The sequence below is a fragment of the Suricata suricatta genome, chromosome 7 (genome assembly GCF_006229205.1).
Source record: "Suricata suricatta isolate VVHF042 chromosome 7, meerkat_22Aug2017_6uvM2_HiC, whole genome shotgun sequence".
In the NCBI taxonomy this organism is placed as follows: domain Eukaryota; kingdom Metazoa; phylum Chordata; class Mammalia; order Carnivora; family Herpestidae; genus Suricata; species Suricata suricatta.
Genome location: NC_043706.1, coordinates 68236054 through 68308142, shown reverse-complemented (window position 1 = coordinate 68308142; position 72089 = coordinate 68236054). Strand labels below are relative to the sequence as shown.

The window sequence follows — 72089 nt, the reverse complement described above, 5'->3', positions numbered from 1 at the left end:
TCAATTTTGAAACAAGTCTACCAGCAGATGCTAAATTCATGTCTCACTTTATTCTTCACATAATTCAAAAAATATTACAAATACTGGAGATCCCAAAACACAAATTCACAACCAGAGAAGGCAGGATTTATGCAAATTATTCTTGGCTTTCAGGTGTGGTGATCTTTGAAGCTGGACTCAGAATCTACCATAGCTGGGAAGCACATTAATAGACACATCTCTTAAGAGTCTTGCTTGAAGCCTTTTTAAAATAAACACACACACACACACACTTTGTAAGTTGATGGAGCATCACACTTGTCTCTGCTCTTTTAGCAGCATTCTGCTATACCTTGGGAAGGGACCCCACCACTGATTATGCCCTTGACTCAAATGAGCACAGAGACACTTTTCAATTGAGACCTTGAGTTACATTAAATCACCAATACTGACAAAATAATTGAAATAAACAAAATAAGGTGAAATTATTTTAATTGACTGGCTATTTCATTCATTTGTTTATTCACCCTCCTAACAAATTTTTATTGGCTCCTAGCAGTCATTGAGTTAGAAACTAACTCAAGAAATGGTCTTGGTCAATTGCAAGAAAATGTGATACCTGACTAGTTTTTTGCTTATTAAACTCCTCCCCTCTTCTTCTTCTTCTTCTTCTTTTTTTTTTGAGTTATATTCTAGATACCCTCAGTTAAAAGAAATCATTAAGCAAATGCAAAACTTAAGAAATATAGATATTAGAATTTCACTCTAAAGAATCACCAGATCCCACCTTGCCTGCTCCCCAGGTTTTCAAATTTCACTGGCCATGAACTACTCTACAGAGATGTTAGCTGTTCTAGTTGCTAGCTACATCTTCGAATGCACTTTGGCACCCTACTATATGGGTGTTCTGTTATGCTCAAATAGGGATTACAGGGAAAGTTCTCAAAGAGCTTTTACTTCTGCTTTGATTCTAAAGAACAATCCAGTTCTACTATCATATGTCTTTTCTCTAAAGCTTAATTTTGTCATCTGAAAATAAATCAGTAGAAGCAGAGGTTCTCAAGGTCACTTCCGGCTCTAACATTCTCTGACTAGACCACACTAGGATAAGGTCATAGGTACAAAAGGCCAAGCATTGCCCTCCCTGTTTCTCCTTTTATGCCTCTGCAATCTCTTCTATTTCACCTTGTGTTTTCTCTATGCTTCAACTCACAGCGCCCAGCACCAAGGCTTCTTTCTCCCTCAATATTGGTAATCTAACCAAGGATCTTGAATTGTGGAACAAAGTGCCATTCTCAAACCATTAGAGAGATCATATTCGCTGATAACTTGGAACCCCTCAGACTTAGAACAGTTATTTTAAAACTGGCGGAAATAAAAGTGGCTACACACACTTTCATAGTCCTGACCTTGCAATAGTTGTGAGTTTTCCTACAAAAACATTAGCTCACATGTAATAATTTCCTTCCTTTGATGAAGAAGGTTTGTTTTATTTTTAACAGATCACTTTAACAGCCAATTATATCTCTTCTATTTCCAACTTCATTTGTTTTTTTCTCTGAACTTTTTAAAGGTTATTTATTTTGAGAAAAAGAGAGAGAGAGAGAAGACACAAGTGGATGAATCCCAAGCAGGCTCCTCACTGTCAGTACAGAGCCTGACCCTGGGCTCGAACTCACCAACCGTGAGATCATAATCTGAGTTGAAATCAAGAGTCAGACACTCAACTGACTCAGGCACCCAGGTGCCTGTCTCTGAATTTCTTAATAAGAAAACATTTCTTAAACGCTTCTTTGGATTTGGGGATCCACTTGTTTAAGTCCTTTCTTTTCTCCTAGATTCAATACTATTTTTTCCAAATATACTAGTATAGGAATATATAGGAATAAATTATTAGACCAATTATCTTATATATTATTGTTAGATATTAAATATATATCTGTTTTCAAACATCACAAACTGACCTTGGGACTCTTTTTTACACACAAATATCACTATCATATGGCAAGGTAGAACTTAGGATTGGAAACATAAAGATGGAAGTATATTATTTGTCCCCCCCCCCCCCCCCCCCCCAAAAAACAACACTGCAGCAAAAAATCACAAAATGACTCTGAGTTTAGAGCGGGTATCATAGTTTTCCTAAAAGATCAGAATGATCATCAGTTGGAAATGGGTTAGATATGTTTATAGTGGCACTAGAGATTACAGTTATGAAAAATGGATTGAAGTTAAGTCATAGTTTTTTAAAGTATAAGTAATATTTTTATTAACTGTTATATGGAAACTGTTTTATAGGCTCTTCAAGCATAAGGTGTTGGGATTTGAATTAGATGACTTTCCACTTTAAGGTTCTTTTACTCTACTCCAGAATGATTTGAAGGTGGTAATGAAATCTGTTAGTGTTTGGTGAATTGTTTAATAGCTTGATTTTAGAGTGTAACATAAACACGCTTTCTGATTTAAGAGTCTAAACCTCAGGGAAATAAGCATGTACTTAAATGAATTCTTAAACCAAATAACAAGCAGGTATTTAGTCTATGTGACTTAATCTTAATATTTTTGTCAAAATAAACACATAGCTTGATATTTAAAGTAAATATAGCTTTGTTCACATGTTGCTTGAGAAATTGAAAATGGGTTAAGGTTTAGCTTCAGATCTGAATTTATCTAAGGCACATTATTCAGCAACACAGAGACCTGATTAAAGAGCCTAGAGCTGTTCACGGGTGGGCTACAAAGACCAGTTCTTGATAGTTTCTTATTTCAAAAACTATGCTATAAAAATTCAGCTTCTTAGATCATTCTCTAAACAATATAGAGCTTTAAACAGATTCCTCAGTTAACCTACTCCATTTTGATGTCCTGTTCTATGAAGGTAAATCTCCTACAAATTAAGATAATAAACTGAACTTACTAATTAGGTAAACAAAATAAATCTTAAAATAGAACTTAAATGCACAAAAATTGCATAAACATTAAAACATCAAGAGTCAATATTCCCATCACTCCCTCCATGAAGCTCAAGTAATCACCAAAATCATACAGGGAATTTCTGGCATTTAATTTTTCTGACCTCAAAAAGCATCAGTTTCACACAGTCTATCCTGATATGAAGTAGAAATACACACAGCAGGTGAATAATTTAAACTAGTTGCTCAGAGTACATTTTTCCAGTTGGAAGAAAATTATCATAGGATTGGACATAGTTTCTAGATGCAATATGGTCTTTTCAGATTATAAGTGAAAGGGGGAAAACAGAAGTTGAAAGAAGTGGTAGAGGATCACCTGGGGAAGACGAAGAATCAGGTGAGGAGAGCCAAGCCCTGACAGCAGGTCGCTGTGATGTAAGCAATGATCTTGTGATGCAGCTTGTAAGAGAAGGTGGGATAGACCCTAAATGCGGTATTCAGTCAGCTTAGGGCCAAAGGCTTTTCAAAATCTAGAAGAACCAGGAGCACCTGGGTGGCTCAGTCCGTTGGGTGTCCAGCTTCGGCTCAGGTCATGATCATGTAGTCTGTTGTGCTCTGTGCTGACAGGTCAGGACCTGGAGCCTGCTTCTCCCTCTCAGCCCCTCCCCTGCTTGTGCTCTGTCTCTGTCTCTCCCTCAAAAATGAACAAACCTTAAAAACATTTTTTTAATCTGTTAGAACCATAAGCAAGAGAAATAAAGTCTTCCTGAGGCTATAAACTAAAGCAAAGTGATGACTGTTGAGGTTAGTAGGGATAAGTCACTTTTATCATTACTTTGAATCTTAAGCTAATATAACTTTATTAAAAGGTTTTTGTAAGAATTAAATGAAATCATGGACCTTGCACTGATCACTGCTGGAAAGTATCAGTTCACACTCTGTTCTCACTTCTCAGATCTTGTTAAGTGAGGGAAAAGTCTTAAAATACAGCGTAGGATGATTACTCAAATAGCCACTAGCAGGTCTGTGTCAAAGGGTCCCATTCAAATGTAAAGATTGCGACACTTTTCTTTACAACACCATGAAAATATTCATGTTTGCTCTCCCTCCTCCCTCAACCAGCATAAATTCTCCACAGCAGGAACTTGGCTTCCACCCAACACTGATCTAAACTGAACTGATGAATGTCACCAATAATCTCCTGGGTTCCAAAGTCAATGTAAACTTTCAAATGCTACACAGCACTGGCCTCTTCTTGGTGCTCTCTCTTCCCTCCTTCTGTTGCTTCTCTTTCCTGGTGGGTTTCTACCTCATTCCATCTTGCTTTTCTCTGGTTTCCCTTTTAAATGTCAATGCTCCCCAGAGCTCTTAGTCCATTTTCATGAGTTTCTCCATGGTTTTCTCCAAACCCATGATTTCTGCTGCTACCTATACATATTTCTGTCCTCTATTCCACCACTCAGGCTGTCTGCTCCAGCCTCTAGCCTGTAAATCCAACTGCCAAATGAGTAGATCCACTTGAGTGTCCCAAAGACAGTTCAAATTAGACATGGCTCCTAACTTCCCAGTCCTCTGTGTCCCCATGGCTCTTTGCTGATGACTTACCTTTGCATTTATCTTACTATACTGTTTTTTAAAGAATACATTATTATCTTGTTGAAGACAAGGACTATTTCTTATTCAAATCAGAATTCCTATATCAAAGCACTGGCACATAGTGGACATATACTGAATATGAGTCAGCAAGTGCAAGTCTTGTTACTTTGTCACCTTTAACCTCACACAGAACATCTCCACTCTGACTGGAGTGTTTTCTTCTTTCCTTGACTCCTTAGTGGGTCTGGGTTATGTTTTGGTTACTGGTTGCTTTGTTTTCAACTTTATGATTGTTGCTGGGTGATTTCCTTGGGACTCTCTCGTGGTTGCTATGCTTCACATACTCTGAGATTTCCATTTGTCACTAAATGATCACATTTTTTTTATCAGCCTCTGGAATGGATTAGGGTCTCCAAGAAGTTCAATTGCAACAACACACATATTTTGGGCTGTAACAGGCAGAGAAAGGGTTTGGAAGGGATCTCCTTGTCTCTGTTCAGAGGCATCCCTGGTGTCTTATTTCACTGTCTCCTTCCTCAAAAAGGATTTTGCTTTCTCCCTGTTCAACGCTCCAGTTTGAATGTATATTCCATTGGTAATGAATCTACAAACTTAAAATAGAGAGATTTGTTAATTTCAAAATAAAAATAAGACAGTTGAAGGTTTTTCTAGCTTTCGTGAAGTAGTGTCTTTCTGTGATTTGTCTTTTGAACTTTAAAATAGATATTCTAAAATGGACCTTTTGCTTGTTTTTAACAGAAGCCTTCTACTGAAATCAGAATTTGGGAGAGACATCTAGATTATCTGCCTTCTAAAAACATGTTATAGGAAACTTTCTTTATCTGGAAATACTGGAAACTGAGATATTCCGATTAATTGAATACCCTACTTAATCAATCCAAAAATATTTCTCAATCCTGTCCTAGACAACAAGAGGAAATCAGAAGAATGTTAAAATACAGTTGGATGTAGAAAGTCTAAGACACATGTAATCATTTGTGAACAACTTAATAGTAGCAAACCAGATAAATCCTTAAATGGGCTCCTGAAATGGGCAAAAATACTACTGTCTCCCACTAGTCAATTTATTCTCCCATTCTCCAAAATGAGTATTCAAGATTTCTTCACTCTCCTCAAAACTCTGATTCACTGCTGCGGCTGCTACTGCTGCCACCCCTAACTTCGTCTACACTCCCTGACCCTCCCCCTTCCACCTGCCCTGCTCTCAGAGGGCATCTTAACTCAGACTTCATAGGAGAGAAGAAAACATAGCAACCCTTAGAAACTTCTTCATCCTCTTTATGCCAAATATATCAACCTACACTCATCTCTTCCATTCCATTCTGATACAATAAAGGAGTTATTCTTTTCCTACCAATCCCTCCAGGGTTTGATGAAACCTGCCCCTCCCTTTCCAGAATTCCTAAATAGCAATATTCTTTCTTATTTTTTTATTTCACCTTTTCCTCACTGCCTCCATGAGAATTTCCCAATAGTCAGAAACATCTTCAAGACTTCGTTGCAAAAATGAATTCTCTCAACTACCATCCCCCACAGGGACTGTGCTATCCTTCTCTCCCCCTTCATAGGCATGTTTTGTAGAAGAGTTATCTACACCTGCAGTCTCCACTTCTTCAACTCTCACCCACTCATCACCCCAATCTGGCTTCTATCCCAGCATTTCATCAGAAGAGCTCTTGCAATGGATGCCTGGGTGGCTCAACTGGTTAAGCTTCTGACTTCAGATCAGGTCATGATCTTGCAGTTCATGAGTTCAAGCCCCATGTTGGGTTCTGTGCTGACAGCTCAGAGCTTGGGGCCTGTTTCAGATTCTCTCTCTCTCTCTGTCTCTCTCTCTCTCTCTCTCCTTCTCTCTCTCTCTCTCTCTCTCTTCCCCTCTTCCACATGCACTCTCTCAAAAATAGATATAAAAAATTCTTTAATAATAAAAGAATTTAAAATGTTAGAAAAAAAGTGTTAGCCAATGTGACTGATGTGCTCCATGTAGCCAAAGATGTCTTCAGATAGCTTTAATTGTCATTGATAATAATAATTCACAGATCTATTTGCTCAAATGGGGACCAAACTCCCCACATTTGAGTCACATCTCTACCACTTGATATTTATTTCTCTGCCTTACAGAATTTATTGAACCTCTCTAAACTCTGATTTCCTCATCAAAAATATAAATAAGAGTAAATAACCTCAAAGACCTGTAGATGTCAAATTCATTAATTCTCTCACTCACATATATAAATTAATTACAATAGAGCCTAGAAATCATTATTATATACCCGGCCCCAATTTTTCTTCTGAACCCCTAACTCACATATTGAAATGCATACTAGACATATTTCCACATGAATGTCTCAGAGGCAATGTATTCATTCTCTGTGGTTGCTGTCACAAAGAATCAAAAACTTTGCAGTTTTAAAACAATTTAAATGTATTAGTTTACAGTTCTGAAGTTGAGAAATTTGACATGGGTCCCAATAGGCTAAAATCCAGATATTGGTGGGTCTGCTTTCCTTTCAGGAGGCTCAAGAGGAGAATCTTGTTTCTCTGCCTTTTCCAGCTTCCACCTGCATTCCTTGGCTCATGGTCCCTTCTTCCTTTCCAAGACTAGCAACACTGAACCTCTTTCTTCTACTCTCTTCTGCCTCCCTCTTCACTTTTCTTGAAATTTAGATGTAATTCACATACCATAAAATTCACTATTTTAATGCAGAAAGTTCAGTAGGTATGTGTATACTTACAGAGTTGTGTGTCACTGATAATTGCAAAACTTTCCTATCACTCCAAAAAGACATCTGATACCCCTTAGCAATCATTCTTCATTTCTCCTTCTCCCAGCTGCTGGCAACCACTAATTTACTTTGTGTCTCTAGACACATTTGCTTACTATAAATAAGCAAATGGAAATATAAACATAAATATCAATGGAAACATGCAAATTATAGCCTTCCATGTCTGGTTTCTTTCATTTAGTTCATCCATGGGTAGCATGTATCAATACTTCAAGGTTCATCCATGTGGTGGCATGTATCAGTACTTCATCCTCTTAATGGCTGAGAAATATTCCATTGTATGGATATACCACATGTTGTTTATCCACTGATAACAGTTGATGAATATTTGGGACACTGGCGCCTTTTGGCTACTATGAATAATGCTGTTATGAACATTCATGTACAGAACAAGTTTCTGTATGAACATGTGTTTTCAGTTCTCTTGGGTATAGATCCAGGAGTAAAATCATATTCTAACACTATATTTAACCTTTTTTGGGAACTGCAAACAGTTTTCCAAAGTGGCTGAGCCATTTTACATTGCCCCCAGCAGTGTAAGACGATTCCAGTTTCTCCAAATCCTAACACTTGTTATTCTCTCTTTTTTAAATTAATTAGTTTGTTTTGAAAGAGAGAACACCCAAGGGGCAGAGGGAGAGGAGAGAGAGAGTCCCATGCAGGCTCTGCACTGTCAGCACAGAGCCCTTTGTGGGGCTCAATCTCACAAACTGTGAGATCATGACCTGAGCTGAAACCAAGAGTGAGATGCTTAACTGACCGAGCCATCCAGGTGCCCCTTTTTAAAAATTTCTGTAACCATCCTAATGACTGAAGTAGTATCACCTTGTGGTTTTGATTTGCATTTTCCTAATGACTGATGATGTTGAGTATCTTTTCATATGCTTTTTGTCCATTTATATAACCACTTTGGAGAAATGTCTACTCAAACCTTTTGCCCTTTTTTCATTCTTTTTATTGTTGAGTTATAAACTTTTTTTATATTCTGGGTACTAGATCCATGTCAGATTTATGATAAAAAAATTTCTCCCATACTGTGATTTATCTTTGTACTTTTTTGATAGTGTGCTTTAATGCAAAAAAAAGTTTCTAATTTTTGTTTAAGATTTTATTGTGGGGGCATCTGGGTGGCTTAGTCGGTTGAGCCTCTGACTTCGGCTCAGGTCATGATCTCACAGTTTGTGGGTTCAAGCCCCACATCCAGGGGAGTGCGCTTTGGATCCTCTCTCCCCTTCTCTTTGCTCCTCCCCTGCTTGCGCTCTCCCAAAAACAAAAAGCATTTAAATTTTTTTTTAAGTAACCTTTTCACCCAGCATGGGGCTCAAATCTGCAACGCTCAGATTAAGAGCTTCTTGCTCTACTGACTGAGCCAGCCAGGCACCCCAAAAAGTTTCTAATTTTGATGAAGTCCTATATAGCTATTTTATCTTTGATTGCTTATGTTTTGGTGTCATCTAAGAAGCCATTGCCTAGTCAAAAGTCATAAATATTTACAGCTCTGTTTACTTTTAAGAATTTTATAGTTTGAGAGTGCCTGGATGGCTCAGCCGGCTAAGCGTCCAACTTCAGCTCAGGTCATGATCTCGCGGTTTGTGGGTTTGAGCCCCACATCAGGTTTTGTGCTGATAGCTCGGGGCCTGGAGCCTGTTTCAGATCCTGTGTCTCCCTCTCTCTCTGCTCGTTCCCCGCTCGTGCTCTGTCTCTGGCTCAAAAATAAACAAACAAAAAAATTTAGGGTTTTATAGTTTCAGATCCTACATTTAGGTCTTTGATTCATGTCTAACTAATTTTTGCATATTGTGTGAGAAAGAGGCCCAAATTCATTCTTTTGTGTGTGAATTTCAAGTTGTCCCAGCACTATTTGTTGAAAAGACTTCTTCTCCACCTGTTTGAATAGTTTTGGCACCCTTGTCCAAAATCAATTGACCACAAAGGTATGAGTTAATTTCTGGACTCTGATTCTACGCCACTGATCTATATGTTTATATTTATGCCAGCATCGTACTGCTCTGATTACTGTTTTTTTGAAGTAGGGTTTGGAATAAGGAAGCATGAGTCCTTTAACTTTGTTCCTTTTTAAGATTATTTGACTATTTAGCGTTCCTTGTAATTCAATATGAATTTTAGGATCAGCTTGTACATTTCTGATAATAAATAAATAAGTAAATAAATAAATGGCAGTTGAAATTTTGATCAAATGAGATACTACTTCACAGACATTAGGATGCCTATAGAAATTTTTTTTTAAAAGAGGGGAAGGCTCCTGGGTTACTCAGTCAGTTAAGCATCGGACTCTTGGTTTCAGCTCAGGTCATGACCTCACAGTTTGAGACTGAACCCAGCATAGCGCTCTATGTGGTATTGCCATCTTAACAATATTAAGTCTTCCAATCCATTAGTACTGGATGTCTTCTATTTACTTAGGCATCCTTTGGTTTCTTTCAGTAATGTCATAGGTTTAAGTGTATGAATTTTGTGCCTCTTTGGCTTAGTTTAATTCCAAAGTATTTTATTCTTGTTTATGCTATTACAAGTAAAATAATTTTCTTAATTTCATTTTTGGATTATTCATTCTAATGTATATAATAGCTTTTCTGCAAACAGAGATGGTTTTACTTCTTCCACTCCAATCTGGATTCTTCCGTTCCCCACATTGAATAGATGCTATAAAAGCAGACATTCTTCCCTTGTTCCTGATCTTAGGGGGAAAACCTTTGGCCTTTTGCCATTAAGTATGATATCAGGTGTGGGTTTTTCATAGATGTTTATTAGTTTGAGGATATTCTCTCCTGCCTCTATTTTATTGAATATTTTTTATCATTAAAGAGTACTAGATTTGGTCAAATGCTTTTTTCGGCTTCTATTGAAATGATCATGTGAAGGATTTTTTTTCTTTTATTCTATAATATGATGTATTTCATTGATTCATTTTTTATGTTAAAACAATCTTGGGTTTCTGGAACAAATCCCACTGGTCATGCTGTGTAATTCATTTTGTATGTTGCTGAATTTGGTTTACTAGTATTGTTGAAGATTCACAGGAATGTTGGTCTGTAGTTTTCTTTTCATGTGATGACGTCCTTATCTGGCTTTTGTATCAGGTAATAGTGGTCTTATAGAATGGATTAGGAAAGGTTCCTTTCTCTCTAGTTTTTGAAAGAGTTTATGAAAGATTGGTGCTAATTTCTCTATAAATATTTGGTAGAATTCACCATTGGAGCCAAATGGTCCTGGGCTTTTCTCTGATGTAAGGTTTCTGCTTCAAGCTCCTTGCTTGTTATAGAGCAATACATGTTTTCTATTTCTTCTTGAGGCAGTGTTGGTAATCTGTATCTTCATATGAATTTGTCCATCTTATCTAGTAATCTAAATTGTTTGCATATCATTATTCATGGTATTTCATTTTATGCTTTTATATATATATATAGAGTTGGTTAAAATGTTCCCTCTTTCATTCCTAATTTTAGTATGCAAATCTCTTTTTTTATCATGGTCAGTCTAGTTAAATGTCAGTTTTGCTGATCTCTTCAAAAATTAACCTTTAATTTCTTTGATTTCCTGTGTTGTTTTTCCATTCTTTATTTTTTTTATTTCAGCTCTAATCTTCATCCCACCCTTCTGCATTCTTTGGGTTGATTTGCTCTTTTTTTCTTATATCTTAAGGTAGAAGTTTAGATTATTGATCTGAAATATTCCTTTTTTTCCTCACAGCTTACAGCTATAAAGTTCCCTCTGTTTACTTGTTTCTTTTTCCTATTTCTCATAAGTTTTGGTATGTTGTGCTTTCACGTTTATTCATCTCCAAATACTTTCTAAATTTCATTGTGGTTTCTTCTTGGAATTACTGGTTCTTCAGATGTTTTGTTTAATTCCCCCATATGCATGTATTTTCAAATTTTCCTTTTGTTTTTTATTTCTAATTTCCATCAATTGTAATTGAAAGAACATATTTGGTATAATTTCAGTCCTTTTAAATTTATTGAAATGTGTTTAACATAATTGCCTAACATAATGGACTATCCTGGTAAATATTCCATGAGCATTTGAGAAGAATATGTATTCTGCTGTTGTTGGATGAAGTGTTCTATAGATGTGTTAGGTCTAGTTAGTTTATAGTGTTATTCAAATTTATTTTCTTGTTGATCTTCTGTCTAATTCATTATGGCAAGTGAGATATCAAGGTCTTTAAGTATTACTATTGCATTGATCATTTCTCTGTTCAATTTTGTCAGCTTTTGCTTCAAATATATTGTCTCTGTTACGTATGTATATGTCTATATTTGTTGTTTCTTTCTAGTATATTTGTAGTATATATATTTCATCACTATAATATGTCTACCTTTGTCTCTAGTATTATAAATTATAAAAATAATTTTTATTTTTAAGTTTATTTTGTCTGATATTACTCTAGCCACTACAACTCTCTTTTGGTTACTGTTTACAAGTATCTCATTCTATCCTTTCACTGTTTTTTAATGTTTACTTATTGATTTTTGAGAGAGAGAGAGAGGGAGGGAGGGAGAGAGAGAGAGAAAGAGCAGGGAAGGGGCAGAATGAGAGGGATACATAGAATCCCAAGCAGGTTCCATCCTGTCAGCACAGTGTCCAACATAGAGGTCAAACAACATGGGGTTCAAACTCATGAACCATGATATCATGACCTGAGCCAAAATCAAGAGTCAGACACATAACTGACCAAGCCACCAGGTGCCCCTCTATCCTTTCACGTTTAACACATTTTTGTCTTTAGATCTAATGCAAGTCTCTTAGCATACTGTTGGATCATTTTTGTGGTTGTTTTGTTTTTAAATCTATCTGCCAATCTCTGTCCTTCCCCCCATATCTTTTAACTCAAGAATTTAGTCTATTTACATTTAATTTAATTATTGATAAGACAGGATTTACTAACTATAGGTGTGTATTAGCTCTATAGATAACAAATTTTATTCTATTCTATTTTGCAGTTTCTTTTATATACCTTTTAGGTCTTCGGTTCCTCAACCACTGCCTTCCTTTGTGTTAAATAGATACTTTGTAGTGCAGTATGTTAATTCTTTTATAGAATTTATCTTTTATCTTTTATTATATATCTTATTTTCTTAGTGTTTTCCTTAGGGATTACCATTAATATCATAAGGTCAGCTCATTAACAACCTTAATTCCATCTGTAACTTAAATTCCTTTTTCCTTTTTGCCATATACCATAATTCACTCACAGGTTCTAGAGATTAGGATGTGGAAAGTTTGAGGGGATCATTATTCGACCTACTACAGGCACCTAAAAGTCACCATGTCCAAACCTTCTCATTAAATGTTACCCACAAATACAAAATCGTGCGCGCGTGTGCACACACACACACACACACACACACACACAAATAGATTCTACAAAATAAACAAGGGAATGACAAGCTCCTGGTACTCTTCCAGTGCTTCCTGTATCTCAGTGTCTGGCTGAATTATTTGTTATTGTGTAAGCTAGACCTAGGAATTATCTTTCACACCTTCCTTTCTCTCATTCTCCAAATCTCATTCATCATCAAATCATAGTGCCTTACCTCCCCTAAATTTTCTGCATTTCTACTTCCATCATCCTATTCTAAATCATGTTTACTAATCTTTTCCTTATTATTATGCCCTAAGAAGACTTTTTAGGCATTTTTTCCTAATCGCCCCATGCACAAAATGTAAGCACAACAAACAAACACACTGTATAGTTGTAATTTATATATAAAAACAGTAAGTATATTAAATACAGGAGTTTTTTATTTACTACAGGATTAAAGAATAGCTGAGTAAAATTTTCAAGTTAAAAGATAATTTGGAAAGCTATCAACATTTAAATTAACTTTAAAACTATACTTGTTGAGTAACTCTTTTTTAACAAATAAGAAAAATTATTAGCTATTCATTACAAACCAAGTAGTCTGATAAATGCTTTTGAAACATGTCATTTAATCTTCTTTATAATATTTAATTTTTATCAAAGTTGTATATGCACATTGTTTTAAATGTTAAATGAAACTTGGTATGGAAAATAACAACCCTCTACTTTTATCCTTTTCCAATTTACACTAGGTAAATTTTAATGTAATTTATATGCATATGTAAACTATAATGTATCAAATATATGCATATATGCAAATGAGTGATTTATATAAACTAATACTATTAATAGACTTGGAACCAAGTTACTTTTTAATCATTCAGTTGTATTTTCCAGCAAAAGTATAACTTTAAAAACGAAATTAATTTCTTAAAAATTATTTTAGTTAACTTTTGACTCTTGCTTGATATTGGAAAATAAAATTTAACTTCATTAGCTACTAGATATCTATTCAGATATTGTTAAAATTTTTCTTTTCAGCATTTGACAAGACGAATGATGAGTTGGTTAACTTCTGTCAACTTGACAAACAATTTACTTTGTTTAAATAACAAAATATAAACTGGTCTTATTTAAATTTCAAAGCCCAAATTACACACAAGAACATTAAGATCAAACATAAACAACATCTACAAGGTAGCCAAAAGTAGTCCATACCCATGCAGACAATCTCTTGCAATAATGAATTCAAGATCAAATAATCCTTCACAAGAAAGTCCCAAATTACAGCCATATATTCCCATAGTTATGTAGCACTGATCTTGCACACACTTTGTGTATCATCCATACATCCAATGCCAGTGTTGCTCATGTAATGCCTCAAAACAACACTAAAACCCAATGAGGGATATTAAATATTGAGGTATAAGATTTTATCAATTAGAGCTGAGCTTTGGAGGGTTACAAACTATAATAATAATAGTTAGGATTTCTCCCCCCAGTGAGCCAATTTTTGCCCTGTTGAAAGTGATATCACCCCTATGAAGAGTTCATGGTCTAAACAATTAGCATTTATCACTTGCATTCCTAAAATAATCTCCTAATTGTTCTCAATACCTCCTTTTTGCATCTCTGATCTGTTCTTTGCAAAGCTGTCAGAATGATTTTCCAAAACAAACTTTGATCACCTTACCTCCTTCAATGCTTTCAAGCAGCTCTCCAAATAGAGCAAAAAGGCATAACGTTGCCTAAAAATTATGCATGATTTGTTCCTAGTTCACATAATCTCCTATAATAACCTCCAACCCTTTCTGCACTCCAGCAATATTGCCTTTTATTTCACCACAGGGAGTTTGCACATGCTGTTCTGCCTGGAAGAGTGTTCTATGCCTTCTTTGCTTATTTAAAGGTTATTTCTTCAGACTTTTGCTTAATCAATCCTTCCTCAAGGAACCCTCTTCTGTTATTCCCAATGTTATCAAATCCACCTTTAATAAACGGTAACATCACCATACCCTCCCTTCAGTAATACTCATCACAGTTGTAATTTTATATTATTTGTTCTGTATGTTCTACAGTCCCTAAGTTTTGTTTCTTTTTTCCACTAGTATCTCCCCAGTATCTAGCATAAATCTGGCACAAAGTAAATGCTCAATAATTTACTGAGTGAATCCATAATTGATGAATTGTGTTTTAAAAAACTCAAAAGATTAACTAGTTTGTACAAGTAAAAACAAAACAAAACAAAACAAAAAACATTGAGATTCATACCATAATTGTAAGGAAAGACTTGATGAAGAAAAATTAAAACTATACTAACAAATATAAACCATAGAAACAAGAATTATGAGTCTAGACCTTGACTCTTTTATTATATTGTATTCCAAAAATTTTATTTTAAAGTCCAATTAAGCAAATCGTGTTTGACTGAGAGTTGCCATATTGTCACCTTAGAATGCCATCAAATGTACTAACAGCTAAAACTGTTCCAAATATAATAAGTCTTTGAAACTTCAGATCATATCCCGAGAGCCTGCGGTGCCTTAGGGACATTGTTGCAAACCACAATTATCACAGCACAACTCAGCAGTCACAGACAACACGAGCTTGCTTGCAGTGATCTGTCAAAAATGCTGCACCAGTATTCTGCCCCCCAGCCTTCTGCTGTGTCTGAGCTGACGACAATGCCCTGGCATACAAGCAGGCATGCAGAAGGAGCTCTTACAAGCCTCAGGGTGTGAAGGCAGCTACTAACCTCTACCCACAAAAAATGGCCTTCATGCCATTCATGGCACAGCATTTAATATTGTCGATGCTGAGGACAGCATTAATGTAGTGAAAAAATGACAGATTTTAGTCGGAAATTTGGGACTAGTCCTATCCCTATAATTAACCAGTTGCAAGAGCTTGGGAAATGCACTCGACCACATTATACCTCTGTAGAATGTTAAACCAGATAAGTAGTTGAAACATTTCACTACTAAACTCTCCTGCTAATAATTTTTAACCATGGACTTTGCATTTCAAAATACTAGGTTTAGAATAGGTCATTTAGTGAGCAATAACTGTTTCATTTTTTGTTTTGCTAAAAATTCTGACAAATCTCCAAGGGGGATTAGAAATGGTGGCCACACAGACGGGGGAAGCTGTGGGAGGCAGAGGGCAGTGGAGGTGACTGGGCGAGAAGGAGATGGCATTTTCATCAAGTAATTAAGCAACAATTTGATGTCCTATTTTTATAGAACAAAGACCCATAAAACTGAGCACATTAGGGAGAAAAAAGCCCAACAAGAGTATGATTTTGTCAAGGCATTGTGAAATATTGAAAATAGCTCACGACATCCCATTACCTTTGTAATTATTCAAAGATCTCGGACTGGACACACTGCACAAGATGATTTCCCCCAAGTCCCTAGAACAAGTGCATTCAAAATGAATTTCTATTTAATGAATTTAATGACTTCATTAAATGAATTAAATGACTTCTGTAATCTGTAATCAAGTTAGGGAAATTTTTTAGGAGGGAGCCAGTCATCCCTTATCCATGTAAAATTATATGTAAGAGGTCAAAAAAATTAAATTATGTAACTGAAGGGAAAAAATATTTTTCTTGTAAATATTCAGTTTATAAATATTTTCTATCACTATTTTATAATTTTTTAATGTTTATTTATTTTTGAGAGAGAGAGAGAAAGAGGGAAAGTAGGGGAGGGGCAGAAAGAGAGAGGGAAACACGGAATCTGAAGCAGGCTCCAGGCTCTAAGCTGTCAGCATAGAGACTTATGCGGGGCTTGAATTCACACACCCTGAGATCATGACCTGAGCTGAATTCAGACGCTTAACCCACTAAGCCATCCAGGCACCCCTTGTATCACTGTTTTAAATTCATTTACATTATGCATTTTCAGTGGGGAACTGAGGCACCAAACAGGACAAAACTTGTTCCTTGGGGAGTGTTGAAAAAACCCACAAGTTAATATTATAATGATATGTGGCTCTCCAAAGTGCAACTCTACCTTATAAAATATTATTCTTTAGTATTTCATTCCTTTTGTTGGGTTTTGGATCCTTAGAGGTATCACATGAGCAGCATTGACACTGAATTCATGGAGGGTACCAAATGTATTCCAGGTCAGTTCTACAAAGCTATGGCTAATCGTAGGCTATGAATTGAGGACTTTCTTTTGCTAGGTTGTTCATTCTCAAAGTCGCGTTGCAAGGGGTGGCCTGAACCTGACATGGCTTTGGGCCCAGTGCTATTTATGTTTGTTCCTCATGTTTTCAGGTATGAGTTGGAGTTTAAAAATTAGGGGCGCCTGAGTGGCTCAGTTGGTTGAGCATCTGACTTCGGCTTGATGCTCATGAGCATCATGATCTCACGTTCATGGGTTCAAGCCCCTCCTGGGGTCTGTGCTGACAGCTCAGAGCCCGGAGCCTGCTTCCAATTCTGTGCCTCTTTCTCTCCCTGCCCCTCCCCTGTTCACACTCTGTCTCTCTCTCTGTCTTTCAAAAATAAATAAATGTAAAAAAATTTTTTAAAGTAATTCGTATTTCACTGCTTAATTTGATAAAAATCATTTGATATTAGTTATGTCAAGTGCTAAAAAGAAAAATTTCAATGATATCTGCATGATAAAGTAGCAGCTAAATGAAAAGTTATAGTTTCATATCAAGCAAAAGACTAAAGTTTACTAAAAATAATTAAGAAATTATTTTAAACTTTTCAGCAGCTTTACTTTTGCTGGAAAATAACACTTTTGAGTGATTTCTTAAAAAACTAAGCTGCATTGCTATTATTATTATATATTTATATAATAGGATTTGTCCCCTGTCTGGAATTTAGTTTCTTTTGGCATTTCCCCCCTCCTTCATTTCATAGCTCTCTTTTTTTTAAATATGACTTTCTTAGTTCATGTAATTTTTTTCTATTTAAGGATTTAAGTGATTGTCACACTTTCTACATCCTACCTGGAAGAGAATGCCAGTTGTTTTAATTTTGTCATTTTGATAAAGGGAAAAATCAATAGTACACAGGGATTTTATATGTTTGATGTAAAGCTTTAAGGAAGGAGGAGCATGTCAACATCAGAAATGAAGATTACTTCTCTGGTCTAAAGAAGACTGACACACTAGGCCATTTATCCCGAAGGGGGTCTCAGTACAGGGAGGTAGCCAAAATGAAATTTTTAGAAATGGACTACAATGCTGGGGGCAATGCTAATTCTCAGATTGTGAAACAAGAGCTGTTCAAATTCTTCTATGTAAAGTCAGTTGCTCCTCACCTTGTAACCTAAATCCCATGGTTTCTTTTTAGGGTCAAAAGCAAAGCTAAAGCCTCATTAGTCTTTTCTCTTTGGTCCAGCAGGAGATGTTAGTCAGAATAGTATAAAATGCTAGACTAGACCAAAGATCTACAGAGGGATTCTAGTAAATGGAAGAGATGGGTGGGATTTAAGGGATTTCTCCCTCGGACAGAGAGGGAATCTATTCTATGTGCACACATATATTTGGGTGGCCAAAGACGCTAGCGTACTAGTTTTCTATTGCTTCTGTAACAAATTATCATGAACAGTGGCTTAAGACAACAAACATTTTTTATCTTACAGTTCTATAGGTCAGCATATCTCCCTGGGTTAAGATTAAGATGTTGGCTGGCCTCCTTCCTGGAGGCTCTTGGGGATAATCTGTTCTGCCTTTTCCGGCTTCTAAAGGCCACCTGCATTCCTTGGCTCATGGTCCCCTTTCTTCAAACCCACAAGTGGTAGGTTGGGTCTTCTTCACATGGAACTTTTCTGAACCTCCTTCTGGCTACATCTGCCTTCTGACTGTAGCCAACAAAAGTTCTCTGCTTTTAAGTTTTCATATTGGGCCCACCTAGATAATCAAGGATAATCTCCCCATCTCAAGGTCCCTACTACAAAGTTATTTTTTCTGTGAAAAGTAACATATTTACAGGAATATTCTGGGAATTAAAATGTGGATATCTCTGGGAGACAATTATTCTGTCTGCGATAACTAGTTAAACCTCAATATCTATTTTCATCTTCTTCAAAAGTAGAACCTCCATGTTATTTACTGAAAGCAGAGAACATCACTGCTCAGAATGAAGACGATGCTTTCCAGCTTCCTTTAATATGTTTGACATGACTAAATTCTACCATGAGATATAAGTGGAAGTGCTATATGCAGCTTCGAGAAGCTGCCTTAAAGAAAGAGACCAATATTCTCTCCCTTTCTCTTTTATCCTTCCTGCTCACCAAAATGTACACATAAGAAATAAAGCTGGATCAGTCATCTGGGAAGAGGACACAGAGGCTGCATAATGAAGATGACAGAGTAATGAGATAAGAGATGGAATCCCAGTTGGTCATGGAGTTACCATATAAACCCTGTGATTTTTAATGTGAAGAAAATTAACTTCTACCTTTCTAGCCTCTGCTAATAAGGGATCTTGATGCTCAGTCAAACATACTCATATCAAATGCAGGGTGCAATGACATTGACCATTCAAAATATGCAAAACAAGATAAATAGGTAAGAAAGGAGAAAGAGGGTCTTGAGATTTCTCCAGGCTTTGGCCAGCTACACACACACACACAAAAGGCATGGTAATAGCCGTAGTATACAAAACAAGAACAAACAAAACAGAACAAAACAAAACAAAACCCTCAAGAAGAAGGTATAACCAAAGAGACACAATGGAGGTATAAAGTTCAAATATAGCAGCCTTTCCCACTGTAAGAGCCTGTTCATTACTTTTCTCTGCAAACTTTGAAAGAGTCAAATTTTAATTTTGAAAATGAAAATCTTACCAGTTTTCCCTAGGGGAAGAAAAGGACCCCAAACTCTCAGTGGCTTAAAATAACAAAGGCTTACTTCCCACTCACTGTACATGTTCCACACAGGTCAGCAGGGAGCACTGCTCATTTCAATGATTCAGGGATTCAGGCTGAGGGAAGCTCATCCTAACGTGTGCTTCTTTGTTCATGGCAGCAGGAAAAAGATGGGGAATCATACACTGACTTAAACATGGTGCTCAGCATAGCACTCTATTCACAATAGCTAGGAGGTGGAAGCAACCCAAATGTCCATTGGCCAATGGATTAGTAAGTAGAATGTAGTATACTCACACAATGGAAGATTATTCAACCTTAAAAAAGAAGAAAATCCAGGGTGCCTGGGTGCCTCAGTCACTTGAGCGTCTGACTTTGGCTCAGGTCCTGATCTCACAGCTTGGGAGTTTGAGCCCCACATGGTGCTCTGTGCTGACAGCTCAGAGCCTGAAGCCTGCTTCACATTCTGTTTCTCCTCTCTCTCGGCCCCACCCCCACTCATACTCTGTCTCTTGCTCTCTACAATGGAACACTACTTGGCAAAGAGAAAGGCAAAGAGAAAGAATGAAATCATGCCATTTGCAGCAACATGGATGGAACTGGAAGGTATTATGCTGAGTGAAATAAGTCAGTCAGAGGGAGACATCATGTTTTCACTCATATGTGGATCTTGAGAAACTTAACAGAAGACCATGGGGGAAGGGAAGAAGGACAAAATAGTTACAAACAGAGAGGGAGGGAGGCAAACCATAAGAGACTCTTAAATACAGAGAACAAACTCAGGGTTGATGGCGGTGTGTGGGAGCGGGGAAAATGGGTGATGGGCATGGAGGAGGGCACTTGTTGGGATGAGCACTGGGTGTTGTAAGTAGGCAATGAACTACAGGAATCTGTCCCCAAAACACACTTAACACAAAAGTATGTTAGCCAATTTGACAATAATTATAAAGAAAAAAAATTTGTAAAAAAGGAAGAAAATCCTGTCACATACTATAACATGGATGAAACTTGAGGACATTACACTAAGTAAAACTGGCAGTCCAGGCAGACAAATACTGCACAACTTATTTCATTTATCTGAGGTACCTAGCATAGTCAAATTTCTAGAGACAGAAAGTACAGTGGTGCTCACAGGGGCTAGGGCAGGTGGGGAGAAAGAGAAGTTGCTTAATGAGTACAGAGTTTCAATTCTGCAAGATGAAAAAACTATGGAGCCCTGTTTCATAAACATGTTCCTGTGAACGTGCTTAACACTACAGAATAGTACACTGGAAAGAGGTTATGACTGTAAATTTTGTTATGTGGTCTTTCCCACAATAAAAAAAATGGAGCTCAGAAAAGACAAATGACACTTATGTTCATATTTAATTAGCCAAAGAAAGTTACATAGCTATGCCTAACTTTAAAAATGGCAGGGAGGGAGAGGCACCTGGGTGGCTCAGTCATTTGAGCTTTTCACTTTGGCTCAGGTCATGATCTCGCAGTTCATGGGTTTGAGCCCCACGTCAGGTTCTGTGCTGACCGCTCTGAGCCTGGAGCCTGCTTCTGATTCCGTGTCTCCCTCTCTCTGACCCTCCCCCACTCACACTCTGTCTCTCTCTCTCAAAAATAAATAAACATTTTTAAACAATAAATGGAACAAAGTGGAACGACATGAAATGAAATAAAGGCAGAAGAGAGAGAAGGATAATCCCATTAGAAGTCAAGCTGACACAGTTGATAAATAGTGCTGATTGTTATCACAGTCTCCTCTTCTGGGAGTGAAATATTTATTTCCCCCTCCTTCCTGCAACCCAAATGTGCTTATTCAATCCCTTTCCAGTGAAGAGAACTCAAAAGCCTCAGTGATGACATCAAGTTCAAAGCCCAGGATCTCTGGGTGATGTGTGGTAGTCTTTATATCAGAGAATAATGGCCTCTGCAACGGGTCCATGTGCATCTCCTCCTGATCCAGGGACTGTCTCTCCCTGTGGTGGTGCAGCAGGATCAGGATGATGTTAATAAATATTCATATAAAAACAGGCAGAATGGGAAGCACATGGCAGTGACTCGCCTATTAACAATTCTGATACTAGACTGAGCATAAGTTTCAGCCTCCTACCCCAACGGCGAGGAATTTTCCTTGAATAGGCTTCGTGTAAGTTTCCTAGGAGGGGCTCCCCTGTCTATTCAACTCCATGGTACTTGGATTTTCCCTTTGGGAGGCTCCTCCTTTTCCATTACCTTTCTGGGCCTTGTCTGAAGTAGGCACTGAAGAATATATCTGTCTTAGAGATAGAGTAGTTTTCTCAGCAGCTTCTCGTCCATCAGAGGTAGGGAATCTAAGGGTCATTTTAAGTCTCAAATAGCCATAGTGGCATTTAATCCAGGTTGGCGCCTCTTTTAACAGTATAACCGTCTTCCAAACTTAAATGTGTTTGACTTCTTACCTACGCCTATGTTTCCTTTCTGGACATATGCCTTTGTCATATTTCTGTGTTCTCTTGCCCCAGTGCCTGTCTCTGTCTCCCTTTTCCTCTCCCTCTCTGTGTTCCTGTCTCTTCTCTATCCCTCTTTTTCTCCTTCCCTCCCTCCCTTCCCTTCTCTTCCCTTTCCTTCCCGGTAGGTTCCTTGAGCCTAGTAGTGAGAATACCTTTCCACCTGAACCATTTCATGTTATTTTGAACCATTTGGTCCAATTGAAAGGAATTTCAAGCCAGCACACCCTACCTAATACATGTTCAGTGAATTGATCCTTGCTATAAAGCTGAGTTTTAATAGTCCTTTGTGGCTCAAAGTATCAATTTTATCCTTTAATGTTTGGGTCGAGAAGCAGTTGCATTTGAATCCTTGAATTTGCAGACTCTCTAGTCTCTCCTTTTTATCCTTACAAATGCGCCAATTCTCCAAACTTATCTGTCTCTTATATTTTGCCAAATGCAGTTGATAGCAGCCAGTTAAATGGGAATAATTTCTTCCTTTTTTTTAATCTACAGGAGTCTTCTTTTTTTTTTAATGTTTTTTAATTATTTTTGAGAGACAGAGAGACAGCGCGAGCAGGAGAGGGTCAGAGAGAGAGGGAGACACAGAATCAGAAGCAGGCTCCAAGGCTCTGAGCTAGCTGTCAGCACAGAGCTCGACACGGGGCTCGAACCCACGAACTGTGAGATCACGACCTGAGCCGAAGCCAGACGCTTAACCGACTGAGCCACCCAGGCGCCCCAGTAATTTATTCCTTAAAGTTACGTAAGTTAGGTAATACCTTTGAATTTACTGCAGGCAACACATTTACCAAATGTTTCACCACTAAAAAATCCAACCCTCCAGTCTTCAGCAATGGTTTCTTTGATTTTCTCTGACCAGCTGTTAAGTCAGTGCCACATATTTTAGGCTTTATTTTATTATTAAAGCAGTACCCCCAAGCTCTTGGGTTCTAAGTTCTATGTCACTTTGGAATAAAATAGATAATCCTGTGGTAACAAATCCCCCCCAAATATCAATAGCTTAAATAAAAGGTTTATTTTCACCTCTGTCCCATATCCATTGGAGGAGACTTCACAGGGCTCTGTTCACAGCGGTCACTCAGGGACACACATAGACAGTCTGCATCTAAATATCTGCTTCTATAATCACAGATTTAGATGGAAGAGAGGGCACCCCTTAAAGCTGGAAATATTTCATAAACAACACTAAGAGAAATGCTATAGCTCTGAATTCAGAGGCAGGGAACAGGACCCATTGCACCTGACTTAAGGAGGAAGAGATACATTTACGGAGTCAATGGCTCATGGACAGCAGGGAGGACTAAAGAAATAGACTTGACATTGAACTTTCAGAAAACTCCCCAAAAGTCGTACCCCAGAACCAGGTCATCAAAGGAGCTGTGCTCTTTCTGCAGTTGGGACCCCCTACTAGTGTCAAGCCTCCATGATAATAAAAATACTTTCCCAACAAGGAAGCCACTGTTCCCCATTCCAGTCCACACCACACCTGCTACGGTGTATGTTTACAGAGTGGATGCAGGGAGTCCTGCCCATCAAAACCCACAAAACTGGTGCCTGGGACCTCTGCTGATATTGTGGCAGGAAAACAGAAAGCAGCAGACACAGCAGACGTAGCCTAGAGTGGCCGCCTCCTAATCTCCACTTGCCAAATTTCACACTAGTGCATCTAATTGGCCAAATCCAAATCGCACCCAAAACCCAAGCTGCAGTGGCATCTTGGATATGCTTTTTAGATTCTACCATCTACAGTACAAGGAGGCCTACTACAACAAAGATGGAGTTGAACAAGGCAAAATATCCTGGCATTAGGCCATAGTTTAGGGCAGCACATTCTACAGCAACAACAACAAAAGTGTTTGTAATGGTTATCTCTGTCTATTTTAAAGTAATTTTAAGAGGTTTACACTAAACATTCGTATTCAGGCCCTTAGGGATTCAGGGAAAGTTAAAATTTTTCTGTGTTCTCTTTTATAATCTATGGGGGTTATAATATACTTTCTTCAAACAAAATATGTTAAGTAATATGCTGCAGGCATACGTGCATTCTCAAAGTTTACTGTCTCCACTTTTCACACCAATTCTATGAAGTAGTATATCAGTTAGGGATTATATTCAGCTGCATGTCACAGGCACCCACCTACAGTGGCTGGAGCAAGCATGGTGTTTATTTTCCGTGCATTAAAAAGTAGTAGAGTGGTACAATCCAGGGCCAGTCAAGGCCTCGGATACCCATCTTCCTCTTTCATCCTAGACTTGTGGCTCTCATTCCTTTGGACACAAGCTAGATGTTCTACTTCTGGACATTACTATCAACTTCCGGGATGGAAGAAAGGGAAGAACAAAGGCAGAAGGCAGTTGCAGGGCTGCGTCTGCCCCTGTCCCTGTTACAGGCAGTGTTTACAGCACTACCTTGTGACTTTGGCACACACCTCATTCACCGAAACAGTGTCATGTAGCAACTTCTCTCTACTGGGGAACGGGAGAATTAAAGAAATTATTTTTGTTGTTTTGGCCAGGCCCATTGCCAAAGTCAGAATTCTGTCAATAAGACAGAAGACTAGTGTGAATACTGGTCGGTAACTAGCAGGGTCTGCCTTGGATAAACACTATCACCATTTTACAACAATAATAACAACAACAGCAACAACAAGACAGAGTTCAAAGAGGTTAGATAATTTGATAGCTCAATGCTTCAGATTTTGAGTTCAAGCCTTAGGACTCCAAATTCAGGATTTGGGGATAAGCATTTATGTAAAAAATAGTTAAAACTTCAGAACATTTTTGACATATATATAAAGAGGTAAATTGGATTATTCAGAAAAATTTTTTTTTAATTTGTTAAAGGTTCCAAAGAACAGAAGTGGGAATAGGAATAAGAAAGGGGGGGAAAGGATGAGATTTTCTGTGGGAATAACATAATCCCATGTTTTAAAAACAACAATAAAAACAGCAACAACTCTGTGCTTAAAAGTAGCCTTAAAGATTATGCCACGTTCAGGCTAGTTTTCCACTGCTGGGTAAAAATGTATTGCTTTGAGAATTATGATAGTTATTAACCAAGCTAACCTGAAAAACCATCTCCAATTGCCATATGGTGTTTTCCAGGATGATTCTCATTTCTCTAAGCCTGGATTTTGTTTATTTGTTTTCACCGAGAAAAAGAAATGATCTGCTCTGCCCGGAAAGGCAGGACCACTGTGAATAATGACAGGAACGGGGCTGGTGAATGTTTCTTGCAAGATTCCAAGGATTCTGAGGTTTTAAGGAAATGCAGAAGACATTGGACATGGGTAGCCAAGCTCCCCAGCTTACAAGGCAGGGTGTGGTCCTGACTGACATGGTACTGGCGACGGCAGTAGTCTACAAGAACGTGCAACTCCATCTGAGAGATCTACAGCAACCCCTAACTAATCTCTGACACTTTGCAGCTTGTGGCTTTTCCCCAAAAAGGAAGAGATGTGTCTTTTCTTTGCTGGGCCTTTGCCGTGAAGCTTCAGGAGTCCCTTCCCTTAACTTTCACCTGCCTGAACATGGCTGGATCTTGGCACCAGACATGCTATCAATCTGGCAGAAAGGGATGGCTGAACAAATGTTGCCCAATCCCTGGTTATAGCTACTTAGCATGGCTAATTCATCCCCAAATAATCATCTGGGAGCTACAAAGAGCAAATTAATTACACTCTGATGCGTTTAAGTGGCAGCAACAAGAAGAAGGAGAGGTAGATAACACAGAGATTGAACCTGAAAAGGACAGGCATTGGGAAAACTGTGTAGAACACAGGTAGGGTAAAGAATGTGCACACAGATTAAATTTGACGGAAGGCTGGGAAAAACAAGTTGGTTCCTGTTGGAAGATCACAGAATGCCCTGGCCCCCTCGCTGTTAATGCAATTACAAGGTATGTTTGTTTGCACAACCACTGAAATAATAAAACACTGAAAGGGTGTGGTTCGTGGAGCTTTAGGCAGGTTAGGTTCCCTCTGCGGATGTGGGGCCAGGGAATTTAACCTTATCAGAGGCTCAAGGAACAGCCTAGAGCGCTGCCTGGGAAGACAGGAAGAGGCGCTGTTCTAGGGACCTCAGGGTATACAGTTTTGGGGTTTCTTTTTAATGTTTATTTTTGAGAGAGAGAGACAGAGCACCAGTAGGGGAAGGGAAGATAGAGAGGGAGACACAGAATCCGAAGTAGGCTTCAGGCTCCGAGCACAGTGCCCGACGTGGGGCACGAACCCACGAACTGTGAAATTATGACCTGAGCCGAAGTCAGCTGCTTAACCAACTGAGCCACCCAGGCACCTCCATACAGTTTTTAATGACCCTTCAGGCTCCTTGAAAGTCAAGGAGAGGAAGAGTCAGCATGGAGTGCCAGGCAAAGCTGGAACTGAGGAGAGATGATGCACAAGCACAGAGTGAGGCCCAGGGTAGGGAAATTTCACCCACAGAATTGTGCTCCTTCTGTAGAAGCCTGTTAGGGAGGCAGCAGCCTTTTACATCATTTGAATCTAAGTACTGGCAGTCAGCAAATAGTTGTTTAGAACTAAGGTCGAGTCTAAAATTCTCAAATTCTAGTACAAGAATCATAGGCGAAACGTGTTTGAAGTGCAGATTTTCTGGTCCAGTCGTGAAAAATTCTGTTTCAATATGTTGGGGGTAGGGTCTGGGAACCTGCATTATCCTCAGGCAGCTCCTGGGATTTGGGATTCTTGGCTCTTAGACTGTGCTGGTTACTTGGTAAAATTAAACATAGTCTCTTTAAAAGTTAGCATCCAATCAAACTAGAGATTGGACTGATAAAAATACAAACAAAATTCAGTATTCCTTTGCTATCTCGCCAGTTGTTTGTGATGTTGTTTTGTTATACTCCTGAATTCATACACTTCTGGAATTCTTTGGCTGATTTCCTGAAGAACAATAATTTATTCTGGGATTACAGTTATCAGAAGCAATGAATATATAGATTCTAGATATTAATTCTCCAGCAATTTGCCATTAATTACAGCAAAACCCAGCCTGTCCCTCCTTGAAAGAGGGAAGTGACAGATCAAAAGGGAGGTGACCTTTTCCCTTCAAAATTTCCTTTCAAGATTTGAAGATTAAGCACCTTCCTTCCAGAGGAAGAAAATACTAGAACCCCAAAGATCCATAAAACTCATTAGGGCTGTGAAGTAGCTTTAAAGATTTTTCACCAACACCCATCCTAAAAATACATTTCAAGTCACAACCTAGAACACACACACATACACACAAAGACACGCATGCACATATCTATATATGTACATGTGTAGTGTGTATGTTTATGTGGGAATGTATGAATAATGTTAACATTTTATAAACCACTACTTACCTTTACCATGTGAAACACTCTATTATTTTCTATGCTCTGCCCTTTCTTTTCTTTTCCCCTCTCGTTCTTTCTCTTTCTTTTTTTAAAAATATTTTTAATGGGTTTTTTTTTTTGTTTTGTGTTTTTGTTTTTTTTACTTCTGAGAGACAGAGAGAGACAGCATGAGCAGGGGAAGGTCAGAGAGAGAGGCTCCAAAATCTAAAGACAGGCTCCCGGCTCTGAGTTAGCCATCAGCACAGACCGATGCGGGGCTCGAACCCGCAAACCCGCGAACCGTGAGATCATGACCTGAGCTGAAACCGGGCACTTAACTGACTGAGCCACCCAGGCGCCCCATCCTTCTTTCTCTTTCTTAATGACAGTCATGATAACCACCAATGGCTTTGTCCTGCTGTTTGAAAAATGCTGAGGTAGGTTTAGGATTCCAACTGTTTTGAGTAGGAAAGAAGTGGAGAGGAATTGGAATTAGAAAAGAAGTTTGTTCACCAATTTTTCCTTCTTTCTTCCTCAAGCTGTAAGCCCCTTCATTTATCCATTGTCTGTCTTCAATAAAATAGTTTCATCTTTTAGAGGAAGACTTTACTGGCTTAGAGGTTGTTGTTTCAAAGCAAGAGAAACACTCAGCAGAATATACTTCCAAACAAATGAGTCTTTCCTTCTTACCACATAGAACTTGTCTCCTCTCTGTCTTACATGTGGCATGCTCATTTCTGCTTATGTGTCTTTATCTCCTAATCTGGAATTCTAGCTACCCACTAAATCATTCTTTTTGCCTACTCCTCTTTCCTCCAGAGGTACTTATTTTCTCAGACCTTGGAAGCTATTGAAGGTACAGGGAGAACCCTCTATTCCCTAATGTTCTGCCCAAGCAGGTCCAATACACTTCAAAGGAAAGAGAATTGATGCTGTTATTCATTTCACAACTAATCTGTTATTTTTGTCACTTATAAATGAACTAAGAGGCTCAAATGACCCAAGGCTCCCACAATCAACTTTCTTTATCCAACGACCAAGTTTTTTTTCATTGCAGCTATTTTATTATGTGCAGGTAAAATAGTCACAATTTTGTTTGTTGTTGATTGTTTAGCCCTGAAAAATATAAACTAAAGAAGCCAACTTTGCACTTATCATCACAGAGGGATAAATTCACCCTTGACTACCTTTGGTGTGAAACCTTTTCATCTCTGTAAAGGAAAAAAATTTCAACCTGGATTACAAGTGCTACCGAGCATCCTTCCACACATATCTTATTAAAAATATCTTTCACTGGCTTTTTTCTTAACCACCAAGCATTTTGCAAATGAACTCTCTTCCAAGACAGCTCCATTATATCTTTTATGGTAAAATTATTAACCCCAAAGTTCATCAAATTCTCAAACAAAGAACTGGTTTTATTTGAATAATTTTTAGTATCTTGTGATCCACTGAATGCCTGAAGCAAGAAATCTATCAAAGACAATTGAAAACATGTCAAAATGATCAATTTGAAAAACTGGGCGATATGAGTATAAAGAATAGTAATAATGGCAATAGATTGAAGCATACCAAATACATAAAAATCCCATGAGCCCCTAAAAATATTACAAAAAGAAAGTCATTGACCACTTCTGGAGTTTGCAAGGATGCCAATTTGTTATTTTGAAAATTAAGAAAAAATCTAAGCATTAAAATTAATTATTTAATGACATTGTTTAATGCATATTTGCAGCCCTCTGCATGACCAAGGTGAATTGGGCCATGTTTGTGGTGTAAGACTTCAATACCTTTTCCTATGATGAGAACCTTTGCCTTTTACTATGACTATGAAACTGACTTGCCTAATTTTGCTTTTTCTGTAACTTCAAAAGAATGAAATTATTCCATATGGCTTTTGCATTTGACTTCTTTCATGTAGCATTTTGCTTCTGGTATTCATTCATGAAGAAATATTTTATTCCTTTTAATTGCTAAGTAATATTCTTTGTATATGGTTACCATGATTTGCTGACCCATTCGCTAGTGCTATCCCGGTATCGGCTGAAATAATCATATTGTTTTTCTTTCATGTATTCTATTATTATGGTGAATTACACTTATTGGTTTTCAGATGTTGAACCAACTTTGAATTCCTAGGATAAACCTCACTGGTCATGATGTCTTATCATTTTAAATGTTGTTGGGTTTGAATTACTAAAATTTTGTTCAAGATTTGTATGTCTATGTTTATAACAGATATTAGTCTCTAACTCTCTTTTCTTCTGAGGTCTTACACCAGTTTTAGTATCAGGGTAAAACTGATCACATAAAATAAACATAAATTGAGAAACATTAAATCATGCTTATTTAAATGTTTCAAATGTAAAATAATCTGTTTTGATCTTGTTCATTCTTTTTCTAATTTCCATAACAAATATATCCTATTCATCTTTTAGCCTAGTTTGAAGTTGGCTAAATTAAAATAAACATTAAAATAAATTTTTTTAAGGTGCACCTGGGTGGCTCAGTCAGGCCTCTTGGGACTTCTGCTCAGGTCATGATCTTACCATTCATGAATTCAAGCCCCCAGTAGGGCTCTGTGTTGACAGCTCAGAGCCTGGAGAGTCCTTCAGATTGTCTTCATCTTTCTGCCCCTCTTCCACTTATGCTCTGTCTTTGTTTCTCTCTCTCAAATATAAACAAACAATTTTTTTTGAAGTTAGCTGAATTAGTGATTTGTAGTCACAGACTTTAAGATAACAAAGCTAAGTAATTGTAGAGATTATTGTCACTAGATACCTAGAACTGGAAACTGAGACCCTTAGAAATTGCCACACTTTCCAGAACAGGGTATCTTTCCACTCCTACAGGTCTACATCAGGTAACATTCATTACAAGCCTTTGTGGGTAGGAAACCTATAAAGTGCCTGCTGTGCATATACTTATACTATAAAGTTAATGTGTCCATCCTTAATCTTTTTCCTGCCACTAAAGGCCCACTCTGTTCCTAGTGACACAGTCCAAAGAGTGAGCAGCAAAACAATGAAACTCCAGGACCCTGTGGCTTGGAGGTTACTAGTTGAACTGGGCATGCCCAGTCACCAGGCAGATTTTTTCGATGAAGTGGAAACTACAACAGCGCTTACCGTGTGGCGGAGGTGGGCGTGCCCTCGTGGAATTTAGAATGTTGCCGCAGCCAATGGGGCCTCGCAGCCGGCTGCCGGGGCTCCTCATTGGAGGAGCGAGAAGGCGAGCGAGTAGAGGGCCCCTGGAGGGAGCCGCGGAGGTGCAGGTCGGAGAGGCCGGGCTACGCCGTGCCCTGCGCGTGAGCAGCTGCAGGGGCAGCGGCAGCATCCAGCGGCCGTGTCTGCAGTTCCACCCGTTGCTTTACTTTTTAGCTGCACGAACGTAGTCATTATGCCGAAGAGAAAGGTAAGTCTTACCAAAAAAGATGTCAAAGGCCTTCAAATTGTGCTTACAGCAGATCTTGTCATTGCAATGGATTGCGCGGAATGCGCTTGGTAGTAACTCGGGATTTGCGAGTCTTTTTTGCTTGTTTTCAGATGCCTGTTGCAGACATTCCTCCTTTCCTCCCTCCCTCCTTCCGTCCCCTTGGATTTCTGAATGTTACTTTCTCTCCAGCGACGCGGCTTCCCTTCTTTTTTGAACTCCTACTAGCTGGAATGGTTTCCACCTCGAACAAGAAGCAAAAGCGCTTTCCATTCCTCCTTCCAGGAGGGGAGTTTCCTCTTTGAAACTGCCGGGTTGTGGAAAAGCAGTGATTGGGGTAAAACAAGTCCATGCACAGAGAGATCGAAAAAAATAAATAAGTCGGGCAGATGTTGGGGTTATTCCCAGGTGGGCCTAGCCCAGGGCTGGGCGCGCCGCGTTGGCTCTGAGGCCAAGAGAGAGGGAAAGCCATGTTTAAAATAGCACTCACCCCCCTGCTCGCCTCCGCTGCAGACCCGTATGTACCAACTCCAGTGTCAATCAGGGCTGGGGACTGCGCAGGCGGGGCCGGGCTGCCGGGACCTGCCCGCAGTTCGCGGCGGGCGCGGCGGAGTTAGCCACGCGCCGGACGGGACGGCGCCACTGGCGCCCACTCTGGCTGCCAAGGGCAGGGGCCACCGGGCCCACTGGTGACCCAAGCGCCACACTCAGTCAGGAAATGCGGGGTGCGCGACCTCCCGCGTCCCTCGGTGCTCACTGGGAACTGGGATCATTTTCGTCTCAGCTACGGTTCCTTTTGGACTATTACGTCCCCTTCCGCGCGGGTCCCGGACACCAAGTATCGCACATCGCGACTCACGTTTACGTCGGTGCCAGGCTCGGTGCCCGGCTCGGACCTTGTCATGGCCCGGGGGAGGGAAGGGGAGGCTGGCCCCCACCCTGAGGAAACGGGGGTGTGGCGGCTGTTCTGAGAAAATGCTTTGGACCCTCCCACCGCCTGCCAGCAGTGTGAGCCAGTGAGTGTATTAAATTTGAGGCAAAATTACAAATAATATCCTGCTTTATCAATTAAAGACTGTGGTCTGATTGGTGTAAGTGAATGCGTTATTTTAAAATATCGAAGTTTTAAAAATACAGAAGGTTTTGTTTTCTAATCTACCATTACCAAGAATTTGGTGAAACATGTGTCCTCCACTTTTTAACAATATAACAGAAGTGTGTTTTGGTTTTGTTTTTTGGTTTTGTTTTTTTTTAGAGTTTATCATGCACATACTATATGCTTCGTATTGTGGGAAGGATTTGATTTGCATTATATATTTACTCCTCAGTACACCCCATTGAGCTGGGGCTTAGAGACATTAGCTACCCAACATTTCACCAACCAGTAACTAGTAACAAAGGTTTAGTTAGATACTCTAGGTTCAGAGTGTTATTTTCTAACGTTATTCACCTATTTTTTTTTTTCATTTAGTGGTGGTAGGTCATGAGGAATTTAGGAAATGCAGAGATTCCCAGCCCCAGAAAATGGATGGCATATTAAGAGTACTAATACTTGAGATTCATTATTTAAATGGAATGTTTATGAAAGTGTTGTTTTTCTAGCCCTATTTTACTAGAACTAGAATATTTAAAGCGATGCCACCATATTTTGGCATTTTATGAGGTTTAATGACAGGGTTGGGAGTTTAGTAGTCAGATTGTTAGAGTGAATTGGTGTCATCCCCTTTACTGAAAATTATTAACAAATTTAAATGAACAGTAACTTAGATATGAACAAACCTATTATTATAATGGACCCGAATGTGCTGGAGTCCTTGTTAAAGAGCCAGAATTGGTAAAATCATTAGTCTTACCTTCCTTTGCTGTCCACCTCTCTTAAGGAGACAGAAGGGAAGAAAAGAAGAGGAACTGTCTTTTGGTTTTTATTTCCCTGGAAGGCAAGACCACCACCCCCTGCCCCCTCACCCCCCCCCCCCAATGAAGAAGCTAGCCAGCCATCCTGGGACTAGAGGCAGACCTGTGTACAAGCACCTGAATGTCATCCCTCAGGACATCAGAGTAGTCTTCACAGATGGAAAACCTGTCCTTGATTAATAAGAAGGCTCTTCATTTGTCCCTGGAGCACAAAGTTGGTATCTGAAAGGAGCAGCCACAAATTAAATCTAGCTAACATGGCCATCCCATCTATCAGTCAAACCTTAGAGCTGCCTCATAGACCCTGAGAGTTTGCTGGAGCTTACATTGGAAACCACTCTCTTTAGGTAAAGCCTGCCTGGATGCAAAGAGAACTGAAAACAGTCGATGACTAGCTCTTCGAGATAAGTAAAAGCTGGGGCAACTGCTGAAGCGTTTACATAGTACTCCACATTATTTTTCTTGAATAAAGGGACTACCTGTTCTACATTATAATATGTTTTAAGAAAGTGCCCCACAATTTTTTTTTGCCATCTTGGCCCTTTTTTTTTTCAACATTTCCTAGAAATCAAGAAAAGTTATTTAATGAACACCCGCTTAGGCTGTTGTGTAGAGTAGGATCTGGAATCCTAGCACTGCTCCAATAATTGTAGGGATACCTAGTTTGCTCTCATGGAGCTTATATTTAATTCATTGAAGCTGCCAAGAGTAGTAGACACAGAACACTTGAAAAACATTAGGACTGTATATATGTGCCAGACTATATAGTATAGGTATAGATTCTAAATGCTGTAGGACTGATAGGAATAGCAGGTTGAATTTGGGCTGGTCTTGCCAGTGTGGGTAGGACTCAGATATGTACAGAGCAAAACCGAGTCATTTTCTGTTATCAGGCATTTCAATGCCTCTTCTGGTTGTATCTCAACCAGACCTCAGCTATACAACTTAAAAGCCATAATATCCACATTAATATGCAATGTTCTTTTATTTCTCAATCATATCTTTGTTTTATCTTTGTGGTGTGATAGTTAGAGCTATATTAAACCGAAGGGATTTTTTTTATAACTGCCATAGAATTTTTGAAGCACTCAACAATAAGGAGTTCTTTAGTTAACATTAAATCTCTTTCTGAATTTGTAAAATATGAATGAAGTTCAGTTTCCTGTATATATTACCTAATGGGTGATGGGTCACCCACACCTATTAATGGTGAGTCGCATAGCAGGGAAAATGATCATATGCATGAATGCAGTGGTGGTGAGATAATGAGGAACTGAGTTCTAGAATGTTCTGGTCAGACAGCTGTGAAAGCCTACTGTGGTCACGTTGTTAGGTGATGATATGATGTTCTACAAAGAGGTACTGGAGCCAATGAGGCCTAGAGTCATAGCCTGGCATGATTAGCAACGGCAAACACATTTTCACATCCTTCTTTATATTTTTCCAGTATCTCATCACTAGAACTATTGGAAATAGCTAGTGTATCACATCAGAAGTTCTCTGATGAGGCAGTTGTCCATGACTTTGGAGTGTAAACATTAGTGTTTCTTTACATACCTAAAGGCTTAAGGAAGAAAAGGCTGTCTGTCTCTAGGTTTGAAATTTGAAATTAGGTTTTATCTCTTTTCTTAAACTGGAAAGGCCCAATAGTGCTGGGCTTGGCACAGAGGATGCTTATTCATCCAATATTCAAGGTTTCTGATTAATGTTTCAAAAGAATATCACATGTCAAAACACCAGAGACAGACTCTGGAAATGAAAATACAGATGAATGTGACGATATGAAAATGAATATTTCAGTATGACAAAAAGAAAAACCGATTGTTAACAAAATCTAGAAACTTAAAAACTGGGAAAAAGATATTTGTACCACATATTACTGAAAAAAGTTTGCTATTTTAATAATATAAAAGAGTCTCACATGCCTGTATGGAAAAGAGGCATATCCTCATCAGAAACTAGCCAAATAGATAAAATGTTTAAATTTGCTAGAAGTCAAAGAAATGTGTATTTTTAAGAATAAGGGGATATGATTATTTTAAAAAACCAGTCTGGTAAAAAAAGATTGGAAGTATCGCTGCTAAGTGCTGAATGACAGCAGTCAAGCAATGTGGATGGGAATGTAATTTCCTTTAAAAAAGGGGGAACTTTATTTGAGGTATGATCTGCTCCCCATAATATCCATTCATCTATGCAAATCAAAAATTTTACATTCATTTATAGAGTTGTACAACATTGCCAGAATCCAGTTTTGAACCATCTCCATCCCTAGAGAAACCTTTCTCGAGTTGTTTACAGCCAGTCCCTGCTCCCACCCAGTGCCAGGCAACCACAAAGCTACTGAGATTTGCCTTTTCTGGAAGTTTTATATAAAAGGAATCAAACAATATGGAGTCTTTTGTGTCTGGTTTCTTTCAGCATAATGTCGCTGAAGCCCATATGTGTTGTAGCATGAATCAGTGCTCCGTTTTGTTTCTGGTGCCCAGCGATCTTCCGTTGTTCACCCGTTCACAAATGGATGGACATTTGGGTTGTTCCAGTTTTTAGTTATCATGAATAACGCTGCTGTGAATATTTATATGTAAGTCTTTCATGGGCACATTTTCGTTTCATTTGGGAAGTTTCCTAACTGTAGAACTGGTGGGTGGTATGAAAGTCTATTTTTAATGTTTTAGGTAACTTCCAACCTGTCTTCCAAAGTGATTGTACATACAATCAATGGATGAGGGTCCCAGTGTGCCTTTTGTCAGTTTTAGTTTAGTTTTTTTGAAGGTTTTCATTTATTTTTAAGAGAGTCCAAGCAGAGGAGGGGCAGAGAGAGGGGGACAGAGGATCCGAAGCAGGCTCCATGCTGACAGTGGTGAGCCTGATGCAGGGCTCAAACTCACAAATCACAAGATCATGACCTGAGCCAAAGTGGGACACTCAGCCGACTGAGCCACCCAGGCACCTCTGATATTGTCACTTCTTATGCTTATAGCCATTCTAATAAATTTAATTTATATCTCCATAATAACTAATGACGATGTGCATATTTTTGTGTGCTTTTAAGCATAATGTATGTCTTAGGTGAAATGTCTATTCAGATATTTTTGCCCGTTTTTTAATTGGGTTGTTTTATTGGGTTGTTAGAGTCTTTTAAATATTCTAGCTACAAGGCCTTTATTAGCTATGAGATTTGTAGATACTTTTCTTCCAATCTGTGGTTTTTTGAAATTTGTCTTAATGATGCCTTTTGAAAAACGGAAGTTTTTAAATTTTGATAAATCCATTTTTAGTGTCATGTCTAATAAGTCTTTGCCTAATAGAGTCACAATTATTTTCTCATGGAAGTTTTATAGTTTTACCTCTTATATTTGGTTCTATGATCCACTTTGAGTTAGTATTGTAACTAATGTGAGATAACGGTTTAAACTCTCTCTCTTTCTGTTTTAAAATTTTTTGGCATGTTGATAGTCAGTTTTCCCAGCACCAGTTGTTGAAAAGACCATCCGTTTGCCACTAGGTTGGTTAGATACTCATAAATGTGAAGATTTCTTTCTGGGCTGTCAGTGATATTCCATGGTCTATATGCCTGTCCTTATGTCAGTACTGCATTATCTTGCTTACTGTGGTTTTATAGGAAAACTTGAAATCTGGTAGTGTCAGTCCTCCAACTTTGTTCTTCTTTTTCAGAGTTGTTTGTGTATTACATTCTTTGTATTTCCATATAAATTTTAGAATCATCTTATAAACTACAAAAATACCTCCCTTGACTTTAATAGGGATTGAATTGAATCTGTGAATCATTTGGGGGGTAAATAGCCTTTTTAACATACTGAGTTTTCCAGTTTGAATATGAAAGGGCCTCACTACATGTCATATGCCATCCAGAAATGCTTACTGAGTTTAATTGAGTTAATATTGATATGGGACCTTTGTTTGAGTAATGGCTCCAAAATGGCATGGTTGTACATTTTATTCATTCATTCACTCATTCCATGTTAAATAAACATTTATTGAGTATCACCTTTATGCAGAGTATCACTGTATTGGGAGAATGAGTGAATTGGCTTTTTTTCCAACCCTTTTTGAAGTGAATGAGTAAATTCCCTTATTTTTAAGGAACTTTTAGTCTGATAGGGTAGGTAGTATACGTATGTAAATATTTGTAATTCATGTCAAGAAATGATAATGAGCCACAAGAAAAGATACACATATTCAAAGCTTTGGCCAGACCAAATGTCCAGAGACATTGTCCACTGACAAGAAGTTGTTTGGTTCAAAAGGTTGGAGGTTACAGCTTTTTTTTTTTAATCTCAAAAAGATCAGTGCTCATTTGTTATTAAAGGTGATTGGTCATTGGTTTTTCTGTGAAGTCTTGCTTTCTTTGAAATATGAGGAAGTTAAATTCAAGACCTGTTAACAGTTGAGATTAGATTTTATGCAGTAACTACCTCCCTCCTTAGTGCCTTTCTTTTAACTACTCTCTTGTATTTTCATTTTTTTTTTTTTTTACTCTCTTCTGTTAAAGGTGTTTGTCGGACAAGCACCATGTTTCTAAATTGGGACACATTATTTAATTACCTAATTTAGAATTAACTTTGTAATCTTCCTAATTTGACTTGACCATGAAATATATGATGGCTCTGATGTTTTTTGTATCCCGTGCATCTAGTGCAAGTAGTATAACTGTTTGTTGAACAAGTGCATGAGTGATTCATTCCCAAGGGAAGAAAGTAGTTAAGTTTAATTATTTCATACGCTTGTTGAGGAGGTAGTCCAGTATGGCTCTGACATGTATTAACTCTATGATTTAGAGCACGTTACTTCACTTCCCCCTAAACTTCTAAGTTCCTAATTCTCTAAGACTCAGTTTTCTCATCTATCAAACTGGGATACAAATATGCTCTACCTCATTGGGTTGTTGGAGGAATTAAATGAGATGGTGAATGCAGAGTACTTAGCATAGCACTTGCCATGTGTTAAACACATGGGGTGCTCACTATTGTGGTGATCATCTTTTCAATGATTCAGAGAACAACAGTGAAATAATAGGCTTAGAATAAGCACCGTGCTTCCATTTTGTAGGAGGATAAAATGGCTTGCACAGTGGATAGGGAACAGGTAGATCACACAGTTTAATTAACTGCAGTTACAGAAATAGATGTTCAACATCTGAACGACAAATGTAGTGTTTTTGAAGGAACATAAGCTTTAATCTGGTGCATTTTTACAGGGTTGGGTTTTTGCAAAGAAAAAATATGTTTAAAAATATCTCCATGTAACGTTAAAATTCCCTTGGCAAATCAGTTACAAGTGATCCTCTTTTCCTGTATTTTCCACCTGAAACACTGCTTTTGTTTACACCAAAGTTAAATATATTCCAGTTTCCTGCAGGGTACAATTTGGAAATGGTGACTGAAATAAACACCATTTAAGCTGTCTGCTTTCACAGTACCTAGTATGTTGAAATATGATGTTAGTCTCCTGAGTAATTTAAAAATCAGTGTTGAAGATAACAAACCAAATCAAAATGTTGAATTCCTTTTTCCCTGGCTGCTTATTTTTTGTACATTTCACTGTCTTCTTAGAAGCGTTCAGTCAGATCGAGTATTGGTTCCTGGTCATGGTATTTATTGAGTCCAGTGTTATTATATCTTGTGGACACATTCAGAAACAGGGCCATTTAGACATACCTAAGGCAAATGCATATTTGATCACACATAAAGTAAATGATACACATATTCAGAAGTAGGGAAACGAAAAACAGTTTGAAATTGGTTGCAAATTTAATGTTTTAAGGGAAACATAGCAGTAACCACATATAAATATATTTATTACTATTAAAATTTAAAGAGCTACCATTTATTAAATGCCTGGATGTACCAGACCGTAGCTATTATATGCTTTATATTCATTAACACCTTAGTTTAAACCTAAGTATGTGAAGCTAATAGAAACCGGGAGACATGGGAAGTATTATGGTGTAATTTCATATTATTTTGTGTTATTCTCACAACAGTTATGTGAGGCTGTTCTCATCTCCCAGATAGGATAATGACAGCCCCGATGAATCACACTTAGATGGCTTTCTAGAACTCAGGCACTGTTCTGAGCACTTTGCATTAATGAATGGAATCCTCCCAACCACCCAGTAAGGTACGTACTCTTCAAACTGCGGCCTTACACAAGGCCCCCATGATGAGAAATGGCCCAGCTGGGATTGCAGTCCTGCCAGTCTGGCTCCAAAGCCTGTGCTTTTAACTGCCCAGCCCTGCGGCCCTTCTCATATACAGAAGAGAATATTGGGATTTAGTAAGATTAAGGAATTCCCCCCAGGTCACACAGCTAGGAGGTAATAGATCCAGAAATTCTAACCAACCAACCCTCTTTACCCCAGAATTTTGCTCTTAACCATTATCCACAATACGTCCCATAAGTGGTTATTTCTAGGAACCTCATGTAGTTTTACTTAAACGAAGATGTCCAATGAATGAAACAAGGAAGAATCAAGAGTTACATATATACGTAAATGTTCCTTTGATTAAAATGTTATCTTTAAAAAAAATTAAATTAAAAAAAATGTTGTCTTTATTAAGACATAGGCTGATGGCCATTTTTTCTAGGTGCCTGTACAAGGTACCCCAGAAGTATTGTTTATGAGCATGCCCTAAAGTTGACCTCAGGGTCCAGGTCTCTGCTTCTGAGAGAGGCGCGTACATTATCTGAAGCCTTCTGGTATGCCGGTAACCAATAGAGTCACATACAAGATATTTATGTATATATGAACAATTTCCTCACCGAAGTATTAATATCTTTGAGTGTAGAGAGTCTAAGACTCAGTATTTCCTCAAATTACAATAAACTGCTGGATTTATTATTTCCAAGATATATTGTCTAATTAATTTGTTCTATATAGGATAATAGAGATATTCTCCTGTGATCAGAAACACATAAGTACACTTGCATATTATACAATATATTGAGAGATTGCCACGTAAATATTAAAGTTGCCATTACTTAAGCATTGGATTTAAAAAATGAGTAAATGCTTTTGTTTTTGGAACTCTTGGAATAGAATAATAGCTTTATAATTTGGAAAATCTATTGAACCTAGGACTGAATGGATTTTTACTTCAGAATTCTGGATTACCAGTTAATCAATGTTTAATTACAACATTTATTTTTTTAATTGTTAATGTTTATTTATTTTGAGAGAGAGACAGAGTATGAATGGGGAGGGGCAGAGAGGAAGACAAAGAATCCAAAGCAGGCTTCAGGCTCCTAGTTGTCAACACAGAGCCCCATTTGGGGCTCGAACTCATGAACTGTGAGATCATGACCTGACCTGAAATCGGAGGCTCAACTAACTGAGACACCCAGGCGCCCTACAAAATTTATTTTTAAAAGGTATACGGTAAAGTGATATTATTTTAAAATTATATTTTGATTATGTGACCCCATGCAAAGATAAATACAAAGTCTACCCTGGGTTCCTTATTCATTTTTCTTTTCTTTTTTCTTTCTCTCTCTCTTTGTGTGTGTGTGTGTGTGTGTGTGTGTGTATAAGCTGTGATTTTTTACAATACTAGACAGAATTCTATTTTGTAGGAAGTCATGAGTAGTACGCATGGTGTATGTAGACAGTAAACATACCAAAGATTTGAGGTGATCAAAATGTGAAGCTTTGAAGACTCCTTCTGAAGTTCTACATTCCATATAATACATTTTTAAAAACTATATTCTTTTTATTTCTCATTTCTTTCCTTTACCTCTTAATTATAATTTTTAATTTTATTATCCCCCTTTTTGTGGCCACAGGTCAGTCACATCAGAGCAGGCTGATTAGTTTTGCAAAAATACAAGGAACATCATAACTGTGCTTACCATTTGCTAGAAATTAATTCATACCCGGGCAAATAGGAAAACACAGTAACCATCTGGAAGCATCCCTGGTATAAAAGTTGGAAGACGTGGGTCTAGTGTGGACTCCACGACTCTTTACCAGGGGGAAGTCATTTGACTCTTTGGACTTCTACTTTTCGTCTCTAAACCGGAAACGTTAAGGTTACCCTTGTGTATTCCCATGGTATTGAGAGGATGAAATACAACAATGTAAAAGTACATTGAAAAATGTAAAGTGCTACAAAAATTTAGAAAGGATTTGGTGTTTTATCTTGTTTTCATAGATAAAAATACTTTTATCTGTGTGTGTAACCATTCAGAAACCTAGAATAGTACATTTGTGTGCATCTCAAGATACGGTATTTTTAATGGGAAATTGTTTATTGTTATTCCAAGAGGCTCACCAGTGAGGCGGAATGGGAAACACTCCACGACGTATTATGTGCTCCTTGGCTAGATCTACAGATTAAAATATTTCCCAATCTGGAAACCCTTTGTTTTTCTAGCATCTTAGATCTGTACCTAATTTTGAAATCAGAAAACTAACACAAATCACTCTGAGTGGTGTAGTAGTAAAGAGAATGAACTCTGGGGGCACCTGAGTTGTTCATCAGGTAAGCGTCCAATTCTTGATCTCAGCTCAGGTCTCCATCTCAGGATCATGAGTTAAAAGCCCACACTGGGCTTCATGCCAGGCATAGAGCCTGTGAGAGAGAGAATGAACTCTGAACCAGCCTACTTGGGTCTGAATCCTAGGTCTTCACTTACGGGCAAGTTTATCAGCTGGGTAATCTTGAGCAAGTTACTTACCTCTCTGGTCTCGATTCCTCATTTATAAAATGGACATGATGCTAGTTTACCAACTTCACAGGATTGTGGTGAGGATTAAAACATTTAAACTGCACGAAAGTACAGTATACATTGTTTATTGTTGTTCTTATTATTATTCTTATGAGTCCCTCGTCTCTTTCACTAGTACTCATGAAGAAACTTGGGCAGAGAGGAATGAGATGTGAGCCAGACTGGAATTCAGGCTTCTGACGTTAGCCAGGTGCTTTCCAATTGATATAAACTTACCTACATGAAAAATGTCACTCAGGTAGAAGAGGCAAGTCAGACCAATGAGACCTGTGAAATATTTAAGACTATTTATTTCGTTAAAGATATACTTCCATTATTGTATTATGTATATTTATGCTCATAAAATTTCACTGAACATTCTAGAACATGACTTATTTTTTATTTTGGTTATTTTTTGTACCTGAATATAATGTGAGATAGTTGCTATTTATTTCAGTTCATCCAAAGTCTTCTAAAGCAGAGTTCTTAACTCAATTATTTTTATCTCTAACAACAAAATAAAATTTTGAGAAGACATACTAGCCTGACATAACATTAATAAATGTAATTTGGGTTTATAGAAGTTGATGAAATTAATAGACATCAGCAAGGAAGGAGGTAGCAGAGAAATTTAATATTAGTTTGATTATTAATCCTCTCAAAATGATCTCTCAATTTTAAGTATTGGGTTTTTAAAGACTATTTTACAAAGCAGCACAAGTTTGGAGGATCCCAAACATAGACGTTCAGGATGAACGAAAAACAATCATGCTAATGTTAAATAATGATTCTGTGGCTTTGAATAAAAATTGTAGTATCTGTTTCATGCGTCATAGGAATATGTGAATTTGGGGCACCTGGGTGGCTCAGTCAGTTAAGCATCTGGTTTCAGCTCAGATCATTATCTCATGGGTTCGAGCCCCACATCCGTCTCTCTGCTGTCAGCGTGGAAAATACTGGCCAGCAAGTTAGACAAGAATCACCTCAAAGTAATACCTTCCTTGGGTTAAAAGAAGTGATTATTGGTGTATTTGCACTGTTACACAGGCTCCCCACTTTCTTGCATTCGCACGGACAACCAGGAGTGGAGACTGGATTTTTTCTGTGACCACTGGAAAACTGCGTACATAGTGTAGGCCCTCAGGTAGTGCACCTCACTTATAAAGCAATAGCCCTTGTCACTCAAAGTCTTAGAAGAAAATCTCTTAGAGCTGACACTTACCAATCATTAAGACTTTTTGGAACTTTGATATAAGGCCCAGCACTTGTTGCTGAGAATCCGGAGCCCTCCCCTTTCTTCTCTTGTGTAGCTTAGGAGCCGGGCACAGCCCTCACAAGTCCAGCCGTCTGCCACACCCTCCATGTCTCTCTGCTGTGAGAAGTCCACCGGCTCAGGCTGTTTGAACTGTTCCCAAGCAACTGTTGAAGGGTATAAGGAATTTCCCATCTCCTCTGGTATCTCCCTGAGTTCAGACAGAGAAAATTTGGCTTCTTCCCACGGCCACCATCGTCACCACCACCAGTGCCCCTCAGTCCAGAGGTAACTGCTATTTATTGGAAGAGAAACTTGGCAGTTGGGGGATTTTTCATGTTGATTCCTTATGGATTGTCCGTGGAATAAAAATTCAAATTTCTTTTCTTGATTTCCTGAAAGGTCTGCTGGTCTTGCTTAGTCTGCAGTTGTGCCCCTCAGTGCATTACTGTGTCCTCGGGCGGGCTGAGGCACATCCGTGTAAGGAAAGAATGGGGCTGGAACGGTTGGTCAGCTGCTGAAGGAATCTGCTCCCTGGTGCTCTCCTCCTACACTAGCGCCAGGAGAGTTCTGCTTCCGTGTGGTGGTGCTCTTGGCTTCCCGTCTTGCCCCACCCCAGCGCCTTCATATCAGATGAAGCAATTATAAATGTCTTTTGTTTGTTCACTTTTTTTTAATGTTTATTTATTTTTGAGAGAGAGAGAGAGACAGAGTGCAAGCAGGGAATGAGCAGATAAGAGAGGGAGACACAGAATCTGAAGCAGGCTCCAGGCTCTGAGCTGTCAGCACAGACCGCCAACAAGGCTCAAACTCACAGACCACAAGATCATGACCTGAGCCAAAGTCAGACGCTTAACCAACTAAACCCAGGTGCCCCTGAATAGTTCTTGAGCAGAAAAGGAGGAGGCAATATATAAACTGGATTTACAAGCCATTTAAGAAGTACAGAAAAGGCTATGCGTAAACTTAGTCATGGAATTTGTGTTAAGAGCCCTGTTAAACTAGGCTTAATGGAACAAGTTTGCCTTTAGTCTTTTTTTCCCCATTATTGGCAATATTTTTATTTGAGAAAATTTTAAAAACAGAAAAATCCAGAACATAATATAACATACTCATTTACCCACCTCTCAAATTCACAAATTTTAATGTTATCATTTTGCTTCAGGTTTCTTTTGAATAAAATAAAATGTTGCAGGTAAAGTTCAAGTTTCCTTAGAAACATCCCCTTAGTCCTCTTCATTTATCAGTCTCCCTAGAGGTAACCATTATCAGGAATTTGTTGTGTATTCTTCCGGTTCATGATTTATACTTTTATGGTATATATGTCATATATAAATCCTTCATGTTGGTTGGTGCATGTTTTAAAATGTGTAAAAGTGTAATCATATACATGTTATTCTGTTTTTTCCTTCTGTCACTTGACATTATAATGGATAAGTATAATTTGTTTAGGTATATTGTGATTAGTAATGTATTTGGACTTTTTCTAATGACTTATTTTGTGTTTTTTTTTTAATTTGTCATTTGTTCTTTTCTTTCCTTCCTTATTGTTAAAACTTGCTTAATTCTACGCCTCTTGATTTGGAAGTCTATACAGCCTGTTTCTTACGTTAAAAATTTTAATGGCTATCTTTAAATTTTAACAAAATCTAAAATGATTCTGTGACTGTATCATCCTCCAGAACAAAGCCAAGACCATGTTTTACCTTCTCATCTGTTTGTCCTCTAATTTTTTTTGTGTGGTGGTTATGGTGTAAAACTATGCCATTCAGTATGGTAGTCTCTTGCTTGTTGTAAGGCAATTAAGCAGTCTTTAAAAAGAAGAAGCTGACTCTTTTCAATTTTAATTTAACCACCTTAAATTCAAAATTTGTATTAGATACAGTTTTGGAACAATTTAAATATTTTTGGAACAACCCAGATGTGTGAAACTACTATAAACTTGATGAAATCCAAATATGGATCAGGTGAGAACCTAGCATTTGTATGGGGATATGCTGTTAAGTGTTAAGTATGTGCTGCATTTTGAAGATTTGCTGTTGAAACTTTGTGAAATATCTCATTAATAATTTGTAAGTTGATTACATGGTGAGGTGATAAAATTTTAGATAGATTCAGTTAATAAAATATCAAAATTGATTTCATCAGTTTTTTTAACTTTTTTAATGTGGCTCTCAGAAAATCTGGAATTAACATGTTATATTTCTGTAGGAGAGCACTAGTCTAAGATTTCTGTTGAAACTTTTTTAAATGCAAAAAACAGGTATTATTATTTACAGGTAATAGTTAATTAGATTTGCCTGTTAATTAGATTTGTATTTTATACATCTTACGTACTTTGCTTTCATCTGAATTCATTTTTCTAATTGTTGAATTTGATTCTTCAGTTCCTTATTGAAAGGCTCTGCTGATGGCAAACTGTCTTAAGTATTCTTATTCTGAGATGTCTTTAGTTGTCCTTCATTCTTTTTTTTTTTTAAGATTGTTTTGAGACAGAGAGAGTGAGAGAGAAAATGTGAGTGGGGGAGGGGCAGAAAGAGAGAATTCCAAGCAGTTCAGAGCCTGATGTAAGGCTCAAACTCAAGAATCTGTTAGCTCATGACCTGAGCCACAATCAAGAGTTAGATGCTTAACTGACTGAGACACCCAGGCACTCCTATTTTCCTTCATTTTTATAGCCTTTCTTTTAAATTTTTTTAATGTTTTATTAATTTTTGATACAGGAGAGACAGAGCATGAGAGGGGAAGGGTCAGAGAGAGAAGGAGACACAGAACTGGAAGCAGGCTCCAGGCTCTGAGCTAGCCATCAGCACAGAGCCTGACGCGGGGCTCGAACCCACGAACGTGAGATCTGACCTGAGCCGAAGTCGGAGGCTTAACCGACTGAGCCACCCAGGCGCCCCCCCTTCATTTTTAAATGATAGCTGGATACAAAGTTCTAGGTTGACAGTTATCCTCAACTTCTTGAACATTACTTCATATTTCTTAAACTTGTATTTGCTGGTGAAAGTAATTCTTTGTAGGCAATCCATCTTTTAACTCTGATAACTTCTGTTTTTTAAATGTTTATTTACTTATTTTGAGAGAAAAAGAACATGCATGCAGTGAAAAGGTAGAGAGCACCGGAGAGAAAACCCCAAGGAGGCTCTGTGCTGTCAGCACAGGGCTCATTCTCACCAAATACAAGATCATATGACCTGAGCCAAAGCCAAGAGTCAGGTGTTTAACTGATAGCCACCTAGGCACCCCAAACTCTGATAACTTCTAAGATTTTTCTCACTTTACTACAGTTTTACCACAGCATGTTTCATGGTATTCATTTGTTTTGTTTCCATTTGTTCCTTGGCATCGATTTTTAATCTGGAGACTCATGACTTTAGTTTGGGAAAATTCTCAGCCTCCATGTCTTTGCCTCAGATCTGTGAATGAGACCTTTCTGTTCGACTACGGTTCTCTACTCTCTTGACTATTCTGGGTTCAAACTGGATTAGCCTAAGTTTCCTTTGCCTGGGAAATGAGTTGAGAACCCTCTGTCCTGGATTCTTCAGATCCCATCTAACTCGCCTCATCCTTCCCTTCAGCCCACCAGAAGGTTGAAGTACATCTGAGATCATTGCCACACACACCCCCAATCCCCGTGACCCCTTTTGTCTTTATTCCTCACAATCCCTTGGGACAAAAACCTTGGCCTTCTGCTTCAGTCTCTTTATACCATGCCCTAGTTTATGTCTCCAGCCTCGTGGCTAAGTGTTAATGGTAGACCAGGTGTGTGATAAGACAGCCTGAAATGATAAGTCTTTTGAAATAGTATATCTGTTACTCTGTGCAACAGAAACAGATGACACGGTTGTAGGGAGTCTTTATGTGCTCACCTATAAGGTTCTGTTGAATATAATTTGATATTTAATCATTTGGAATACTCATTAAGATACGTTTCATTGCATAGCCTCTGTATAACAATTCACCGTCTCTGAAATACTCTAAACATTTCGCTTGATCATAAGCATGACACTTGGCTTTCAATGTCTTCATCCTCTGTCATTTATGGATGAAGAGACTGAGCCAGTGATCAGGTCACTGGCCCAGATCACAGTAGCTCCTAGGTACAGAGCCAACACCCAGGCCCGGGTCCTGAATCGCATGCATGTTACAGAACCACACTGATCCCAGGATAAAGAGCAGTTGGCTTGTTTGGACTAAATTTTGTTACATGCTTGTTAATAGAAAGCTCTTATGGAGAGATTGCCAGAGAAACCATCCTTGCCTTGAGTTATAGCTCTTCACATTTCCAGCCTTATGTTCATTCATCTGAAGCCATCAATGTTTTCGGTTATACTTGCATTTTTTAGGTGGCATCTTTCCAGATTTCTTTTTTTTTTTTTTCAGTAATTTGCATCTGACACAGACATCATTAGGTCAGTGTTTCGAAAGTGATGTCTCAGTTGTATCGCTGTCACTAGTCAACTGTGTAGAAGAATCTTGAAAATTTTGTCCCTAACATCCATTTTTAACATTTTCTAATGTCCATTAGCATCAGAATAGTTGTGTGCTGCTGCCTTAAATGCCCACCAGTTACAGGCGGATTGAAATCTACCAAGTGGCCTAACCGGGTATGAATGAGAGCTTAGTACTTCTTGACAACAGAGGGTCTGGTTTGTGGCCAGAAAGTCGAGTTTGCAGCATGGAATTGAGCAAAACCAAATAGCCCACCTAGGGACTATCTTCATATGCTCACACTTTCTGAGATTTTGCTGTCTCCAACTTGGCTGGCTAATATAGCAAGATAAGAAGCGCTGTTTCCCTTCACGATAGAGAAGGTTTCAGGCAAGAGGAGGAAATGGTTGTTTGGGAAATAAGAAAGAACTCCGTGAATGTGGGAGGTTCTGGGGGAAGGTGAACAGACAGACTCTGGGTTAAAGGTTTACTGTGTCCTCTGCCTTGAAGAAAAGCTTTTGACTTTCTAAAAGACTTTATATACTTCTGGCCTATGTTTTACATGTTATTTTATAATCTAAACTTTTATAAGTTTTATTTATTTGTTTGTTTTTATATTTTTTTTACTTATTTTTGAGAGACAGAGAGAGACAGTGCAAGCAGAGGAGGGTCAGAGAGAGAGGAAGATACAGAATCCAAAGACAGGCTCCAGACTCTGAGCTGTCAGCACAGAAACCGACGCAGGGCTCGAACCCACGAACCATGAGCTCATGACTCAAGCCGAAGTTGGATGCTTAACTGACTGAGCCACCCAGCCCCTAATCTAAACTTTTAAACTTAACATTATTTCATGTGGACTTTCTGTGTATTCCACATAGCTGAACTTATTTTAATCCCATTGCATTAATAATTACATAATTTCCTTAAATATGTTTGTTATTTACTGATCCTGTGAGGAGTTTCGACTTAGTCCATATTAGAAACAGTACAAATAAAATGGTATTTTTACAGTCTTTCTTTGTGTCCTGGTTCCAAAATTGAAATTACTAGATCTTTGTGTGTCTTTCTCGTGTTGGCGGTTTGTTTTTTGAAAATATCATATTAATTTACTGTGACACCAGCCCCACCAAACAGTGAGTTTTATGATCTTTAAAATTTTTTTCTCATGTTATCAGCCGAGGTATTACTGGCATAGCGGTTTCATTTTGCTAAAGCCAAATATTATGGCAGATGTCAGTTTGCCGCTTTCTCTTGGAAACTCTGTTATTCATATCTTCTGGCCATAGAGATTGGGTATTCACCTTCTACTTTTGTGTGGTTTTAAAATGTGTGAAATCGTTTAATATTCTAACTAGGTTAATCATTTTCGCCTTGTATACTGTCTTCAGCCAATATGAATACAATGGGATCTGCAGTGTGTGTCACATAAATCTAAGTATATTTTTCCCAGAGTTGTGTGCCCCCTATAAAATAGTCAGGATTGAGCTGTATCAGAGTGGGCAGGTGCTGCCCCAGGGGTGCGGATCGAAATTAGGAAACAGACTAGCCGGGGTGCCAGGCCGTTGGCTGTCCTGCCGAGGCTGGGAATTTGGTCGAGATGCTGGAGTTGATAATGGAAGACTAACAGTCCATGACACATTCGTCAAGTCACATCTAGAGATGGGCTAGACATCAAAGCGAGGCAAGTATGGAACAAAACTGTGTGCTCGGCTGGGCTTTCTTAGCATCCTGCTCTCATCTTAGAGAAACGGAGTCACTGCAGCATGTGGTGGCTTCCTGGCACCACTGCCTCTGGCTCCTGGGTCCCTATTCTTTCACTAGTGGTGGGATCATCAGCAATCAGTAAAAATTGCTTAGGGTGAATGCACATTTAAAACGGGCTCATCTCAGTTCTTGCACCACTCCTATTTTAAAATTAGAGCAGTAACGCAGATAAATGCTGTGTGTGTGTGTGTGTGTGTGTGTGTGTGTGTGTGTGTATAAAATGTATCCTCTTACAAACTTACTCTTTTCCCCACAAAATATCTGTTGATTTATGCGGTCTGGAGAATTGAAAGAGCTGTTTTTTCAAATCTGACTCTTATGTGTGCTTTCCAATTTAAATACAATTCACTGAAATATTTTCTTTCTAGTCTCCAGAGAATACAGAGGGCAAGGATGGATCCAAAGTAACTAAACAGGAGGTAAGTGTATCTTTGACTTCCTGTGTTTAATTATTTTAACTGGAATTTTTTTTAATACTGTTAGGATGTGTGCATCTGAATGAAAGCAATTCTGAATGAAGCTGTTGAGACTACATAAACCAGAGATAAAAGTGTCACGATGTAGTATGGCTTGGCCTTGGTAAATTTCAGTTGAGATCACTGATGAGACATTTTCCCCTTACTGTGTTGTTTATGTTTCTACCTGTCCGTCCTGCTGTTTGTGAAAGTAGATACCGAGAATTCCTTCTGGGCAAAGAGCGAGATAATAGGTAAATTCATCAAGGAGAACAAAGTCTGCCTTTCACAGCAAGGAAATGAAAGACTGTTGATTTAATAAATTCTCCGCTCCAGTTAGTGAATTCTACATTTCTTTTTTATTTCTGAATATTTGCCTAATAGGAGTCATCTCTAAAGTCAAAAACTATAGACGGGCACACAAAATGTTGAAATACTGAACTTTTTTTTTTAATCAGGAAAATTCTTAGGGCTTGGGATAATTAATTAGGCAACAATTCAAAGAAGCTCTGTGTTAAAATACAGAAACCTCCGAAAAACTAAGAAATTGAGAGAGATGGTTGCATTTACCCACTGTGGTAATATCATGACCCTTTAGAAGGAGATGGATGAAAAAGTAGCAAATTAGAGGCTAACTCTGATGACAGCTGTTCACTTTTGCACAGAGCTTTACAGTGTGTGGAAAAACTGCAGCTCTTACCCTTGAACTTATAAACTAACAGAGGTTAAAGTGAGAGAGAGAAACAGTATCTAGTTACAGATTCTTTGATTGAGGGATTCATATTGTGGTTTAATAATTCAGAAGAGTTTGTCATGCATAGCAGAACCCCTCCACAAATTTGTACAAGGAAATTTGTTCTGCCAAATGGAAAACCTTTAACAGAATCTATAACTAAATCAGTGTAAAGGCCAAACAAACCAAGCTGCCTGTCTCCAAGGCCCCACTATCCATTGACCCAGCACTCAGTGTCTCACAGAGATTGGCAGGTGGAGTTTCTGATCCCAGGTCAAGTTGCTAAACACATGCTAGAACCAGCCAGAAAATGATAAGTGCTTGGATTTTCTTAAAAATGGCAAAAATGTAATTTGTAGAACAGTTGGCTAAGTATAACAGATCTTAATGTTTTTAGATTTGGACACAAAATACATTTGGATTTTTCCTTTAGGAACTGCTATTTAAATTGATCTGTCAGTCAGAAAACCTAGAAACCATTATACACAATAGATCTTGGATCGTGTAAACAGTCTTTCCTAGCCTTCTACGCAGAGCAACCAAGCTGGTGAAAATACATGTAAATGATTCTTACTTATACAGCTGTCTTCTACATATTATTTTAGCCCCAGAATTTTATTTATGTTACTTATATATATTATTATTTTTAATATATTTTTTACATTATTATATGTATTACGTTGCCACCAAAAAAATCTTTCTTAGAAAACACTCTTTCCCAGTCATTTAAGCTAAGACCAGATTAAAACTCATGATTTGTCTTCAGGACATCAACACAATTGTTTGAAAAGTGAAAAGGTCAGCCAGCTGGTGGTTTAGGGTAAGAACTCTCAGTGTATTGATTGATTCTCCCCCCTTCTCAATTGACTGAATTTTCTAGTTACGTCATTGTGTGTGCACGGCCTTCACTATAGTGAATAGATATCAGTCACAAAGCGGGAACCTGATTTGAAAATCCTCTTCCACTGCCATGATATTTGAAGGGCATGGGCAGAGTATAGTTTTTGGACAATAAATGACCACAGTACGTTAAAAGCATTGCCCCTGGGCGTTTACAAAGCCCTTTCACATGCATTATTTTACCTGATCCATACGATAATCCTGATATGAGGATAGAGCACATTCACTCCTCAACAGCAATGTATTGTGTACCTGTAATGTGCCACGCGCTGTTCCGGGCTCTTCAGAGTCCACAGGGAACCAAAGAAGGAGAAGCTCTTCCTTCATGGAGCTTCCGTTTTAGTGGGGGGAGAAAGAGAGCAAAATAAAATCATTGGATATTTGCTATGAGGAAAAATAAAGCCAGGAAAAGGAATAAAGAATATCAGAGAATTGCTTTTTTGGGTAACAGATATTATTTCCAGCTTTACGAGAGGGAACAAGGTCCTGAGAGAAATACATTATTTGCCACAGGTGTCACACCTTGTGTATTGCAGAGCCAGGAAAGATACCTGAGGCCTGATTCAGAATCCTCTGTCCTCTTGCCGCTTTTCTGGTCATGAGTCGTAAAAACATGGCTATCCCCTGCCTTTTCTCTGTCCTCTCCATTCCCCAGCCAAGACTCTGACCCAGTTTTGCAAAAAAGTTAATTTCTTTTTGGGTCCTCATTTATCTTTGGAAATGAAAAGCAAATTGACTTTTGGCTTTTGTTTGCAAGTACACATGGTCCCTGACGTGTGGTGGCTTGACTTCCAGTGTTTTGGCTTTACTGTGGTGCAAAGCGATACTCATTTGGTAGAAGCCATGCTTCCAGTTTTACTCTTTTCCCAGACAAGCTGCATGTGGCTTGTGACGCTGGGCACCGGCAGTGAGCCACAGCTCCCAGGCAGCCCTGTGATCAGGAGGGCGAACAACCGATACACCAACAACCCTTCCGTACCCATGCAACCATTCTGTTTTTCACTTTCAGTCCTGTATCCAATAAATTTCATGAGATGCTCAACACTTTATTATAAAATAGGCTTTATATTAGATGACTTTGTCCAACTGTAGGCTGATACACATGTTCTGGGCACATTAAGGGAGGCTGAGCTCTGATGTTTGGTACAGTAGGTATATTATGTACATTTTCAACTTAAGATACTTTCAACTTACGATAGGTTTATAAGGGTGTAACTCCATCGGAAGTTGAGGGAGATCTGTCCTTAGTCAGGCTTAGAAGCATTACGAAATCTATAAAAATAAACATGCTTCCAGACTCCATGGGAATGGCACATATGTTTCAAGCAATATTCAGCAAAGTCCAGTGATTCTACTTGAAGTCAGCTACCCCAGTGAACTTTGCCATAGAGAGATTAGACTTCCATGTTCTTTTGCAACCAAGACGTTAAAGTAAAAGGCTCTTTGTCTTTTGGAGTAGCCTTCACCAGAATTTGCTCCAATCCAGGGAACAATAAAGTAATCAAAGGCTTTTTGAAAATTTTTGTTGTGCCCAGCACCACACTGACAAACCCTCCCATTATTTGTCTCTGTAACTCTTGGTGACTAGTCATTCTGAAAGTCTTCTTTCCTCCTCTGAGAACCACTTTTGGCCACTTCTCCTGAAGATTCACAGTCAACAAATTGGGAGAAATTCTGATTAGCTCTTTCTTCTTGGTAGCCCTGCCCAACAGTCTGAGTCTCAAATGAATACTTAAAATTCTAGTGCTCCAAGGAGGAAAAAATAGCAGTCTAGTCTGTTTTATATCCAATAAATATAGCCCAATCATTTATAGATTTTAAGGCTGTGAAAGCTGATGGAACTTTTTAGGAAGGTGTACACGCTTGCATGCATAACCATGCTTCTGACTGTGAGTGAAAGGTTCATCTCAGCCTCCACTGTTTGCAGTGAAAAAAAATCTCTTACGATGGTTACTGGAAAGGAAATTTTAAGAAAAGTCCTTTTTTTATAGCATAGAAAGAAAAGCTGGTAAATTTTAGACAGAAAGTCGTAAAATGATTTTACAGTAAAAGATGTGCTTTTTAGAGACGGTTGGTTTAGACAGCCTGGAGAGGCAGACCTTGTTTTTGCATGAATTTCCGAGGCTTTTCATTTTGAAACTCTTATACTGAGCCTGAATTATAAAAAGATAGGGAGTTCTTCGGATCAGAACAGCTTTTGGGCCCTGCAGAGCAGTGCTTGCTTAGGTTGGAATGTTTCTGGAAATCCCAGAGGGCTCTCTGACACCCGCCTCTTCAGTGTGTCCAGGTGTTGGAGAAGAAAGGAGCAACAGCACCAGAGTTGGAAAATCTGTCACATGATTTGGCTTTACTTCAGTGAGATATTCCTCAGGACAACTGCTTGGTGGATAGGAAGGTATTCCGAATAATAGTTCATATATTGGTCTCTTTTCAGGCCCCAAACTAGATAGCAACCAAGTAGTGGCCTTAGCACACCTCACCACAAGTTCACACTACTACATGTTTCTGGTGCTTGCTCATTCTCTTCTCCTCAGCATTTATTGAAGGCCCCTGCTAGGCACTCGAGCTACAGAAATGCAAGAGAAGATGGTCTTCTCTTGGTGAGAAGCACAGTCGAGGTGCGGACATGAGATAGATGAGGTGAACTGTGAGGTGAGACCAAGGCGGTACACGTAAGTTAACATCAAGTGGAGAGGGGTTCAGATAAGGTCCTCTCACCCGTCTTGAGCATAGAGGCTGCCATATTTTCCTCCGGCGGGTATATTTTCTGAGCACTCTTCTGCCTGCTGTGCTTCACTTGGGAGATGGTGATGTAGTTCTTGAGGCCATACAGAAGTATCAAAGATGAGCTCTGTTTTGTAATTAGTGGATGCTCTTTTGCTCTTCCGTGTTTGAAAAGCATCTGAAGAAGCACAAGTTACCCACTTGTTGCCTGATTTAATCGCTAATCTTGTCTCTTCTTTGGTGATACCCAGTTTGCTGCAATTAACCATCCTGAGAAATGCAACACAGGATTTGGGTTCTGGTCCCTGTGACTTATGGATGCGTTATCATGAATGCACCCGTTAGTCCACTCATGATAATCCTAGCAGACACCATGGTATTTCCTGTGGAGTATGTGCTACAGGCATGCGTCCCGTACTACATGTCGAGCTGTACCTCCTCTCACCTGGTGCAGGGAGTGTATTACAGCCCCCACTCCACTGACACAGCCTCCTAGTCTCTCTCTCTCTCTTTTTTTAATAGTTTATCGTCAAGTTGGTTTCCATATAACACCCAGTGCTCTTCCCCACAAGTGCCCTCCTCCATCACCTCCACCTCTTTTCCCTCCTCCCCCTTCAACCCTCAGTTCATTTTCAGTATTCAGTAGTCTCTCAAGTTTTGCATCCCTCTCTGTCCCCAACTCTCTTTCCCGCTTCCCCTCCCCCTGGTCCTCCATTAGGTTTCTCCTGTTCTCCTGTTAGACCTATGAGTGCAAACATATGGTTTCTGTCCTTCTCCGCCTGACTTATTTTGAGTCTCTGCACATTCTGTTAGCTGGCCTTTAGTCCAGCTCTGATTTTACCTCAGGACTCCAGGGTTAAAATTATCCATGGAGGCTCTGGCCCTTCGTTTCCTTCTATAGTTTAAAGAGAGATGAGTTTCGCTTCCTCTGGCTATTTTCAGCAAGAAAGTTCTTAGATGTGAAGATGGCAAGAAATATTTCTTCTAGTTTGACCTGACCAGCTGACCTATGCTGACCTCAGCACAGCTTCAAGAATTCCATAATTCTTTGCAATTGTGGCATGGGTTCCTACTGACCTTTTTTGCTGACCTCCTTAAAGAAATTATTTGAAACATTTAAGCTATGGTAGGGAGGCAAAGTCTGCATAAGGCAGCAGGAATTAGGGAAAAGATTTGAGTCCATTTTTTCAGCACGTATTTTTGAGAATCTACATGCTAGGTGGCACGTATACTATTCTAGCAGAGACAGAGCAGTGAGTAAAACGGAGTATGGAGTATTTATTTCTGGAACACTTTTCAAGAGAGGCAGTTATACTTTCAGAATGTGAAATCCCTTGGGGAGCCATCTTTTGCTGATGGTAAGTAGAATATCAGTTCTGTATGCTTATTTCTGAAATGCCTAGAACCGTTTTTTTTGCTATTTTAAATTTTCTTTGCGGCCTCATTTGCTTAATTTGCATCCTTGAAGAGAAAAAGATTTCCTGAAAGATACTAATTTCAACCCAGTTTTTCTAAATTTTTTCAACTTCCAAATTAAAAGGAAAGATTTAGGGAACTTTTTACTCTATCTCAATCTTTCATTAAACATATGTATTTAGCAGATAAATAAATGCACTTATTTTGTTACAAGTAAGAGGAAGTATTTCTTGTGAACTCCCTAAGATTTATAGTCATTCTCCTTTCTAACACAGTAACAAGTCAGGGAACTCCTATTTTGGTTTCTACACAATTATGTAAGTCTTTTGTATTAATTTGTAAGGAACAAGAGTCAGACTGGAACTAGTTCTTAAATTGCTCATCGTTCTCCTATTGTCATTTGTATCACACAAGTAGACTATGGGTTGGAACCTAAATTAATCCTTTCTTTGTCTTACACACAACACCCTTAATTAGGAGAGGCCATTTCTTTGAATAGTATGTCTACACCTCTTTAGAAAACTTCTTGTTGAGTATTACAGTCCCCAGGGCACTTGAAGTATGTTTTACTCTGCTCACCTGGAGAGGAGAATGAGAGTCATACATTATACTCTTTCAACAAAGTAAGATATCAAGAATGAATTTTTAAAAATCAGCTGGGTTGCGTATAATAAAAGTATGTGTTTTTCCATTTCCTTTGTAGCCCACCAGACGGTCTGCCAGATTGTCAGCGGTGAGTACTTTAGAACCCCTTTGTCGTTAGTTCTTATGAGTACATATTCCCTCTGTTCAGGACAAAGCAGCAGAAGGAAGATTAAGGTGTTATTTCCCTTGAGTTTTCTTATTTCCTTTTTGGAAATTAACCCGGGTCACAGTCTTTAGCAAATGTGACCAGTGTTGCCAAGGAATTCACTTGATCAGATATGTCAGTGAAAAGTAGCGCCAGCCCCATTACCAGGAGGACAAAGCCCAGGAAGCTGTTTGATATTTCTAGATCTCTGAAACAGAAGAGGCACATTAGCAAAGTCCTACCCTTCTGATTCTTCATATGTTGTGCTAAAGTGGAGTCGAATTCTGATCCTCTCTCCATGGCTTATACTTTACTCAGAAATGTGCTGAAAGTTATCGGAATCCATGTGCTTTAGCCTTATTCAGAACTAAAGAATCTTTGAAAAAGTAGTGATTCCACTTTACCACTCAGAGCCTCCCTCTGTGGAAAGGAGAGACCAGGGTTAAGATCATTAGAGCTAGGATGGGGAGCTGTGACCGAGCCTTGGCCATGAATGGGCTCCAGCCCTTCTCACCAGTCCGAGCTCCTTGCTGGCTCTTGTGCTCCTCCTTGCTGCCCTGCCAATACACCAGCCATTACTCTGCCACGAGAGGTCAGCCTGACTCACTGGTGGAGGATGTTGGTCAAAATAGCTGCAGCCCTTGCCCACCCTGAGATGTGGAGGGGAAAGGCATTGGCTTCTTGGCTGCCAGGAGCTGCTAGCTACTTTGGTCTTCAGGGAGGCATGGATTTCATCTCTGCCAACACCTGTCCCTGGCACAGAATAAGGAATCAATGCAGAAAGGGCTATGAGGGCACTCAGAAGTTGGGGTTGGGTGAGGCAGTGGTTCGTGTTAAGTCCCAATTGAAAGAAGCAATATCAGAGCCACTGGAAAGATGAAGAACCGGGAGGTGCAATTGTGTGCATACACAGTTAATCCAGATTCTGTCGATGCCCCTCAAGATGATGCACTCTGTCCAATATTAACTTTCACCATGAACTTTCATGGTTCTGCAGTTATATTTTAACTTTCATTAGACTTAACTATAGATTGTCCTACAAGCCATTGTATTCTGTGGATCTCTGTCCCATTCAGGGAGTACACCTTGTAAGTCAAATAAAAATCAAAATTTAAAACCAAGCTTTTCCGGAGCACCGTGAACCAGTGAGGTCATTGCCCGTGGTGCTGACACAGAGCCTCCTGGGTGGCCAGTGGGATTACAGCCTGCAAAATCTCATTTTTTTCCTGTCCCATCAAAACACTTGAATGCTGAATGGAGGAGAGGTCTGTCTTCACAGAAAATATAAAAGCAAATGATTTGCTGTAAGTTGTGACAACAAATATATGTTAATACAATATATCAAAGCCTGGCATTACAAAATTTTTTAAATTCTGAAAACTTAGAAGTCATGCAAGCTGCTGTGTTTGGGGAACGGCTACAGATTCAGGGTGGTAAGAAGCTTAACAAAGACATCCTTTACTTTTCAAACCCACTTGTCCTTTTTTATTTGAAAAGTCCTGTCTAACAGCCAATCTTCTGGAATTGAACTGTCTGCAGTTTTACTTTATGCCCTTGATGAAGAGAGCCAGATTCAATATGAACCTGAACCACCTTCAGGCATTGGGGACGAACATGCATTTTTCTCCAGAGGGGTAGCCCCTGGGCAGGGTTTTTAAAAAACCATTCTCCCTAGTGTTGGGAGAGATATACACGTATTTCTTTTCTAGCTTGAGGAGAGAAATATTTGCCCTAAATTAGCTGTAGAAAAGCAGAGGCTTTAACTAGTTATCTTCCCCCATGTCCCCATGTGCCCCCTCCCCTCTTCTCAGCGCCCTGAAAAGCAGATCAGATTGAAGCCCTGTATGGAGGGGACCACGGCCACAGGGCAGGCAGTACTCATGGCAGCAAGGAAGAGAACCACATGAAGCAAAAGAAAAATAGTTGCCTAGTAGATTCCTTGGCTAAGTTTAAGAAAAATCTTAAAGTTTGGGAGCTAACAGTGGACACTTAATTATTACAATCATGTTCTTGAGAAAAAGCTCTACGGCAAATGAGCCTAGTGTCTGGGTAGGCAAGAGATTCTCCTCACCTTGAGCTGGCATTGGAGAGGATGCGAATAGGAAGAAGCGAGGCTGGGCTACAAAACTTGAAATCCACATCAGAGGTGGAAGGATGTGGAAATGATTTTGAAATACTTCACAGGCAGCGGTCTTCATTACCGGATGGGCTTTGCCTGCGATTGTGCTGTGATTTCTAGACTGTTGGGAAGGCCAGTGTGACTGAATTCATTGAGTCATTTGGCCGAGGGCCTGAGTCATTCCTCTTGCTGCTATGCTGTGATCAAAGGAAGTACAGAGACATCAGAGCTAGAAGCTTAACCCTGTTCCTGGAGAGCTACTCTGGACTGGGGCTTTTAAATCTCACCTGCTGTTCACTTGAGAACTCAGGATGAAAATAGTCATGAAACGCACAGATCTTTATGCTGTTACCTGATTCCAAAAATAGAATGAAATTTTTTTTAAATGAACAAAATCATACTCAAAATGAACAGTATCTTCTGCAGTCTTGTTGCGTTCCTTTTGGTCCTGAGGATTATCTTTTTCAGTATTTGTGTAATTTATCTTTGCAGAAACCTGCTCCACCCAAACCTGAACCTAAACCAAGAAAAACATCTGCTAAGGTAAGAGGCGCTTTGTCCCAGTCTTTGGCCTTTTAAACAATGAATAAGTTATAATTTTGTATCCAAAAATCCCCCAAAGAAAAATCACATGTAGTGATTCAGGCTAAATGTACTGACTAGGAAACTGTCACCATTGTTACAAAAGGCATAAAGCATAGTTTTATGCTTTCCCAGGAATGCGTTTCCCATTTGGTCAGTAAAGTCAAAGGAAGTCAGAGCCTGGTGCTCGGAGAAGCAGCCTGACCGGGAGGGGTTGGTAGTGGCATGCAGTTCACTTGGCGCCAAGGAAGGCGGGAGGCGGGCCCTGGTAACCCAGCTGCCAGGAGCTCAAGGCCTTGGGGGAGAGGGTCTGACTCCATCTAACTGGTCTTAGTGGCTTGGTCTGATGACTGATCATATAATAATTAACACTAGCCAACAATTAATATCAGCAAACATTTATATGGCTCTTCTACTATGCCAGACCCTGTTCTACTTGCTTTTCTTATGAAACCCTCACATCAGCCGAACGAGGTAGGTACACATATTCGGTTTTGCAGATGAGGAAACAAGCACAGAAGTATGAAGAAACTTGTCCCGGGGCGCCTGGGTGGCTCAGTCGGTTAAGCATCCAACTTCGGCTCAGGTCATGATCTTGCGGTTCGTGGGTTCGAGCCCTGCATCAGGCTCTGTACTGACAGGTAGCTCAGAGCCTGGAGCCTGTCTTCGGATTCTGTGTCTCCCTCTCTTTCTGACCCTCCTCTGCTCATACACTCTCTCTCTCTCTCTCTCAAAAATAAATAAAAACATTAAAAAAAAGAAAAAAAAGAAACTTGTCCCAAATAGCTTTTCCGTACTCTGCCCTTCAGAACATCATTGTGGATTGTTTGAAACGATGTGTATTTGTGGCATGAGTAGGTGATTCTAAAGCAGAACTCACCCCTGTGGCTTAGTCTTAAAATCAGGAACTTTTCAGGCGCCTGGGTAGCTCAGTTGGGCATCTGACCCTTGATTTGGGCTCAGATCATGATCTCACAGTTCGTGATTTCAAGCCCCGCATCAGACTCTGCGGTGACAGTGTGGAGCCTGCTTGGAATTCTCTCTCTCCCTTTCTCTCTGCCCCTCCCCTGCTCATGCACATGCTCTCTGTCTCAAAATAAATAAAACTGTTGTTGTTTTTTTTTAACAATCAGGAACTTTTCTTCACCTGGTGCTTAATTTTCAAGCACTTTCTCAGTCTTCTAGTCCCTCAAGCCCCAGGTCCCCCTGTGAAGTATTTCTCTTGCTGGCTCCTTCCCTGGCCTCGGCCTCCTCCGTTGCTTCCCACTGCTGGTGCACTCCCGCAGAGCCACTTCGCTGTAGTGAGAGAGGAGGCCCACTGAACACCTGCGGGAGGAGAGCCCCCGCCTTCTTCCCAGAGGAGAAAGTCTGCATATGCTAAGCAGCTCGTTACATTGTCACAGAGACTTAGTGTAACTCACTCGGGGTGCTGCAGACTGGGGTTCCCCTCCCCCTGGAAAGCCACCATGTTGGCCCTGGTTTTGCTTTACCTTGTGTGTGGACGAGGCTGACTGATTTTCACTGACATCACACCCTGTCTAACGTGCCTTGTTTCTCTCTGCTAGAAAGAACCTGGAACAAAGGTTAACAAAGGTGCTAAAGGGAAGAAGGAAGAAAAGCAAGAAGCTGGAAAGGAAGGTACTGCACCATCTGAAAAAGGTGAAACTAAAGCTGAAGAGGTACTTTCCATAAATACCCCCACTGATTGAATCAGTGTCTTAAAAGAAATTGCTCAATCCTTCAGCCGGTGATAGCACGTTCATAATGACTCTTTTTATTGCCCGTAATGTTATTACAGATCCACATCTCTCGCTCAACTGTTAATGTCTCAACCTCCAGAGGTACCCCACCCAGCACACTGTCAGTAAAGGGGCAGATTGAAACAGTGAGAGTTAAGGGTACAGTAGAATATTCTGCATGTTTGCAGTGACTAGAATCAGATAGTAGTGTGGTGTTGTTTTATTATGAACAGTGGGAGCTTGCAGGTAAAGCTGCCGTGGTCGTTTGAAAAGCAGAAAGCAATAAATGCAGCCAAGTGTTTGCCTACTATATTCCTGCCTTGTCTGTTTCATACCCAGAGTTGAAGTGGGTTTTGCAATCGAGTTGCTAAAAACCAGATGTTCAGAGTGTGTGCTGGTCGGGTGGACTTTCTTTTGGCTGTTAGTAACCTTAACAGTAACTATATCTTCCCCTCCCCCCTTTCTTTTTCACAGGCACAGAAAACTGACTCTGTAGATAACAAGGGAGAATGAATTGCCATGAAAAATTGGGGTTGATTTTATGTACCTCTCGGGGCAACTTTTAAAAGCTATTTTTACCAAGTATTTTGTAAATGCTAATTTTTTAGGATTCTACTAGTTGGCATACAAAAATATATAAGGATGGACATTTTATCTTCTCATAGTCATGCTTTTTGGAAATTTCCATCATCCTCAAGTAAAATAAATATCAGTTTATTATTGAAAGCTATGTGTAAGATTGATTGAGCATTCCATGCACTTGCTTTAAAAATTGGGTCCTGTGGATACTGTGGTGTTTTTACTGTGCATATTTAAATTTTTCACGCAGTTTTTCTAGAGCAATAATCAGTGGTGCTTTTGTACCTAGGTTTTATGTGGTTTTAATGAAACATGGATACTTGTGGCCACCTGCTGACTATTTGTGGTTTAAAATAAAAGGTTTTCTTGCCTGTGAAATACCTGCCTCTTAGTAGTGTCTTTACTATCAACTTGGGCAGTGTTTCATTTTGTTGTTGCAGAAGATGTAAAGAATAATTCCAGTTCGTGCCATAATGGTATACCTCATAAGTCAAATAGGATTATTTCTTAATTCTTGGGCCTTTAAAAGTGTTATTATCTGAATGAAACCGTTGATGAGTGCTAGTGTGGAAGAATTACATCTAAAACACTACCAGAAGCAGTCAGCAATGATCACTATATAATAAACTTAATAAAGCACTACTTTTTAATAGTTCTTTATAAACAGCATAGAGTTCTGTTAAACCAGAGAAAAACCGTAAACTAATGCTGATCCTTGAAAATCTCTTCCTTTCAAAATATCATACTTTCCTAAAATACTTTCCTATTCATTGAGGAGACCACAGCCACCTCAACCCACCCACCGGGGTGCCCACCGTGTCCACACGTTAGCCTCGCATCCGCCTACGACTGGAGGTGGTGTGGGTAATAGTCGAGCTCCGTTCTAGGTGAAGAAATAGGAACGTGGATGTTTATGCCTTATTTCAGGAAAGAGAAAAACCAGGATGTGAACGTGCTCTTTTGAATTTTAAACATAGCCTCTCTTGGTCTGTTAAGGCCACTGTAACAAAATCCTACAGTTCGGGTGTCTTATAAACAGGAGAAAGTTATTTTTGTTTTGGACACTGGAAGTATAAGATCAAGGTGTCAGCATGGTATCAGCATGGGTTGGTGGGGCCCTCGTCTGGGTTGTAGACGTTGTCTCACTATGTCCTCACGTTGTAGAAGGGGCAGGGGACCTCTCTGGGACCTCTTCCACAAGAGTAGTAATCCCCTTCCTAGGGCTCCACCCTTGTGATTTAAGCACCTCCCAAACGCCCCACTTCCTAATACCATCGTCTCTGGTGGGTAGGATTTCAACATAGGTAGGAACTTAGTGGGAATCACAGACATTCAAACCATAACAGGGCCCTCTTTCTGGAAGGATGTAGGGCTCCAGGAACAGAGGAACTACTTTTTTTTTTTAATGTTTATTTACTTTTGAGGGAAAGGCGAGCAAGGGAGGGGCAGAGAGAGAAGGAGACAGAGAATCTGAGGGAGGTTCCTTACTGTCAGCACAAAGGCAGACGCAAAGCTTGAACCATGAATCATGAGATCAGGTCAGACACTCAACCTACTGACCCACCCAGGTGCCCCCCAGGGGAACTACATTATAAATGTAATTTTTTGGTGTTTCTTTGTATTCCGGAGAAGTTTGGAGATGTATGAGCATCCCATGAAAGCTGAATTCTGGGGATTCCTCTTAGATGAAGACTTGCATCTTTTACGATGGAAAGTGGCATCTTCATTGCTCAGAGGCTTTTGCAAGGAGGCTGTCGTTCCTCGGGGCCTTAGCATATACTGTGGGGCTCAGAACTTGTGCCAGTGCCCCAACTCTGTCATTAATCAACTGCATTTACCAACCTTATTGTACACAGAAGAATCTTGTTCATAAGCTTTTTTTTTTTTTTTGGCTTCTGCTTATAAAATGACCTTAATTTGTGTTGGACAAGCTGAACACCACGTTTACCTAAAGAAAAGTAGCTGGTATCCAGTGAATATGAAAATATTTTCTTTATAAATTTTTTTAACATGTATTTATTATTGAGAGACAGAGAGGGAACATGAGCAGGGGAGGGGTAGAGAGAGTGGGAAACACAGAATCTGAAGCAGGCTCCAGGCTGCAAACTGTCAGTACAGAGCCTGACGCAGGACTCGAACTCACAGACTGCAAGATCATGACCTGAGCTGAAGTCAGACGCTTAACCAACTGGGCCACCTAGGCACCCCCAAAAATATTTTCAGTGTACAATCTGTACACAGCTGAACTATGTTCCTGGCTTGCTTCCAGTTCACAAATGCAGTGTAAACTCCACAGGTCTACTTTTTAAACACTGCAGGTGATTTTTTTTAAATAGACGTAATAATAGTACATAAAGAGAAAAGCCAAAGCCCTCTTTTCCCCCACTTCTGTGTCCTAGACGTAACACTGCACAACACATTTTCTATGACTGTGTATCTGTGTGTATATCTGTGAACATATATGCACACACGTATACATGCATATGTAGTTTTTAAAGGAGAATATTCTCTAGAATATATTCTATTTTGTACTTACTCAACCAACAAATTGTAGTTGTAGATAAAGATTATTTCTAATACCACAATGCTGCCAGAGATACTGCAGTAAACCTTCTTGTACACAAAGCTTTTGCCTACTTAGATATTTTTACTCAACTAAATCAACTAAATTATTTCCTAGAAGGGGAATGTGTGAATCACAGGGAATGTACATTTGACATTTTGACTGTTGCCATAAGAGCTGTACCCATCTACTTCCATCAACAGCATATAAATAACATCTTTTCTTAGCTTTGCCAGCACTCTTATTTCGGCCGGACTTGTAAATGAAAAATAATGCCTCACTATTTTAATTTTATTTTTTTGTTTGATTTGTTTTGTTTTTAAAGTTTATTCATTTGGAGACAGAGAGAGAGAGCGGGGGAGGGACAGACAGAGAGGGAGAGAGAGGATCCCAAGAGACTCACTGCTGTTAGCACGGTGCCCAGCACGGAGCTCACCATGAGGTCATGACCTACGCCGGAATCGAGAGCTGGAGACAACTGACTGAGGCACCAGGTGCTCCAAATTTTAGTTTTATTTTATTACTAGTAAAATAGAGTTTTTCATACATTTAATGGTCATTTGAATTCTGTGAATGATGATGTTTTTCTACTTTTCTGTTGGGGATCAGTGTGTTTTAATCATTCACACAAAAAAATTATTATTCACAATGATCAATGATGCTATTTTATGCAAACACAAATATCAGGGATTCTGTAGGTCATTGGTATGTGTTTATTAAAGTTTATGGGTATTCCCATTATGACATTAGCAAAGTGAGGGAATACTGTAGAGCAGACAACTACCAAAATAACGTAAGAACCCCAGTTTGGTTTCCCAAAATCTTATCTGATGGATACATTGCTGTGGATCGGATATACTGCCTGCAAACAGATAGAAGTTTTGATCCTACCCGTGACTGCCACATTACTTACTCTGGCAGTGAATTGATACATGTTAGAAAGTGGCCACCTTTTCCAAAACAGCTGTCTGCTAATCTGATGGAAAATCCTAACTCTGTGATTCTAAAATGACATTGAGTCATTGGCGTCCCCTGTAGTTAAGCAGTGCGCTGCTTGTATAATCGTATGTTCTAGTTCTAATATTCTCCCTGGAGATGGCCCACTGGATTGCAGTATACGAATGGGCTTTGAGAAGCAAATGTCCCTGAAGTTCCCATTTTTAGGTTCTATGAAAAGAGAATCTGAAAGTCAAGAGCCATTGGTCTAACGATAGGTGAACTGTCCCATAAAATCTTGAAGGTACATTTACATAATTTAGGAATTTGAAAATAGGTTATGAAATGAAGGCTTTTTTTTTCTTGTCCCCAAATTTTAGGGGACTTCACTCTTAGCTCAAGGTACAAGCACCTTTTGCCAATCTTAGCAGGCATGGGGAAGTCATCTCAGCTTTTCGCTGTCACATATGCTAACATGTCTTCTGAATGCTTTTCACTTAACCATGAATTCCAAACTTGTACTGCTATTTTCTATTAATTATTTTTTTCAAAACATTGATTTAAAATCTCTCAGAATAACTTTAATGATTAAGATAATAATAAATAGCAGGGCACCTGGGTGACTGAGTTGGTTAAGCATCCGACTTCTGTTCAGGTCATGATCTCATGGTTCATGGGTTTGAGCCCCACGTCGGGCTCTGTTCTGACAGCTCAGAGCCTGGAACCTGCTCCAGATTTTGTGTCTCCCTCTCTCTCTCTCTGCCCCTCCCTCACTAGTGCCCTGTCTCTCTCTTTCCTTCAAAAATAAATGTAAAAAAAAATTTTTAAGGAAAAAAGATCATAATAAATAATTACAGTTTATTCAGTGTCCTGTGACATATATTTTACATAAATTAATTTCGGAAAAAACTTGCTATTCTGTATTATATTAATGTTTCCATTTCCTAGTAAAAATGAACCCATTTCTTCAATGCCAGATAGAGTTCAAGCTTATTTAAAACTGCAAAGGGAACTTTGTGATTATATATCTCTCCTTCATGAGAGAAGAGAAAGTCTTTGAAATTCCAGTTTTAAAGTGATATTTATATATAAACATCATGACTTCAAATTAAGTGATGGTTTATTAGGTATGACATCAAAAGTACAAGTAAGCAAGTAGAAAAGTGGACAGTATCACAAAAATTTCAAAGAGAGAACAGCCAGAGAATGGATAAAACCATTTCCAAATCATATATCTGATAAGGGTCTAATATCTACAATATGTAAGGAACTCTTCTTACTCTTCAAAAACAAACACTTTTTAAAAATAATATTAAAATGTGCAAAGATTTTTAAATAGTTGTTTCTCCAAAAACATACATCAGTAGCCAGTATGCAAATGAAAGGATGCTCAACAGTTAGTAGGAAAATGCAAATCAAAATTATCATAAGATACCATTTTACATGCACTAGGATGACTTAAAAATAGCAGTGTTGGAGAGGAAATGGAGAAATTGGAGCCCCTTTTCATTCTTGGTGGGAATGTAAGAGGATGCAGCCTCTACAAACAACAGTTTGTCATAACAAAACGTTAAGGAGGGTTACCATGTGACCCAGCAATTCCACTCCTAGGGGTGCATCCTTAAGAACTGAACACATGTTCACACAAAAACTAGCACATGAATGTTCATAGCAGTGTTATCTATAATAACCAAACACTGGAAGCAATTCTGATATCTATTAACTGATGAATGGATAAACAACATACAGTATATCCACATGATGGAAAATTACTCAGTCATGAAAATGGATGGAGTACTGATACATGCTGCCACCTGGATGAGCCTTGAAAGCACCATGCTAAGTGAAAGAAGGCAGTCACCAAAACCCACTGATCATATGATTTCGAGTATATGAAATGTCCAAAATGGGCAAATGTCATAGTGGTTAAAAGTAGATACGTAGTTGCCAAGAACTGGAGGGAGAGGGGAGTGGGGAGTGGCTGATGATGGGTAGAGTTTCTTTTGTGAAGTGATGAAAATGTTCTGGAATCGTGGTAATGGGTGCACAACCTTGTAAATATACTAAAAGCCACACATGTGTACACTTAAAAAATGACGTTTGCAGGGCTGCTGAAAGGACAGGACTTAGAATCAGGAGGTCTGGTTTTAAATCTCAGTACTATCTCACTAAGTGTCCTTTAACTTCTGCCTCTCAATTTCTCATCCTTAAAATAGAATTAATATCTGTTTGACAAAGTTGTTAGGATCGAATGAGACAGTCCCTGAAATCACTTAGTGCAGTGCCTAAAATACAGCAGGTTTTCCATAGATGCCAATTGAATTGAAATTGGATGAATATAAATGAGCCGTGTAGGCTTTGATGAGTGTATTTCATGTATGATCGTTGTAGGCTGTCAGCCTCTAGTCAGTCTCCTTTGAACAGTTACAAAAGGAAGAATTGTGTTCCACTTAGGAGACAATATAGTGGAATGGTTAAGCTTCTGAACTCTGAAACCAGACTGCCTGGGTTCAAATCCTCTTTGTTAAATACTACCTGTGTGACCATGCACAGATTACTCTGTCTCTATCTATCCTCTGTAGAACTTCAAGTTCCCATCTGTAAATGGAAAGAAAAAGAGTTTCTACACTATAGGGTGTTAAAAATGTTAATGTACAAAGTAAGTGTTCAGGAAGTATTATATTTAGTCAAAACATGGAGCAGATTGGATGTTAGGTCCTTGAAGGAAGAGAGTATTGTCTTATTCTCCTTTGTAACACACAGTGGAGGCCAAACTAGTATTTGTTGAACTGAATGTGATCTTCCAGAGACAGAGAAGAACAAAGTTCAGGGTTGTTACCATTGCTATTTCCATCTCCAAATTAAGCTAATTGGATGGTGTAAATCAAACATACAAACTACAATTCTGGCCAGTCTTCCTCAAAATTAACATAAAAATTAAACCATTTTAATTTGTATTTAATGCCTTTCAAAACACCAATACCATAACTTTAAGAACATTTTTCTGTTGGTTGTGGGATTAGTCTTATAATAATACTTGTTTAACCTATGCACTCACATACTTAAATTTAGAACCAACTTTACTTTTCTAGAAAAATACATTGTGATCTGTAATGTCTTTATTTCTATATCACAAAGTTCTTGTTCTCGCTTCAGCAACACGTATACTAGATCGCAAAGTACTTAACAATTAAACAGGGAATAGTCACTTAGAGATAAATACACCTGGACCTAAGGTAATGGGCCTTGAAGCCAAGTCATCAACTCTGAAGATGGGCAGAATCCCCGAGAGCATCTATTCCTCTCTGATAGGATTTCTATTCCCCTTTACACCAGGACTAGCAGAGAGTTTCTCAGACTTACATCTGGTCATAAAGGAGTTCTCCCTCAAACAGCTCTGAGAGGAAGTACTTTCTTATTGTTGAGCCAAGAGCAATCTCCTTGTAGCTCTCCCCATTGATCCCCGTTCCACCAGGACCAGGGACACATAGAAGTAACTGATTCTTCCCCCAGCAGCCCCTCAAACATCTGAAAACACCTGTTATAGTGCCTCAGAAACACTTTGGTTTTTCTCATTTTTATGGATTATGGTCATTGGACCTAGATCTTATTTAAAAATACACAATGCATTTAAATTAGTCTTATAAATTCACATGGTTGAGAAATGGAAACAAAATTTTAAAACAATAACATTAGGTTGAACCATATGAAATACCTGTCTTCTCTTAAGGACCTTCAAAAAGGTGATTTCATATGGTTCAGCCTATACTTTTCCTCAGTTTTTCCCCCTTTTGGAAACTCGATTAGTGAGTTCATCCTGCTATCTATTAAGTATGTTTAACAAGGCAAAGAGCACTTTAGGACTGCACTAAAGTCTGCCTTCCAGACTTATCCATTCATCAAAAATATACTGAGCATCTAAATGCTGAGAGTTTTGCAAGGCATTAGGGATTCAGTGGTGGAAAAAGGTCAGTGTCCCTACTTCTGAAGAAGCTTGGAGTTTAGTGGGGAAACCCACATTCACTGCGTAGTAACACAAATAAATGCATATTTACAAGAGACATTACAGAATTCTAATCTCTTCCATGGTAAACCCTTCATGTAGTTCCTCTAATGGACTCCATTTTGAGAAAGATATTAGTCACAAACAAGCCCACAAGAAACTAAGATAACTTACTGAATAGCATTTTTAAAGGATCATTCACCTGGTTGCTATAAAGTACCTGTGAATAGTGACAATTTGGGCTTGGCATAATAAATGTTCAGTTGTTCTTCCAGGAAATAATTGGTCCTGTACTTCTCATGGCTCTTCCAGTGATGTCTTTTTAAGTTGCTAGTTCACAATCCCACATGTGACTGCTGAAAGTTAAATAAGGGACAGGTGAAACATTTTTGAGGGAACAGAGGATGGGAGGAAAGTGGCCTAGGAGTTGGAAATCACAGAACTGGATTGACCTTTGCGGGCATCAGATGTAGCTTTGCTCTGAGCCACGTCTCTTTTGAATTCTAAAAAAAAAAAAAAAAGCCTTTTTTTTCCTGCACAATTTTTAACGTCCTTTAATAGTAGGCTCCAAATCAGAATAAGGTGATTTAAAAACATATATGTACTTTTTTTTGATGGAATTCAATTTAAGAAATTGGTAATGAATGATACACTTAAAAACTGGTTTGCTGAGCACATACCAAGTCCCAGGAGCTGCACTGAACCAGCAACTGTTATGCAGCTACCATGTTCTGAGCACTTTGCTGCAAAAGTAATAACAAACCCAAAAAGTGATGTGAGTTTTCGCTTCAGTCTTATGAGATAGACAGGCCCCGGCTCTATGCATTTCTAGATTTTTTTTTTACAAGAAGTTGAATACTGATTCATCAAAACAGAGACTAAAATCCTCCTAAGTCAGCAAATGTTAAATGTCTACAGTACGCCCCACAGTGGATAGCAACAAAAGGAAACTTTACTGACCTTTTCTGTCAAAATGAGTTGCTTTTCCCTTGCATTCTCATAGCACTTTTCTTGACCTATATTTTGTACTTATTTTACTTTGTCTGATACCATAAAACAATGCTTCCTTGTCTATTTCTCTAAGTAGAAACAAGAGAGGCAGAGAGCCTTTCATCCCTATATTCTCCATACCACCTACCTGGTGCTCAGTACTTAGTAGTTACTTAATGTTTATTAAAATGTTTAGGTATACTAAATTAAAAGTCAAACTGTTCTCTCCACTTTCAAAGTCCTACTAACCTCAAAGAAAGGCAAAACTACAATACTTCGTAAGAGAGGAAAAAAGACCCTAGCATACAATATTAAGTGTTAAATGTGTACAGTTCAGAACTATCTTGAGCAGCTGTGGGAAGATTCAATGGTGGGGAAAGCATGGAGTCTCCTGATTTCTTAAGGAGGCATGGATGAGTCAGAGAGGAGCAGGAGGACTTGTCAGACAAGGGAACAGTCTTTCTAAGGGCTGGAGGCAAGTATGTGGAATCAAATATATCTAGAGTAGGTTCATCTCCCAAAGTTGTGTTTTGGGACCCTGAGCAAATTGATTCACCATTGCCAACTTCCATTTCTTCTGTAAAATGATTGGGTTGGATTTGATTAATGGCTTCTAAAGCCATTTTCAAAGCAGTTAGATACCAATAATTATCTCTTGATAATGGTGGGAAAACTGCAGGGCTGTAAGACTCACCCTCTTGACCATCACCTCATCCCTTGGGGCAGCTTCTAATGTTCATTGGCTGAACCCATGGAACATAATTTGAAGACTATTGAACTAAGGGATCTCAGAAGGCCTGGGTGACAGGATGACTCTTCCCAACTATCAGCTTGCACAGTTTGTGCAGAAAGACAGGGATACATGATGACAGGAATACAGTGTTGATGGTGGGAAGCAGCGAGCACTGAGACCATGGACATGAATCACTCAGCACTATGCCTAGCACACAGCAGCAATTCAGGAAATGTGGTGTAAATGTATGTGGAAATGTGATATTGTGGGTTAGGACTGTGGGACCTACATGATCACGGAAGCATTGAATGGCAGTCACCAGTGTTTGGATTCGATTCAGCAAGAAACATGGAGCTGCCCTGGATTCTTCCCGAGAAGAGACATGATGAGGATGGTGTCCAAGGAAGAGGAGTCTGGCAATTAGCTGGGTCCCTCAATTAGCCCATATTTTCCCTTTAATTAGAATATGGTCTGGATATTGCATTTTACAAAATTACTATTCGTTTCCTAAGGTCTAAAATGGTATTATTGTTATTCTTAGGAGATGTATGCCGAAGCCTTTTAGGGATGCAGCATTGTGATAGTTGCAACATTTTCAAATAATTCAGATATGTACACACACACACATATACATATATACAAATATCCATCTACATAGATCTAGCAAATATGACAAAATATTAATTGTTGGATCTAGAGTATAAGAACTCTTTATATTATTCTGTTCCATATGCTTGCATATTTTCATAAAAAAAAGAGTTGGAAAAGAAGTGGGGGAAAATGTTTTGCTTTGATATTATAGGATAAAAAGAATAGTTAATAGTGATAATCACTAATGATATTCATACACACTAGGAGAGTACTGACTCTGGGACAGGCTGTGAAGTAAAAAAATTGGCCTCACCCAAAGCTCCTGAGAAGTAGACCTTTAAACTCTTGGAATTCTCCAAGTGATAGGAGTGTTTTTGTTATTCATGGTAGGCACATTGGGCCATGCGTCTCAGCGCAAACTGGGGTGCAGAGGTGAGGTGGAAGCCTGGAGACGGATGGGCAGTCATTCAATCATGCCTGTGTAATAAAGCCCCAGTACAAGCTCCAGAAACCAAAGCTCTGGTGAACACCCCAGCTTGGCAGTATAACATGTGCATTGTCCTACCAGAGGGGTGACACATCCTGAGAAAAACAGAAGCTTTGCCTTTGAAACTCTGCTAGACTCCACTCAAGTGTCTCTTCCTATATAGCCTGTTTTAATTTGTATCCTTTCCCTTAATTAATCATAACCATGAGCTTAACTCACTTTCAATGAGTTCTGTGAATCCTTCCAGTTTTATCACATTATCAACCCCAGGAGTGGTTTTGAGAACTTCTGGAACTTGCACTTGGTCTCAGAAGTGACCACAGTCTTGGAGACTGTGCCCCCAGCTTTGCGAGACTTTGCGGTTTGGCAAACACCAGGCTCAGACATTCTCCTTAGTATTTTTGTACGAATGTTGAATACCCATAACCTAAGCATTAATGAGTTGCAGTAGGACCTACTATTTGGCCTATTTCACAGATAAGGTAACTTAGGAACAGCTAACTATTTGCCCAAGGTTATATAGTGAGTAAATGATGGAACTAGAATTTAAACCGTGGCAGGTTGCTCCAGAGCTAGTGCATCTTGTTGATAAGGAAACAAATCTCTATCAGGAATACAAGTGAAAAGAATTCCAGATTATGTAGGTCAAGGGAGCAATGTAGGTTGACTTCTGTGTCTTCCGTTCTCTAACCGCAAAAATGTGTAATAATAATAGTAATGCACCTTCAGGATGAATACCCTGAGGCACAGCAAGACACTGCCCTGAAGGACAGATTCAGTGATGTTTAATACTACACACTTTGTTTTGTAAGACCATTAAGTGGACTAATTAATTTTTTAAAGAAGTCCAAGAATTCTAACAGAATGGGGCTTTCTCATAAACCTTCCCCTTATCCAAGTAACAAGACCTCCACATTCTCTGACCATTCTAGTTAATAGGAGGCCTGCTGTAAAATGTCAGTGGCATGGAAAA

General features: G+C 39.0%; 1 protein-coding gene across 5 annotated transcripts; it reads left to right on the top strand.

Annotated features, from left to right (window-relative positions):
• The first annotated feature begins 30513 nt into the window (after positions 1-30513).
• HMGN3 (high mobility group nucleosomal binding domain 3) lies at positions 30514-61191 on the top strand. Of its 5 annotated transcripts, none has more exons than XM_029944523.1 (7): positions 30517-30667; positions 49145-49195; positions 55708-55737; positions 58406-58456; positions 60061-60174; positions 60294-60380; positions 60709-61191. In XM_029944523.1, the coding sequence occupies exons 1-7, from the start codon at positions 30653-30655 to the stop codon at positions 60745-60747; spliced, it is 387 nt and encodes a 128-aa protein (XP_029800383.1). In that variant the 5' UTR covers positions 30517-30652; the 3' UTR covers positions 60748-61191. The 5 variants fall into 5 exon arrangements, with proteins under 5 accessions (XP_029800382.1, XP_029800383.1, XP_029800384.1 ...); XM_029944524.1 differs by having other exon boundaries at positions 60294-60393; XM_029944526.1 differs by having other exon boundaries at positions 30518-30667; positions 60294-60336.
• Positions 61192-72089: the final 10898 nt, after the last annotated feature.

What these genes read in the sequence shown, in the direction of transcription:
- HMGN3 (XM_029944522.1), top strand. An exon ending in CCAAAGTAACTAAACAGGAG is followed by an intron (nt 49,196 to 55,707) that starts GTAAGTGTATCT and finishes TTTCCTTTGTAG; the next exon opens with CCCACCAGACGGTCTGCCAG. An exon ending in CAAGAAAAACATCTGCTAAG is followed by an intron (nt 58,457 to 60,060) that starts GTAAGAGGCGCT and finishes TCTCTCTGCTAG; the next exon opens with AAAGAACCTGGAACAAAGGT.